Source organism: Maylandia zebra, linkage group LG16 (genome assembly GCF_041146795.1).
Source record: "Maylandia zebra isolate NMK-2024a linkage group LG16, Mzebra_GT3a, whole genome shotgun sequence".
NCBI classification, from domain to species: Eukaryota; Metazoa; Chordata; class Actinopteri; order Cichliformes; family Cichlidae; genus Maylandia; species Maylandia zebra.
Window position 1 is genome coordinate 1650001 of NC_135182.1, and position 59497 is coordinate 1709497.

The 59497-nt window shown below is 45.1% G+C and overlaps 1 protein-coding gene across 1 annotated transcript; it reads left to right on the plus strand.

Moving 5' to 3' along the window:
* Nucleotides 1-20994: 20994 nt before the first annotated feature.
* LOC101463617 (aryl hydrocarbon receptor) lies at nucleotides 20995-58939 on the plus strand. The gene is made up of 11 exons (XM_004571564.5): nucleotides 20995-21483; nucleotides 35900-36090; nucleotides 45547-45647; nucleotides 47300-47389; nucleotides 49252-49363; nucleotides 50375-50502; nucleotides 50581-50783; nucleotides 50947-51056; nucleotides 53418-53559; nucleotides 53670-55377; nucleotides 57024-58939. Exons 1-11 carry the CDS (start codon nucleotides 21425-21427, stop codon nucleotides 57093-57095), a joined length of 2916 nt encoding a protein of 971 aa, XP_004571621.1. The 5' UTR covers nucleotides 20995-21424; the 3' UTR covers nucleotides 57096-58939.
* The last annotated feature ends 558 nt before the right edge of the window (nucleotides 58940-59497 follow it).

Consider the following 59497-nt stretch of genomic DNA (forward strand, 5'->3'; position numbering starts at 1 on the left):
AACCCATCAGCCCACTGGGCCCAGTATGCCAGATTGCCAGTCCAGTCCTGCCATGAACTTGTGTTTTTATTTTCTGAAATTAGCAATAAAGCAGTGTGCTCAGTTTGAGGAGTGCAGATTGTTGTGATTTAAGGATTATAATTCACAGGGACGGAGTAGTCAAGACCAGCATTTTGATTTCCCACAAAATGTCTTGGAAAGGTTCCAGGACTGAAGCTCAGGGCTGCTGGTAGCAGGAGGTACAGCAGCTCATCTACTAACTGCAAGGTCGGTGCGTCTCTGGCTGCTCCCAGTCTGCATGTCAAATAACTCTGGGCAAAATACTGATTCCAAGTTGCTCTCTGATGCATCCATCGTGGTATGAATGTGTGTAAATGTTCAATAAAGATCACTGACTTAGAAAAAGCTTAGTGCAGAAGGTGCTGGAGGGATCGAGCTCTTTGGTCAGAGAAATGAAGCATGTTTGGAGGAGTACATGTATGAAGCATGGCAGTGGCAGCAGCATGCTCTGGGGCTGCTTTGCTGCCAGTGACACCTGTACATCAAAGTGTGTGGAATAATGAAGAGGACTACTTCCATATTCCTCAGCGTCACCTAGGATCAAAAGCTAGACACTTGGACACAATTAGATGTTCCAACAGGACAATGACACCAAACACATAACAAAATTAGCTTTGGACGTGTTAACCTGGCTGGAAACCAACCAGTACCAATTTCGTCAAGAAGAGCAGTCAAAGTAGATGTTAATGGTACCAAAAACATGTGAGTGAGGGACGTGCTAAGGAACATTTACTCACATGTGTTTGAGCCTCCACACTTTGACCCTGGTAGATTAGAGAGCACCTTATATAATAAATAATAAATATCATATATTATTATATAATAAATGCAACCTTTTATACCCAAAAGTTATTATCAGTATATGCTGTAATATCACCTCACCCTGAAAAACAAACAGTTCAGAGAAATTGAAAGTGACCACAACAAACGCCTGACGGTAGCTGTGCGGGCTGACAGGCGCTGTCACTGGGACAAATACGCTTGTTCTTGTTTATGTTTGACTGCGCTGAGCTGAGAGCTGGTTGTTTGCTGACATCAATGATTAGTGGACTCCATTTCTAAACGATTGTTAGCTATCACTGTTCACTGTGGATGCTCTGAGGAGAAGACAGACATCGAGGCGACTCACACAGGAACAAGCGTAAGATTCACATCCTTTGGGATTCTTCTGGAAAATCCCCTGTATCCTTCACAACCCCACTCCACAGGCAGCAAAGGGTTCATGCAAGGTCTCATTCTGTAAGGCATGCTTTAGTTTCTGCAGGGACTGATGATGGAAACATGCTGTGAGCCTTTTAAGAGAAGTAAAAGTGAGTGCTGGTTATTTCTTTAATAATACTGAAGAATGCTGTCATGACAACGGTTAGTAAACGGCTTTGTCTTCATCACTGAGATTAACCTGAGCTCGTCTTTGCGTCTGCTGCTGTTGGTTTCATGTGACAGGATTTAACTTCAGATCAGAAGTTTAGTCTCTGCATAAACCGAGTTCACTTAACTTGCTTTAATGCTTTTAGAGCAGGAGGTTAAAGAAAGTGATGACCGCTGGTGCTAAAATAGTTTATACTTCACTAACAGAACGTATGTTATTCTGCAGAATGATCCACTGCTGATTTAAATAAAAGCATTTTGTTTCCAAGGAGCCAGACTTTGACTCTTTTAAAGTGGTCCTGAGTGTTAGTTCCCCAGGATTTATGAGTTTATGTCTGGGGGTTGTCCTCCCACTAGGGTGACTGACCCACTACTGATCATGTGCCTCGTCACATAGAAAAGGCGTGATTCATTATCAGCAGAGGTTTTGGGTGAAACCATTGGGAGATCTTGCCTCACTTGATCATGTGACCGGCTGAGGTCACCTGATGCAAGATGTGAGGGGGGATTGAAGCGCCTGAGAAGAGATCTCCACACTGCAGACGCTCCCTCTTTCATCAGTATGGTTATAAGCTTTGTGCCATCTAAAAACAAATGTTAACCAAACGTTGGATCATTTATGATCATTCATTATTATCATCATCATCATCGTAATACATTAGTTATCCTAACCCCGCTCTACAATTGTACTATCCTTCATCCTCTTCCACTCATCTAATGATACTTTTACCCACCAGCATAAAGCACACTGAAGTACTACATACATTCTAACAGTGCCTGGTGTTTCTTTTGGGGGTTTTCTTTCAGTTAAACAAATTATAGATGAGCTCAAAATGCAAAAGTCCCCATACTGCCACTTCAGTGTGACGGGCTGCAGCGCTGCTACCAATGTCCAAAGTGGACAAGTGCAGGAAATAAATGTCAGGTCGAAACTGTTGTTGTTTTTTGGTGCTTTACAAATAAAATTGAATTGCATTGCAAAGCTGAGGTGATTATCCTGCTTTAATCATGCTGCTGTGCAAAATACATGGAGTCATTATCAGCAATGCTGTGATCAGCAGCCTTAGTAAATATTAATGCCTCAAATGATTTCTCTCAGAGGATGCAGGCTGTGCAGAGTACTGCACATATCAGTTTTTAAACAATTCATTGGGAAAACTCAAACTGCTTTGTGACACGGATGCTTGAAACATGAGCGCTCAAAGCTGAAAATAGAAAAAGAGCCTGTAAGTACAAAGATTAAACATATTTGGACCTAATGGTTTGCTAAGCGTCATTGTTTGTTTTCACTTTGTTGTTGTTTTTATTTGTTTTTTAGTGTTTTATTGATTAAGTGCTTTATAAACTCAATAACATATAGTCTGTTTACAGACTTATTTATTTCAACATGGGGTTTTGATCAGCTGACGAGTCCCTCTTCCTCCTCACTGCTATGACCTGACGCAGGATAGAAGAGAGCAGCTGTTCCCTACTGTTTACCTCTCTTTCCTTAAGCTGTCTTTCTTGCCATTGGGATTAGCAAATCCAATCAATCCATATTGTTCTCGACAGTCTAACACCAACACTGAGCTGTAGTGGGCACCTTTTTGTCTGTCTTTGCACTGAAGTCTCTGTGAGTACTTCTGTCGGGACATCTCTGGCTGCCTCACTCGTTCTGTTTACAGGACCGACTGCAGGCGTGCTGTGACTCCATGTTTGCACCTGACACTGTCTGGCTGTCCTATGTCCTAAAAGATATGCAGCAGGTACTGAAACTGCTCACCTGAGTAAACAGTTTCAGTACCTGCTCAATATCTTCTTACCTGAAAGCCCAATCGAACAGTCTCTTTAGTCAGGGCAAATTCACTCATCTTTATGAGAGTCATCTGTCCACCGGCAGATTGTTTAATCGCTCCTCCACGTGTTTGATCTTCTTATGCCTGATCTCCAGGATTTGATTACAACAGTCCATCAGGAGGTGTGGTCTGTAGTCTGCTAGATTAATATGCACACTTCTGCTGAAATTATGTTGCAGGGGTGGTGGTGTGGTGTCAGTTTGCTCAGTGGAGGCAGTCTGTGGGGTTCACCTGCTTCAGCTGTTGTTGGTCTTTCAGCCCCCACAGAGGACAGCGAAATTATAACATACTTGAAGTTCAACTAAGTGTTAAGAACAGTGAGGAGGGTCCACTGCAGCCCCTGTACGTATTTTTCACAGGTCACAGTTTTTCCTAATTCAGTTACAAGAAAGCTTCCTAAGAGAGTTTGGGCTGAAGGGTGGAGGGTGGGCGTAGCAAACACCTGCTGTATAGGCTGTTTTTGTCTCTGTTTTCATGTGTGGTTGCACATGTTTCAATAAATCACATTACTGACTGCTTTCCAAAGTTTAATAATGACGCTGTAAAATATGTTTTTAAGATAAGAAAAGATGAACCTTTATTCCATAAATGATGCATGTGCTCATCTGTGCAGCTTAAGAAAAAACAAGCGTTCTAGCTCAGATTATTAGCGACCTTAGGCTAACCTCAGGTGGGACAACTATATATACTATAGGCACACAGATACTGCAGCATAGTACATCTCCTGAAAATTCTTTTTATGATGCTGCAGTGTCCTGACGGGAAATGGGGATTTCTACCAGCTGCCTTAAATAACCTGGAGTTCATTGTAACAGCTCTGTGGTTGAGGATATAATAGAGTTAGTCAGTCACATCTCACTGTGAAAAATTCCCTCCTGTCTTCACACGCAATTCTTCCCTTTCCAAAGGGCAGCAGTCCTGCTTCTTGTCAAGCCTCTGCCTGTTTGAAAAGCCCTGCAGTGCACTGTTGTCCAACAGGCATCTGATGCAGTTTTCTTTCAAACACGCAGCAAAAAACGAATCTTTCTGTGGTATGTAGCAGCCTCACAAACTAACAGCACAGCATCACAACAACCCAAGAGCTGCAGTACAGGAGGTTCCACATTTACCTCGGTTCCTTCACAAACTGACAGATAACTAATAACAGAGATGCTGCTCCTCCCACGTGATCGTCTTTACATCCGTGTCATATAAAACCTACAGAGGTTCTGTTGCTCGCACACAAAGACCTTACTGACCAAGTTTAATGTCAGGGCCCACCCTTCTGTGCAGCGGAGTACTTCAGGCCAGGCAGCGCAGCGTGCCAGAGAGCGTCTCCTTGCACTGAGCTGTGTTTAAATGCATTCTTGTGCTCAGTGGAGAGGAGGGTATAAGCACTCAGTGCAGCCCTGTCATCAGTTATTCTTCATGTATTGGGAGAGTCAAACCTGTCTCATCTGTTCAGACTGTTGCAGCGTCACCTGCTGTATAACAGCCTTTAAATGCTCCTGTTATTATCTATAGGAACAGGCCTGGGGAGTAACAAAGCACAAATACTTCATTACTGCACTTAAGCACAATTTTAAGGTGTCTGTACTGTACACAGTGTTGGTCAAGTTACTTGAAAAAAGGTAATCAGTAACTAATTACTGATTACTTCCCCAAATAAGTAATCCCGTTAGTTTACATATTACTAATTTTCAAAAGTAATTGATTACTTAGTTACTTAGTTACTTTTTAAAAACACGATTTACAACCTGAAGAGGTGATAAAGCGATAGATCTTTCAGCCCAATTCTACTTTTTCTGCATAATCCATCATACAAAATGTAATCAAATGGAAAAGTCTTTTTTTTAAACTTGTTTTATCAGTTTTAATCTTTTAACTTTATGCATCAAGCAAAAATGTAATTATATGCAACATTCTCTGACTTGAATAAATTAGTTTAACATTTAAACCTATTTTCTGCACATTCCAGCTCATAAAATAAAATATTTTTTGTGTTTACACTCAGTCTTTCAAATAGATGCAAGTAAAAAAGTGTAAAGTGAGCTTGTTAGTCCCCATAGGGAAATAGTTCCTCTGCATTTAACCCATTCACCCAGTGAAGCAGTGGGCAGCCACCAGTGCAGCGCCCGGGGAGCAGTGTGTAGGGACGGTACCTTGCTCAGGGGTACCTCAGGGTAGCCGTTCAGTGGAGTCGAACCCCCGACCTTCCGATCATGGGGCCACCACTCTACCTACTGAGCTATCCCTGCCCCCTGCCACACAGCAGAAAATAAATAAAGTCAAAGACTCAGCGGTCCTGTTGCTCTATTTTCACCTGTAAAGCAGGAGTGGGGTAGGCGGAGGTTTACCCTGGTGCAGGTGTGCCGCGGTCAGTGGAAGAATCCGCGAGTTTCTCTGTGAGTTTCCCATTACGTCGTAGCTACTCGGTGCTTGTTGGAAGTTTAGGGGTTTTTTCTGTAAAAAGAAGTTTTCTTCCCACGCACAGCGGACACTAATGTTTTTGTCACTTTTTATGGAATCAAACTCAAAGTAAGGTCAGTACTTCCACGCTTTAAACGCTGCACGCTCATACTCTCTCTGCACTCGATATATGATCCATTGTTGATCTGCACACAGCTGTTGTCATGAACGGCGCACTCGCTTACGTCACTGTCGTGAGACATTCTCGCAAAAAATCACGGTTTTAGTAACGCAGTAACGCAGCGTTCCTACGGGAACGTAACGGTAATCTAATTACCGTTTTTGCAATGGTAATCCCTTACTTTACTCGTTACTTGACAAAAGTAATCAGATTACAGTAACGCGTTACTGCCCATCTCTGACTGTACATGAGTATTTTCTCTGACTACTTTACTTTAACAAATAGCTGTACTTTGACTTTACGTTTAACACATTAGAGGGGCGTTATTGTTTCATCACTGCAGGCCTTTGAACATCAAATTGATTTGAGCCTGAACAGAAACACATGAAAGGCAGACATGTTTGTGTATTAAACACCAGGAGAGACACAAAAAGATATGAAAGAGGCAAAACTGTGTGCCTGCCAGGGTTCGAGTCTGACGGTGCTTTTTTCAGTTTGTTGTTTTTGCCCAACACTGGAACGACTGCAGGGGTCCACACGTTTCAGTTGCGGTATTTCAGCATCATGCTAGCCCCACTGAAGACCAGTGATGGGAATAACGGCGTTACAAACAACGCACCAGTTACTGTGAGTTGTGAGCCATTACTCCACCTGCTGAATCCACCTTAACCTCGTCCCTTCTCATTTTCCTGTTAGAGGCAAAGCCATTGTCTACAATGTAGCTCGTGTTTTTTCCTCCTTAAAGGGAAAGACCATCTCTGAGTCGAGGAGGGGGCCTAAGGGTGCATCTGTCACCATCTTACAGTGCTGTGATTGCAGCCATTCCCCAACACTCTGTGAATGGGACTCATGACCATTGATCAGTGGTCAAGACAATTTGCATATTACTGATCAAGGAAGTGATGTCTCAGCCCATTGTTCCTTCAGTGGGCTGGTTTCAGTCATTATGCAAATCTAAGGTTTTCTAAGGTTGAAACCTGCAGTCAGCTGAGACTGAAGACGTCACCTGATGATGACGAAACGTTTCTCCCTCTGAAAACATCCAGATGAACAGAATCAACCTTTTGGGGACTCCTTAAAGGAAAATTAAAATTTAGACTGAAATTGTTTTTATTTCCATCTTCTAACATTTTGTTATTATTACATTAATAAAGCACAAGGTTTAGTTAGCTTTGCAAAAAGATAGCTGGCAGAAGCGTCCTCCAAAGAGCTACTCTTTACTTTTTTACTTTCAGTACATTTAAGAATCTGTACTTTTCACTTGTACTTGAGTAAAGAAAGAAAGTTGAATCTGTACTTTTACTTGAGTATTTTTTACTAGTATCTAGTACTTCTACTTCAGTAGTTTCTGTAGTTTGGCCACCTCTGTGTAAAAAAAGTTTGAATTACTACATTTTGAAAAAATACCTAACAAAAGTGAATATATTCAGTATTGTTAGTTATTTTTCAAACTGTAGTAATATGATACTATGATATACTATTATACTATAAACTATAATACTTGGCATTATTTAAATTTAAATAATGCCAAGTATCATAGTAAATGTAGTGGTAATGTAGTGTAAGTGGTTTTAATGGAGTTATTTTGGTGGCAAAGCAGCAGCTTATTAAAGACCTGTGGATTCACCACAGCCTCCCAGCACTACCAGCACTGCATCACCTGCTTTGAAAGCAGCATAAAGAGCTGCAGTGACAGAAGCCTCAGAAGCCTGTCGCTGCTGCATGCTGTGCTGCTGCCAGTGTCTGCATTTCACTCCAACGTTTGCAGCGATGCATTGTCACCGGCTCGGTTTGATGGATGTAGGTAGCTAATCACAATCAAGCTCATGTTCATTTACAGCTGAATTCATTTCTGTTTCAAAAATCATGCCAATCAAATAGAGCTGGGCGATATATCGAGTTTTTAAAACATATCGATATATTTTTATACGAGATATAAGATGTGACAATATCCTTTATATCGATATAGTCTATGTTACGTTATAATTATAGTTGTGGAGCCGCAAGTTTGCCTCTCTTTCGTCCACTTTTGTCTCTACGCAACGTTACTCCGCCTCGCCTTCACTGAAGACAACTCCCCCTCCTACCCCATCGCTTCACGTGCAGGCAGCGACAAGACGGACACGGCAAATCTCCGTTAACGAGTTACTGCGCATCGCCCCATGCGTGGGGCTGGACGGCGTCAACGTGCTAACGAGCTAAACATGCTAACGAGCTAACAGCGCTAACCCTAAAATCCTTTCATTCTCTCAAAAGTTGATAGCGCGCCTTATGTATGAATTCTGGTTGTGCTTGATGGCCGCGAACCGATTTTATGTGGTACACGGCGCTCAGCAATCTGTCACAAATGTTTGAGTACGACTTTGGTAAGCTACGGAGCTGCACCGCTTGATAGATTGTCGGCGCATTACGGCTACCGAAGAGCTGAAACAAACGGACATTTCAGCGAACAACAGCTCAGCTTCTCACCTGAGGAAACATGTGGCAGTCACTTGGCTCTAAATATCTCTTTGCTGTGGTAGGTGGACGTCAGTCTTACGTTACAGCAGCTGTGTCCCTGATCCAACGCATGAATCAAGTGGCTGAAGCACCACCTCAGCATGCAGTCAAGTTCCTGATCATTTTATCCAGGTGTGCAAGTTTAAAGGTTTCAGGACAGCGGCCCTCGAGGACTGGAGCCTGACTTCTCTGGGTTGTAGAATCACAGTCTCAGGCCTTGTTCACATTTACATGTATATTTCTGCTGCGTTTGCAACTTTATTATAAGAAAAGGTTTTTGTTTTCTTTTTTTACCTGAGTATGTGGGGATTGTTAGAAAAAAATATCCCTTTCTCTGCTGGAGACTACATCAGCAGGGGCAGCTACCAGAGGGGAAACCGGGGGCCTCCCCCTCCCAAAATACTAGTCCCTAAAATACTTGTAAAAACGAATTACTTCTTTGTTGAAAAGCCTCTTATAGACCTTGTTTTCTTAGAATATGATACAATAACTCGTTTTAAAGTGTTTTTTGTGGATGTTTTGTTGACTCCATTTACACACAGGGGATTTTCACATACTTTACTGTGCAGCTATGTGCCACCCTGCTTAGACCTCTTGTGCCTCCTTTGCCACCCCATGAAAATTATCCAGAGCCGCCACTGTTCATCAGTAATTAAGCTGTTTTAATATCTTTTCATCATCTTTGTCCTGACTCCTTCTTCAGTAAACTTTATAACTAAGAGGAAAGGCTAAACGCTGTCAGAGAAACTTCCAGTTACATCTTTTAAAAGACTCTTTTAGCTAGCGCTGCTTAGCTTTGTATATATTCATCTTTTTAATCTTGATTTTGAAATCACCACAAACTTCTTCAGCCACAAGCGGAACAAGACCAACGCTGGGCCAAACACTTCCGCAATACTCTGAACCAACCCGAGCCACTCCGCCTGTTCGAGGCCGAAGACCTGGCACCTTCCATGGACCTCCTTCCTGTCGATATCAGACAAATCAGTGCCGCCAAAGTCAAGACAGCGATCCAACTCCTCAAGCGTGGAAAGGCTGCAGGCCTGGATTAAATCCTCCCCGAAAGGCTGAAGCATGGCGGACCCCAGTTGGAAGCCGCCCTTACAAGACTCCTAAACGCCTGCTGGTCAACATCACATGTACCTACATAGGACAATAAAGTTACCAATAACCAATAACCTGATGATTGGACAAAAGGCGTCATCATCAAACTTCCAAAGAAAGGTGATTTGGGTGACTGTAACAACTGGCGAGACATCACATTGCTGTCGGTACCCGGGAAAGTGTTTTGCCTCGTTCTTTTGTATTGGTTACGACGTGCAGTGGATGAACGATTGCGAGAAGAGCAGGCTGGCTTTCAGAGTGGCCGGTCATGCGTTGAGCAAATTTTCACCCTCCACATGATCATTGAACAAACATTGGAATATCGAAGAAAGATTTCTATTAATTTCACTGACTTCGAGAAGGCCTCTGACAGCGTCCACCGGCCGACTCTATTCAATTCAATTCAATTCATCCATCCATCCATTCGCTTCCGCTTGTCCTTTTCAGGGTCGCGGGGGGCGCTGGAGCCTATCCCAGCTGTCATAGGGCGAGAGGCGGGGTACACCCTGGACAGGTCGCCAGTCTGTCGCAGGGCTAACACACAGGGACAGACAACCATTCACACCTAGTGGCAATTTGGATTATCCAACTAACCTATCCCCACAAGCTGCATGTCTTTGGACGGTGGGAGGAAGCCGGAGTACCCGGAGAGAACCCACGCAAACACAGGGAGAACATGCAAACTCCACACAGAAAGACCCCGGCCTGATGGTGGAATTGAACTCAGGACCTTCTTGCTGTGCAGCAACAGTGCTAACCACCGTGCCAACATGCTGCCTGGATTCAGGGTCACCTGGTCCAGCCCTAACTATATGCTTTAGCAAAAAGGAAAGTTTTAAGCCTAATCTTGAAAGTAGAGATAGTGTCTGTCTCCTGAATCCAAACTGGAAGCTGGTTCCACAGAAGAGGGGCCTGAAAACTGAAGGCTCTGCCTCCCATTCTACTTTTAAATACTCTAGGAACAACAAGTAGGCCTGCAGAGCGAGAGCGAAGTGCTCTAATAGGGTGATATGGTACTACAAGGTCATTAAGATAAGATGGGGCCTGATTATTTAAGACCTTGTATGTGAGGAGCAGGATTTTGAATTCAATTCTGGATTTAACAGGAAGCCAATGAAGGGAAGCCAAAACAGGAGAAAAAAGCTATGGGCTGTCCTACGCCACTATGGAGTCCCTCAGCAGTATATAGATGCCTTTCGTGGTCTCTACCCCAACTCCTGTTGCTGCGTCCGGATGGATGACGGCTGCACAGATTTCTTCAAGATCAGTACTGGCGTCCGACAAGGATGCGTGCTATCCCCTTTTCTCTTCCTGTCGGTAATTGACTTCATCATGCGACGATCAGTTGACCAAGCTGGCATAGGTGTCCCCTGGCACAAAGCACGTAATCTCACTGACTTGGACTCGACTCGGACTAAACTCAGGAAGACCTCCAAAAGTTGACCACGGCCCTGCAGAGGGAGGCGACGAAAGTCGGATTAAGAATCAGCGCCGAGAAGACCAAGTTGGCTATGCATGTGCCCGCGTTCCAGTCATGAGCAACCAACAACGTGCTGAAGAGGTGGAGAATTTCACATATCTTGGCAGCATCATCTCAATTGACGGGATCTCTGACTGAGATGTCGACGTCAGAGTAGGGAAGGCGGTCGGTGTCCTGCGACGTCTCCAACCTATTTGGAACTCAACCTCCCTGAATCAAAGGAGCTTGCAAAGAAAAGCGTCTGGACTTCTTTAAGTTGCTTGAAGACGTTTCACCTCTCATCCGAGAAGCTTCTTCAGTTCTAAGGTCAAATGGTGGAGAGTCCCAGATATAAACCTAGTGGGAGTGACCCCCCACAGAGGGACAAAAGGACCCCCTGATGATCCTCTAATCGCCTGAGCCAAGGTGGGAAACTGGGCGTGGGTCCCAATCAGCCAGAGTTTCGGGTGTGTTCATTGTGAAACCTGGCCCCACCTTATCATGCGAATTCCTGAGGTCAGATGGCCCAGGATGTGAGTGGGCGTTAAGGCGTCTGGGAAGGGATCTCAAAACTGGATTATAGATGGCAGAGAGTTGGTGTCGTAAGCCCCGCCTCTGTTCAAAGATGGTCGCTCACAGTGGACATAGATGCTTCTTTCACTCCTCTTTCAAACCATCTGTCCTCTCTGTCCAAAATGTGAACATTGGCATCCTCAAAGAGTGTCCTTTATCCTTAAGATGCAGATGGACTGCTGAGTCTTGTCCTGTGGAGGTGGCTCTTCTGTGTTGTGCCATGCGCTTGTGAAGTGGCTGTTTGGTCTCTCCAATGTAGAGGTCTGGGCATTCCTCGCTGCACTGTACAGCAAACACCACATTGTTAAGTTTGTGTTTTGGCGTTTTGTCTTTCAGGTGAACCAGTTTGTGTCTGAGCGTGTTGCTGGGTCTGAAATGCACCGGGATGTCATGCTTGGAGAAAACTCTCCTGAGTTTCTCTGATACACCGGCTACATAGGGGATGACAATGTTGTTGCGTCTGTCCTTCTTATCCTCCCTCGCTGGTGTCTGGTCTTCTTTTCTGTGCCTCTTTGCTGACTTTAAGAACGCCCATTTAGGATAGCCGCACGTTATGAGTGCTTCCTTTACATGTGTGTGTTCCTTCTTTTTCCCTTCAGGCTTAGAGTCTGAAGGAAAAACTCAGCCACTTATAACATTGCTAAACACCTTGCTACCATCCTTGCTCCTCTCTGATTGGGACCCACACCCAGTTTCACACCTTGGCTCAGGCGATTAGAGGATCATCAGGGGGTCCTTTTGTCCCTCTGTGGGGGGAAACTCCCACTAGGTTTATATCTGGGACTCTCCACCATTTGACCTTAGAACTGAAGAAGCTTCTCGGATGAGAGGTGAAACGTCTTCAAGTAACTTAAAGAAGTCCAGACGCTTTTCTTTGCAAGCTCCTTTGACTACGATGACCTGGATGACTGAGAACCTTCACAGACAAACCTCCCTGAATGTTAGGGTCAAGATCAGACTATTGAACTCCATTGTCTTTCCTATACGCTAGTGAAACCTGGCGCTCAACAAATGCAATTACTCGACACATGAAAGTGCTTCAACAACGTGGCCTGCGGTGAATCCTGAGAATTTCCTACCGAGACCGAACAACGAATGAAGAGGTCTTACAAAGAGCAGGCACCCGCCCTTTAGCCAATGTTGTTGCAGAAAGGCGCTTCCGCTTTGCGGGCCATATTTTACGTCTACCCCCTTATCGCCCGGCCAAGATTGCCATTACATGGCTCCCACGCACTGGCAAGCGAAACCAAGCTCAACCAAAGATCACATGGCGTCGAACATTTATTGATGATCTGAGAACCGTTGACATTGCCTGGGACGAAGCTTAAGCAGTCGCCACTGACTGACATCGATGCCCGATGCACCTCCTGGCGTAGGAGGAACTAAGTAAGTCACCACAAACTGTTTGTGCGGGATATGAATGGCACAATTTTTGTTTTTTAGTGGAAACACACAGACGGTATGACCTTTTTTTTTCTTTCAAAAAGGGGGGAAAATATATTTTTTAAAGTGTATACAAACTGCTTAGTCACATGTAGTTTCATAGTCTGATTTCTTTTTTCTGCCAACAGAGGGCCCAACCCCACAAAATTAAGATCTATACAGAACAAATAGACTAGGAAGACAAAAGTCTTCCTCTTCTACTGAGCCACCTGTGAAGAACTCATTGGCTCTACGCAGGTGAAACTTCTGCTCCTCCTACAACCACCTACGTTGGTGAGGCCAACCAACCATTTCCTATAGCTGAGATAGCCTCCTAAAGAATATCACGGAAACCTAGCAACCTCAGTGTAATGCCAAGGAAAACTTTGTGGTCAAAAATACAAGAAGCTGCCAAGAACAAGAAGAACATAACCATCAAAAAACTGAGCACTGTCAACTATGTTGCTACCACACAGACTGCTGGTCAGCCAGAAAACAGCACCTACAAGTCACTTGTCCCTGGATGACATCTCTTTTTTGCACTGACTTGTAGACCTCTTAAAAGTTTGACTTTCTTACCGCAGCATTAGAAGAAATCCATTCAAGGGACCAGGACATCAGATAGTGGTTCAAACTTCTTGACGGCCTTTGGATTATATATATATAAGCCACCAATGGACAGGAGGGTGGAGGGTTCTTGATGATGCAGTTAGAGGTGGAGTATCAAGATGTGTGTGCGTGTCATCTGCTCAACCTTATATCATCAGCCACTGCTGCAGAAGCTGCTAATGATACATACAAGAGGTTGTCTCAGTTAAGAGTCTGCAAAATGTCATGCTCTGTGAAATGAAACCAGCAGGTCAATCATCGCTAACGACAAAGTGGAACATGAGTAAGCAAGTTTCAGTTTTTCTGACCCCGTCAGTCTCGTTGTAGCTCCGTGGTCCTTGATGTGCAAAGAGTTGTGCGCATTCATAGAGAGAAAGCAATCTGCAATGTTTGCATGCCGTTAACGATCAAGAACTTGTTGACAGAACTTGTACTGTTTGTAAATATTAATGTGTGACTAATGGGTGAATCCACACTTCTTTAGTAACTCTGTGTCACACAGACAATGCACAGTAATCATATTGTTGTGAGAATGGCTATGGTTTATCTTTTTAAACCTTTTTAGGTTAAATGCTGCTGAAATGGGATTTTTGGCTGAGTACACTGCTGTGATGAAGCCTGTTGCCATGGCCCGTTACATCCTCCAAGGGAAATCATCTGTGCACATGCTGTCAACACTTTACCAGCTGCTGGAGAAGCTGAGGAGGCTGAGTCATCTTGCAAAATGTGTAGAAGTGTGTTGATACCCTGCAGGACGGGATCCAGAAACGTTTCGGGGAAGTGATGAAAAACCCTGATTGCAGCTGCAGTACTTCAAGATTCAGGACATCCTGGACCACAGAGGAGAGCATCTTAAAAGCTGGGAAATATGCTTGTTATGCATTAAATTGTGAGCCACTGGACACTGACTTATATTGACTTTAATGGTTACTGTGATTTAGGATTATAGTGTTAGTTAGAAAAAAACATCAGTGTTATAAAGTTGTCATGGCAAACATGAGACGCTTGGAAGTCTGTACAGCACAAGAATCACGCACAGACAGAAACCTCTCGACTTCTTCAGACATCACCCTGACAGAGATGAAACCAGCACAGAGTAATATTATATGAGCAATATTAATTTAAAGTAATGCTACTCGAGTACAATTTCTGGCTCCTCAACCCACCTGTGGTCCCAGATCATATTGTTACTTCATACTGTGCCAAGACAAAACTGTAAAAAATTATTTACATTTCAATCCTTGCACAATCCTGAACTTTTATTGTACTAAAATGTTTAATATTGTTTTTCTTCCAGTCTGTGTTTGTAGTTTCAACAAAATTAATGGAATTTTTAAAGCCACAACACAAAGATGTGTTTAGACCATAGTGCTTCTAGCGTTGCAGCGATTTTCCTGCTGTAACATCACAATAGCCCAGTCCACAGAATGAAGTCATTAAAGCAACACGTTTGGGTTGTCAGGGACTGCTGGAAACATCCACTTTTTTATCATTTAATTCCAAAAAATAAACTATTTTGTATTCATTTCACATAAAGTCAAATGATTCAAGCTTCTTTTTGTAATCATTGTGATTATTATGGCTCATAGTTCATTCAGAAATCCAGTAGAGAGGCAAAGAATCCAAAGTGTTTTAAGTTCAGTGTGAAGCTTCCAGTCTGTGATGATTTAGGTGCCGTGTCATGCTGGTGTTGGTGGTGGTTCGTCCACTGTGTTTTATCAAGTCCAAAGTCAACACAGCTGTCGACCACATTTTAGAGCACTTCATGTTTCAGTCATCGAGCCTGACAGAGATGTTCATTTATTTTTCCAACAGGACTCGGCACCCCCCAAATGGTCTGCTGACCATGTTAACAACTGCTCATCTGACCTGAACCCAATCCAGAATTTGTGGGATATTGTCAAGAGGAAGATAAGAAACCCAAAAATACAGATGGGCTGAAGGCTACTTTCAAGGAACCTGGACTTCAGTAACAGCTCAGCAGTCCCACAAGCTAACTGCTACATGCCGCATGACTTTGATAGAGTAATTTGTCATGAAGGAGCCCCAACAAAAAAACTTTCAGAAGCTGGACGTTTCTTCCAAATCCTTTTTTGATTGGTCTTAGAAATATGTTCTAATAACATGCTGGATTTCACGTAATCATGGGATATATAATAATAACAATGACAACAAAAGTTCCAATCCTCTAAGTTGCCTCTAACAGCTTGAGTGTTGATTTCTGTGCCAAAGACTCAATTTTCTGTGAAAACCCAAAGGTCCTGACATTGATGCTCCCTCCTGTGTGCCATGCCTCACTCCCCTCTTCTACTTTCTCACAACTGTGTAAGTAAAAGACACACTAGAACAGGGATGGGGAACTCCAGGCTTCAAGGGTCAGTGTCCTGCAGGTTTTGGATGTGTCCTTCATCCAACACAGCTGGTTTAAATGACCTGAAGTTCTCCAGAGGTCTGGTGATGAACTAATCATTTGATTCAGGTGTGTTGACCCAGGGTGAGATCTGTCCCTCAAGGACACCTTCCCTCGAGGCCTGGAGTTCCACACCCCTGCCAAGAAGATTACAAATGAAGTCCACTACATCAACAATCGATCAGCTCACAGCACAGTCAATCAACACAAACACCAAACAAACAGAAAAGAAAACAGGTCTGTCTTCAGATAGTAGCTATGGTGAAGGGCTCACTGCCAACTTGAAGAAGTGTGTAGATGGACAGCGTTAGGTACCTGGATTGCCACTTGCACAGAGAGGTCTATATTTTCTTACAGGACAAAAATTTACCCTAATCCAGTCTCTAAGAGATGATGTGATGAATCCTGCTTCCGGGTCCAGACTACTCAGCGTTTAATAAGGCTCTTGTGTTTTTAACATGTTTTAATGCTCTGTATCTTGTTCTATTTAATCTGAACAAGCCCCTAAAGCAGTCAGTGATCACTGTCGGCCTCTCTCGGTTTTTATTAACCCTGTTCATTTTAAAGCTCAGTTTTTAAACCCTTCCGATGTAACTGCAGCCCAGCCCATGCAGCAGTATGTTATGACTAACCTCGTGTTGTGGATGGATTAGGATGACCATGTTTTGATTTCCAAAAACGAGGACACTTAGCTCAGTCATGAAGAAACATATTTAACATATTTAAACCATGCCTTCTCTGTGAGGTTAATGAATTGTGAAATAAAATATGTCATATTGTGGCGGACCACCAGGTGTCTTCACTCACACCCAAGTTGAAGGGAAGTGCTGGGGTGGAGATTTTGGCGCTTACTGTATGTGAAGTTCTACAGAGTCAGTTAATAAAGCTGGAATGAGACACTGAGACCTCTCCTGTCGTTATTACATACCTCCACAATATAGGCTTTTACAAGTCAACAAGTGCAAAAAAAACCCCAAACTTAAAAATCTCTGGAATTAAATAATGGTACAGAAATAATGCCTCATCTGCATAAGAAAAGAGGGCTGGACTGGAACAAAAATCGGCCCGGGCATTTTGACTAGAGACCGGCCCACCAGGTATTACAGGAAAAGCGATAAAGCCTTTGAATGAAACGCTGTTGTGACAGTGATGTACAGTCTTTTTGGTATATGTATGATTTCTATACATTTTACGTCAGATAAAACTTTGGTCGTAAGATTCAGATAATTATTTATTAAAAGCATTTTAAATGAGAATAAGAAAGAAAAGTATTTCTTTGTGCCCCCCTCTCCCTGTTAATGCCCTACCTGGCCCCCTGGCAACACTTTGCTAGACCCGCCCCTGCACAGTTACCAGCTGTCAGCTACTTAGAAAAGGATCCTGGTGTTATTTGTCTCACAGAAACAGTTCATAACTTCCCTTCATTCCTGTCACCTAAAAGGTAAACCTGTTTCTCCATCACCTGCTCAGCTCTGATGATTCAGTAAGGACATCTCCTGGTTTCATCTTCATGTTTCCCTCTCACCACATATCTGTATAGAAGCTGTATAGAAACTCCTTCATGCTAGCTAGTACACAGTACGAGTTATTGTAACTGACTGTAAAAAGTCAGCACAACAAAAATAAACTCCACCTAAACTTGGTTTATATCTGACCCAGATAGACTGCAGGTCATAACTTCTTACCTGAAGTTCAGTTCACCTGACACTCGCCTCGGGTCTCTGCTCCTCCTGCCTCCCTTTTCCCTCATCAACCTGCTGGCCTCTGAGGAAGCTCCACCATAGCCACCACCAAACAACTGAGTTATTTTTACACATCGGCCATCGGGAAATTTCTTTTGCAGTTCAAAAAGATGTACATCTGAAAAGATGCACTTGCGCTTTGGGATCTTTTAAACATCATTAGGCGCATTGCTGCGCGCTGTCAGTCCCGTCTGTGAGCACAGAACAAGCGCTCACAAAGCAGCAGTTTGGGGATGACGTCACATACATGGGTCCTCTGTCGGAATATAGGAAAACCCGGACATTTTTATCAATCTCGAAAATCCCGGAACGTGAAAAGTGGACATGTCCAGGGAAAAGAGGACAGTTGGTCACCCTAGGATGGATTATCTCAGTTGTTCTCCTGACTGAAGTTTGGTCCGTTTACAGCATCCTGCCATGCGATTGCATTTGTCTCTAACCATCAGGAACCCTCACGTTAACTTTTATCGAGGGGAGGAAGTTAGCGTTCATCCTCCAGCTTCACTGTGTTTATGTTATGCTAACAGCATAACATAAACTGTGTAGCTATCCACCACGTAGCACATCATTATATACCAGCTAGCCCAACTTCAGTAACCCTACAAACGTCACTGCTGTTTAATTTCCTGTTTTCATTTATGTTGGAAGTGACAGCAGAGCTGTACGTTTGAATTTGTTTCAGAAATCTCTCAGTAAGAACATGGCATATCATGTTTAGGTGGAAACTGGTGAGCTAACTTCCTGCTAACTGCTAACTCTGTTAAATTTAATAAATCCTGTTTTCATGGATGCCTGGATGTTAAACTTAGTAGTTACACCTGGTAAAGCAGCAACACTGATCATTTTATTAAAGATGAAAGAATTTAGACATTTTGTAACTCTCAGTGATGCTGCAGTGTTCGTTTGGGACCTTTGGGACCTGAAGTGGACGGAGTTTAGGACCCAGGCATGGCTAATGACATCAGACTTAAAGACCAGATTAGATGTTTTTGCAGACACTGTGTGGCACAGTCATCTCACATTTAACTTCAATATTTAATATGATATAATATGATGGTATAATTTCAATAGTACAGAATTCCAATGAAGTTGGGACGTTGTGTTAAACTAAATAAAAACAGAATACAATGGTTTGCAAATCCTTGTTAACCTATATTCAATTGAACACACCACAAAGACAAGATATGGAAATATGTCAAATGTCAAGATATGTCAAGATATGTCAAACTGATAAACTTTATTGTTGTTCTGCAAATCTTCACTCATTTTGAATTGAATGCCTGCAACACGTTCCAAAAAAGCTGGGACCGGGGCCTGCTGACCACTGTGTTTTATCACCTTTCCTGTTAACAACACTCAGTAAGTGTTTGGAAACTGAGGACACTACAATTGTGAAGCATCAAATTTTCCCATTCTTGCTTGATGTACAACTTCAGTTGCTCAACAGTCCTGGGTCTCCTTTGCCATATTTTGCACTTGATATTGTGCCACACATATTCAGTGGGAGACGAGTCTGAACTGCAGGCAGGCCACTCTTTTACTTCGAAGCCACGCTGTTGTAACACATGCAGACTGTGGCTTTGCATTGTCCTGCTGAAATAAGCAGGGACACCCCTGAAAAAGTTGTTGCTTGGATGGCAGCATATGTTGCTCCAACACCTGTATGTGCCTTTCAGCATTAATGGTGCCTTCACAGATGTGCAAGTTACCCACGCCTCTATTGTCATTTTAGCTGCAGTCATGTTAGTTTTTTGGAGCCAGAAGTGACCATATTTGGACGAGAGACTGGATGCTACCACATAACAGCCAGCATAGAAGAAATATGCTCTCTCTTTCTAGTCCTCGTCAGTACGCTTTCTGCCATGTTTTCGATAAATTGGAGTTTTCCTGATAATAACATATAGTCCAGCCTAGAAGTAATAAATGCATGAACTGGTTTTTCAGTGTCTCTCTGACACAGGATATTTCTAACTTGAGAGATATTGTGCAAATGAAAGAAAGCAATCCTACATAATTGTTCAATATCTGAAATTAACATGAACAAACTAATAAAATACTAGACTTCGACTCAACTAAACAGATGCACAAACATCTTGAATGGTACCTAGAAAACCATACATCTGGAAAGTATGGACAGAACTTCACTTGTTCCACATTTGCACAGTTCAGTAATGTTCAGATGTACAGAGACACCCTTGATAATAACCTGCTCCAGAGCACTTTGTACCTCAGACTGAAGCAAAGGTTCTTCCAACAGGACAATGACCCTAAGCACACAGCTAAGATAACAAAGGACAGCTTCAGGGCCGCTCTGTGAATCAGCCGAACACCTCTTGAGATGCGTAAAAAAAAGTCTGTGTGCTGACCAGATGAGAAGTTGTGCAAAAAAAACACAATGGGACAAACTGCCTACAACAGGTGTGAAAAGCTTTTAGCATCACACTGAAAGAAGGTGAGGCTATAATTGCTGGCAAAGATACTCAAACAAAATATGCAAATGCTGTGAATACTTAAGTTCAGGTTATATTTTTAGAATAAATATGCAAGGATTTCAAGCACATTTTTAACTTTGTCATTATAGTGTATTGTGTGTAGAATGTGTAGAATTTTGAGGTGAAAAATGAATTGAATCCCCTTCGGAATAAGACTGTAACTTTAAAAACTGTAATTTAAACAATCGTAGTTTATCTGGACTGTCTCACTTCTGCAGCAAGCCTCATGTTGTGCCTAGAGGAAGTGCAGCTGTTGTTGCGTCATTTTTCAGGCCCTATGGTTGGATTTGAACTGTGCATAAAAAACTCTGTGATAACCTGGAACAAACAGAAATTTGCATTTGAAAAATGACACTGACAGAAGGTCCATTCACCGGTTGCAGTCACAGAAATAATGTAAAAGTAATTAAATAGACAATGTTTTCTCATGAACATAGGTAGAAAGTTCAATTTTAATAAAATCAAAGTGATATGTGCTGCCCGAGTTCTTAGAGTGAAAACCAGGAATGGTTACTCAGACTTGCACAATACAAAGAATCAAGGTCCAAACAGGCTGGCTCACATGAAATATACACACCTCTGTGTTCACAGAATAAAACGTCGGACAGTGTGTGTGTGTGTGTGTGTGTGTGTGTGTGTGTGTGTGTGTGTGTGTGAATGAGTGAGGGAGGGAGGGAGCGATAGGGGGACACAGTCCCCAGGACAGATTGCTGCCACCATGGCCATGACGTCACGACCTGCTTTGGTCAGACACCTCAAATAAATAACTTTTTTTTCAACTCAAAAGACGCAAATATGGTGGATGTTACAAAAGCAAACGTTCTCGACATCCACAATGAGTCCATTCCACCTTAAAAAGCTGTCTCGACAGACTGTACACACGTTTCCTGAAAACGCCCCGTGTAAGGGCGAGAACGAAAACTCGAGTGACTCTGAATAATAATAATAATGATAAGGCGGCGTTGTTTATCCAAAGGAGAGGGGTTGGACATCGGCACAAGACTTCTGTGCCAAACATTTTTCCATTTGCTCCCCTCTCAGTAAACCTACCAGCACTACCCAGCGTACCCTCACTGCGCTGCCGACCAAGGTCAGCAACAGTGACCGCCAACGGGAGCTGTCAAGGCGGCAGCAGCCCTCCGAGGACCCCGGCAGGTCTATAACCTGGGATTAGGATCAACAGGCTAAATAAAGGACTGTCGGATGGATGAAAGCCCCGGAGTGGAGGAGTGAACGAGCTGAAGTTATTCTAACGTAAAGGCTGTGAGAACTAGGTGACACCATGCTGAGAAACCCGGGGACCTATGCGAACAAGAAAAGGAAGAAGCCCGCCCTCAAACAGTAAGACTTTTTACTGTTTTACTGTTTACCTTATAATAATAGCAGTTACCGCTGTTGATAACAACATTATGAGCACACGTGTTAGGGTGACGGTAGGCTTCACTTTGGGCAAAAAGCCGTAAGCAGGAACTAACTTGTAGTTCACTTTAAATCTCTGTGCAGTATAGAAAGGTGACTGAAGTTCAACACTGCTTTGCTTTTATCAGTGCGACACTCTCGGTTACTTCGCTGTCAAGTTATGAAATTAACCTGTGGTGGAAATGACAGATTAAACCAGTTAAGGTGGACTGTGTTCTCCCGTTATCGCCAAGTCAGCTGTGTGTAATTATAAAGCCGTATACTTGTAAGGTTTGCTGAAATGTGGTGCTGTGTTTCTGAGACGGCGTGTGAGGGTTCCTCCTTTAGGACCACCTTAAGAATGCGCCTCCATGCTGGATCTGGCGTGGATATCTTGCCCTCGCGCATTAATCACAATCAAGTTTGAGAGTCGGCTGCTGCTCTCACGCGATGCTCCGGGGAGGGCGGGGTGGAGGAAGGGGAGCGCGAGCCTCTGATGTTATTGTAATGTGATACGGCCTCGCGCCGTGTGCGTCTTTCTCGCTCTTTTCCACACTATTGTTTGGCGTTTCTAGCTTTTAATGCTCAGTTACACGAACACGCGGGTACTTAAATTACTTTGACATACTTCTGTTTTTGTTAACCAGATGTATGAAAAGTAGGCCACCGCCTCTGATCATTTCATTGCGAGTTTTCTTACTTTCAGTTACTTTTGTTTATTGTGACTTTCTGTGCGTTACAAATTACATACGCGAGAGAGTCTTTTAGTGTAAGCTTTTGATGGTTTAGCACTGATGAAAATCTGCGTCTGTGTATTAAAGTTTCTGCCTGCAGGTTATTGTGCTGTGATAGGCCCTGTGTGTGTGTGTTCCTGTCTATCTTTGTGAGCACCGAAATCTGCATTCTACTATACTTGAGAACCAACAGTCACTTGTGAGGACACACCCACGGTCCTCACAAGTTTGAAGCATTTTTGAGGCTCAAAATGTGGTTTTAGTGTCAGGGTTACAGTTAGGTTATGGTCAGGGGAAGGGGCTAGATAAAGCATTGTGTCAATGAAGGTCCTGACTAAGATAGCTGAACGGGCTTCTGTGTGTGTGTCTGTGTGTGTGTAGGGGGGGTTAACTCTGGGTACTATGGCCTTTTCTGTTTAGTTTTTTTCTTGTGAACCTTATTATACAGCAGATTGTTACACTAGCGTGACCTATATAGTCAAATTTCCTAAATACCAACTTCCAAGACTTCCATGCAAATTCAAAACGTGCACAATAGCAGCTGGCTGTGGACCCATCGATACATTAACCACCGACATGTTTTCAGACATTGGCCAACTCAGGTTTAGTCTAATAATGAGGTGGTAATACTAGAGTCATCAACTAGCCTTGTTTATGACTTTTACTCTAACTGTATTTGTGAGGGGACGTTGGTGACACTTATGCTTTTAGAGTTAGAATCCTGTTAATTTCACTGTAACACGGTTGGGCTGAATTATCTTAATACATCAGAAGGATAAATATGTTGGAATACACAAACAGTAAAACTGGATTTATTTCTTCTTACATTGTATTTGGTCACTAACAAAAGCCGGTTACTTAAATAGTGATAAGTGTGTTGCTCTAAGTTACAGTAATAAAGATGCATGAAACATCATTTTACATAAATAGCAGACATTTGTAGAAAAAGACATTGAATTGAACAAATGCTACTGAAAGTGACATTTTTATGTGTTTGTATGTAACCTCCCCTACCTCCTGGTTATAACTGTGTTTTGGGAGTGTGCCCGTAACCAAGAGGAAAATTAGAGGGCTGCACAAATATTCATAGAACTGCAGTTATGTTCAGCAGCTGTAGTTGTATTCAAATAAGATGCTTTTCAAAAAACTGCAATGCTAACCCTTCCTAATGTAGGGAAAGTGTTTCAGCTCTGCTTTAAGTATTCAGACTATAGTAAAATCTTCTGTCTGCAGCTCTGGGACTCCTGTGCAAACGGAGTCAGCTCCATAAACTGTTAAACACAGATGCTGAGAGTGAACACTGTGGGTTTGATGTGTCTGATTATACCGATCTGGTTTATTGCGTATGGGCTGTTCCCGGTGTAAATCCCAAACTAAAGAGTCGGCCTGTGTGTAGACGTCTGTGTTTCTGAAAGTGTGGGCTGTGCAGTGAGGACTGAGGTTTCCTGGACGGCCAGCTGTGCTCAGCTGCACAAAGGACCCATTGAGCCTGACTGTAAAAAGCTGTGGTCAGTGCACAGGGACATTCCACGGCAGATCTGTCCATCCACAATCTGTTTTATCATCCATATTCTTACCATGTATGTTGCCAGTCTCCTTTGCCATTGTCTATTATGTTAAATATTCTGCATTTTCCAAGTTTATTCTGTGTGAAAGCAACATTGTTCACACGCTTCCTGATTTCTTTTGTTTTGTTTGTCACACTTAGATGTCATTTCATCTAATAAATATTAATATTATACATTTATTATAGAAAAAAAGGAATCATAACCTACCTGGCCACATGTGAAAGTAGTTGCTCCCTAAACCTGACACCTGGTTGTGTGAACTGTAGTCAGGCTTTAATGATAACTGCCAACGAGCCTTTCACAGCGGTGTGGAAGAGGAAGCCACACGGAGGATTTCCAAGCATGGATGGTCATGTTTGAGCATCTCAGTCAGAGTTGGGTCCAGACTTTGATTGGCCACTTTAAAACCTCCAAGCACATTTTTCTGTGCATTCTATCAAACACATTCACACACCAACAGATGCATCACAGAGAAACTTGGGATTCAACATCTTGGCCAAGGATACGTTGGCATGCAGACTGGAGTAGCCAGGGACTGAGCCAGTAACCTTCCAGTTAGCAGATGACCTGCTCTACCTGTGGAGCTTCTTTTTGGTGTGTTTTAGGGCTGGGCGATATATCGAGTTTTTTAAAAATATCGATATATTTTCATACGAGATATAAGATGTGACAATATCGTTTATATCGATATAGTCTATGTTACGTTATAATTATACTTGTGGAGCCGCAGGTTTGCCTCTCTTTCGTCCACTTTTGTCTCTACGCAACGTTACTCGGCCTCGCCTCTCCTTCACTGAACACAACTCCGCCTCCCCCATAACTTCACCTGCAGGCAATAACAAGATGAAAGTGGAAAATCTCCATTAGCGAGTTACCGTGCGTGGGGCTGGACGGCGTCAACGTGTTAGCGAGCTAACCACGCTAACGACATGCAGCCCGGAGGAGCTGCACGGCCTAAAATCCTTTCATTTTCTCAAAAAGCGACAGTGCGCCTTATGTATGAATTCTGGTTGTGCTTGATGGCCGCGAACCGATTTTATGTGGGACACAGCGCTCAGCAATCTGTCAAAAAATGTTTTAATATGACTTTGCTAAGCTACGGAGCTGCACCGCTTGATGGATTGTCGGAGGATTACGGCTGAGCCTCGCGGAGTGATACGTACTGTGTGTGTATAAGGAGCACAAACGGCACCTGTTCAGAGACGTGGTGCAGCTGTGAAATCTGTCTGTCTTTGTTATTGTGCTCAGTGTCGTATTATTCAATTATACGCGGGTCCACTGTACGATTCATAACCACACTTTATTTTCTTGTTCTTGCTCTGCCCCACATAACATAACATTCTATACAGAAACACACCGGTCTCGCCCTCTAGCTGCCATCAGCCTAACTACACTGACCGGCTGCATTAACATCTACTGTACAATGCAATTACACCACATCTCCCCTTTCTAGAATCAATGGGTAGACTACCATTGACTCACCAGACCTTAGAGGGTTATTCTGCCTCTGTGGCTGGAAGGTCTGGTCCTGCGCTTACCTGTAAGGAATACTATATAATGAAAATCTTAACTCTAATTAACCCGTTAAGTAACACAAATTCTTACATGCTAACTTGTCACACCCCCTGCATTTCCCAACTTCTGAACATGCATATTTGAAAATGACAACCTTTTAGCTTTTACACTTTTACCCATATTGTGCAAACAATACTACGAAAGAGGGGTATTCTTGTGTAAAACTGTCCTTTCCATCTTATCCGTCACAAGTCCAATCTGGTTGGTCTCACAACCACTCTTCCGGATCTGGTTCTGGGTGTAGATGGAAGCTCTGGAGAAACTGTCTCTGGCATGTCCGTGGAGCACTGCTCCCCGGCTTCTGCAGATTCTGGCTCCCCATTATTGCTCTGTTTGGTCTGGAGAGTGTTTCATGGGAACAAGATGCCGACGATTCCGCCTAATTGTCCCACGAGGTCCCTCCACGAGATATGATCGTGGTGTGGAGTGGCTGCCAATAACTGTGCCGCTGGCTCTCTGGTCTGTTATCCACACTTCTTGGCCTGGAGTGAGCCTGTTGAGGCTGCGTGCGCGATGACGAAGGTTATATGACTGTGCCTCTTTAGTCCTCCTCTCCTTTTCCCTCCGGGTGACAGCCACACTATCAGGAAGTGCGGGGTCTAGCAGAGATGGCAGTATTGGCACTGTGGTGCGAAGCCGTCTCCCCATCAAGAGTTGGGCTGGACTATGGCCATTCTGCAGTGGGGTGGCACTGTAAGCGAGCAGAGCCAAGTGTGGATCAGCAGCTTTCCGCAATAGATTCTTGACAGTCTTAACTGCTCGTTCGGCTTCGCCATTGCTTTGGGGATATTTCGGGCTGCTTGTAATGTGACAGAAGCCATACACTTTTGCAAATGTCTCAAAAGCTGCCCCTGAAAACTGTGGCCCATTATCTGTTACCAGCTGCTCGGGGATCCCATGTCGTGCAAAAATCCCTTTGAGATGATGGATCGCGTCCTCTGACCTTGAAGGTGTGAGAGGGGCAATCTCAACAAATCTTGAGGCATAATCCACGACAAGAAGGTAGGTTTTCCCTCTCAGCATAAACAGATCGGCTCCTAGCTTTTGCCACGGCCGCCCCGGATACTGTGATGGCATCAGCGGTTCTGTGTGGTTTTCTCTCACTTGGCAACATGTCCGACAGTTAAGGACAAGCTCATTTATCTGCTGGCTTAGCCCTGGCCACCAAACCGACTGTCGTGCTCGCTGTCTGCACTTAACCACTCCCTGGTGACCTTCGTGTAGTCTGGTGAGCACATCAATTCTCATAGTTGCAGGTATAACCAACCTGTCCCCTTTGATTAGCAGACCATCATGTACGGTGAGGAACACCCGTTCTGCCCAGTACAGTCTTAGCGCTGGTTCGCTGTTGAAATGTGTGGGCCATCCTTCCTCACACAGCTGCATCACGCGACGCTGTCCCTCTTCAGCTCTTCTCTCAGCTGCTCCAAGAAATTGTTGCTAGCTGGCAGATTGTCCATCAACATGTCCACGTAAATATTTGTGCTCTCCAACAACTCCTTGTCTTGAAGTGTTTCTTTTGCTTTCACTGGAGATCGTGAGAGCGTGTCAGCTGTCCACAGGTGTTTGCCTGGTACATGCGAAATCGAGTAGGAATATCGCATGAGGCGCATCCTAAAGCGTTGAATTCTGGGAGGGAGCGCATCCAGAGTTTGTGCCCCCAGCAGACTTAGCAGCGGCTTATGGTCTGTCTCCATTTGAAAGTGTTTGCCAATAAGAAAGTTGCGGAACCGCTCACAAGCCCAGGTCAGACCTAAAGCCTCCTTTTCAACCTGAGCGTATCTCTGTTCTGTTGCAGTGAGGGAGCGTGACGCGTAGGCAACGGGTCTCCACTCCTCGTCCCATCTTTGAAGCAGCACACCCCCTAAGCCATAGGATGATGCGTCTGCTGACACCTTGCAGTCACGGCTTGGGTCATACATGGCCAACACTGGCGGTGATGTGAGCGCATCCTTCAGGTTCTGAAATGCTCTAGCCTGGTCAATGTCCCATCTCCAGCAGTTTTTCTTAGACAGTAAGTCTCTCAGAGGTTTGTCCTTCTCTGCGAGCTGTGGGATAAACTTTCCAAGCTGGTTAACCATTCCCAGAAAGCTCCTTAACTCACTCACACTTTGTGGCTCCTTCATCTCCCTCACAGCCTGGGTCTTGCTTGGGTCAGGGCTGATACCGCTGGCTGAGAGAACATGCCCTAAAAACGTCACCTGCTGTTTCGCGATGTCGCACTTGTTAATGTTCAGGGTGATGCCAGCTTTTTGGATCCTGCCCAGCACAGCGTGTAGGCGAGAGTCATGCTCTTCCTGCGTTCTGCCCCAGACCAGCACGTCGTCCATGTGGCAAACCACCCCTTCCATACCATCTGTGACCTCTGTGACCATCCTGTTCTGGAAATACTCCGGTGCTGAAGCAATCCCAAAGGGCAGTCTCTTGAAGTAATAACGCCCAAACGGTGTGATGAAAGTGGTGTATTTGGCTGAGTTTTCCGTCAGAGGTATCTGCCAAAACCCCATGTTAGCGTCCAGCTTGCTGAATATGCTGGCACCAGCCAATCTGCCCAATGTTTCCTCCACCGATGGCAGTATGTACTTCTCTCGACACACAGACTCATTGAGGTGTGTAAGGTCGACACATATGCGTACATCTTCTGTCTTCTTCGGTACCACCACCATGCCTGAGCACCAATCAGTTGGCTCCTCAATCCTGCTGATCACCCCTAGTTCTTCCATACGGGCCAGCTCCTGCTTAACTTTGTCCATCAGAGGCAACGGGATTCTCCGTGGCGTCTTCAAGGAAAAAGGTTGAGCTCCAGGTTTCAGTTTGATGTCGTACGGCTGACGTACTTCACCGAGACCACTGCACAGCTTTGGGTAGCACTTTTTAAGCGTCTCTATAGTTATGCTCTCCAGACGAGCCACAAGCTCCAGCTTGCTAATAGCAGGTCTCCCCAGCAAAGCAGTGTGCAGGTGTCTGATGACAAAGACATCCTCAAATATTTCTTTGTCTCCCTTCCTCAGTGCAAGCTCACTGACACCAACGACATCCAAACGACTCCTCCCGGGACCCAGCAGAGCCTTGGTTGATTTGTGGAGACTGGGGGGGTGGTTGTGTCTGTAGAGCTCCTTAAACACCTTAAGGGGTAGGACTGTCACATCGGCTCCTGTATCAATTTTAAATGACACGTTTTTGTTGTTTATGCTTAAGTCGACAGTCCACGGCTCACCCTCACACTTAACACTGCCCAGGAACAAACCGTGTTCATCCTCTTCAACCTCATGCACTGTTTTTGGTGCCCTGCATACACGCCTGTAATGTCCTTTCTTTCCACATGCATGGCATTTCACTTCATTCGCTGGACAATCCTGCTTTGAATGGGATGGAGCGCCACCACATTTCTGACAGGTTGGCCCTTTTCTGCCATCTTCTCGGAATCCACGTGTTTTAGCTTGACGACTATCAGTCTGGAGCATTTTGATCTAACAGGCTTACGACTGATTTTATGCACTCTATCTACTGACTTAGCATCGCTAGCCTCACCTCTAGAGTCACCTCGCAAGGAGGATTGTTGTCACTTTACCTCTTCACTTTGCCTCGCCATGTTGATAGCCCTCTGCAAAGTCAAATCTGGGTCAAGCTGCATGCGTTCTGACAGCCGTTTGTCCGTGAGACCGACAACGAGCCTATCCCGTATCAGCTCATCATGTAGCACTCCATAGTTGCAATGTTCTGCTAGCGCATACAGTGCTGTCACAAAAGCATCCACTGTCTCATTGTCTCCCTGTCGGCGCATATTGAATTTGGCGCGCTCATAGATCACATTTTTCTTCACAATGAAAAAAGCCTGGAAACCATCACGTACCCCCTCGTATGTTGTCCTTTGCTCCGCTGTTAAACTCAGACCGCGAAGCACATCGTCCGCCTCATCTCCCATGCAGTAAATCAACGTGTTGACTTGGTTTTCCTCCGAGCTGACGTTCAAATTACTGGCGAGACGGAATCTCTCGAACCTCCGTATCCATTTGGACCACTCCTGCGGTTTTGAAAAGTCGAAGGATTCCGGTGGCTGGATGCTGAATGTCGCGCTCGGCCCCGCCGGTGCTCTCTGTGCAGTCTCATCCGCCATATTCTCCCCTCGTTATCCCGCGAGCTCCGCCAGACACAGGTTCGTTCAGTCGAGGTTATATGGATCAGTACAGGACTTCTGGCACCATGTCGTATTATTCAATTATACGCGGGTCCACTGTACGATTCATAACCACACTTTATTTTCTTGTTCTTGCTCTGCCCCACATAACATAACATTCTATACAGAAACACACCGGTCTCGCCCTCTAGCTGCCATCAGCCTAACTACACTGACCGGCTGCATTAACATCTACTGTACAATGCAATTACACCACACTCAGCGTCTATTAGTTTACATTTTGACTGCACAATTGCGAGCTTTTTGTTATGCACAAAAACAACATTGTTTTCTTTTATTTATGGACCATGATTATTTAATAAATGCTGATAATTTATTTTTGAGTAATGTTTTCATGTACATCTATGCTGTATGTAAATAAAAGTGCCCGTGTGACATCTGGGACACAGTGTGACTAAGAACTCTCTTTTTGTTCTTAACTTATAGCTTAAAAAAAAAAATCGAGATATATATCTTATATCGCCATCCAGCTAAAAAATATCAAGATATGAATTTTGGGTCATATCGCCCAGCCCTAGTGTGTTTCATTGTCCTGCTGCATAAACTGAACGCACTTGAGGTTCAGGACACAAACTGATGATTGGACATTCTTCTGTGTGTGTGTGTGTGTGTGTGTCCTTTACTTTTTTCACCGCTGGTCATTTTTGTTAGTAAAGAAGTGAGGTGTGCTTGGGGAGGGCAGAGTGGTACGGAGATACATGAGGCTGGCTCATGCTGTAAAGTGGCTCAGGGCGCTCAGGGTAATCAAAACCTGTAAAACGTCTGAAAACAGAACTGAATTCATTGTTTATCACATCTATCAAACACAAAATGAGCCTTTACAGACTAAGAATATTAACACGAAGAAATGTACATTTATATCCACAGCTCCATCCTGGACTATCTTACAGGTGTCCCTTATCAGATTGGTCCAAAAAGGTGGAGCTCTTGACTAGATTACAAGTGCTGCTAGTACCAATCAAAGTTGAGCCATATTAGGCAAAGCTCTGTGATTGGCTCTGTGTGTTTGAACAGGAGACGGGCCAGAGGCATCCTGACAGAGCAGGTGAAACACGAGCACTGAGATGAGTCTGGTTCCATGGTAGTGTGTAGGGCTCCTTACCTGCTGCTCTCTCTGTGTGTGAATGTGTACTCAACACAGACTAAGTGGATTAAAGGTTCAGTGTGGTGGTTCCAGTGAGTGACGATGGATTAAAGGTGTGCGCTTTATAGCATCAGCATGCGTTCGCTGCAGTGAGCAGTTGTGTCCTTATTAATGGGGATAATATACTTGCAGTGCAAACATTTCTTTTGACTTGTAATCTAAAGGGATTGTGAAAAACACAGAGACATGCTGATAAGAGGTGTGGCAGGACGTTACCCTTTGTTCTGTGGCCTTTGTTTCGATTTTCACTTGTACACAAACAGTGCACGCTTTTAACCTTTTTTTATTATTTTCCCCGAAAGGAAAGGATGTAGCCACCAAACACACACAGAGAAGTGTTCCCTAATGACTCACGTCTGTTTCATGTTGAGGTGTCACAAGATAAAGTGCAAATAATATGTATGCTGTCAACACTACCATTCAGCAGAAATACCAATGTGTGTACAGAAAATATGCACAATAAATGTGGAGTGCATCAAATATAACCAGCAGGGTGCAGGTCAGAGAGCTGCAGAGTCATTTCTGCGTCCCGTGTGCCTTCAGAGCAGCTGCCTGCCTCCGTGCTTTACTCCCAGAGTGAAAGACGAGGGCTCAAAGTGGGAAAGCAGTCCCACCCTGGAGCCTTTTAAAGCTCCTGCACAGGTCTGGCCTGAGGAAACTTTTCATCCAAATCCCTACCAACATTCAGTGCGTTAATGTCACATTTCTATAAAAAGCTTTTAAAATGTTCTCCTAAAACTTTGCAATCAGGGAGCAAAACTATTTGAACTGACACATAATTAATCTTCAAAAACTCCTCCTGTTCCTTCCACCACCAAAAACACAGTGTTCCCACTGATTATGACTTAAACACAGGATTAATGCTGAAGATGAAATTATTACTGAAGAGGTTTCCTCTGATTCTATCGTTTCTCTTTATAGCGATGTCGGGCATAGTACTAGTTCATTCAGGCTACTTTAGCTCACACAGTCCTCAGATCTCAGCTGATGCCCTCCAACGTACCTAAATGGTTATTTCATGCAGGCCATGCTACTCAAGCTGTTTCTGTGCATCTGCAAGCCATTTTGCAACCCACCTCTACCACAGCTCATCCTTTCATGCTGTTTCTGACTTAATGTTACATCTTGTTGTCACTAATGTTTGAGCTTTTCTGTGCTGGGGATCTCCTCGTGTGATTCAGTGGATACAGACAGGTCACAACGCACAGCCGCAGATGGGAATAACCATGTTCTTTCAGCTCTCGTGGTCCTGACTCCAGTATTGTCACTGTCACTCATTTGTCATGTCTCTGTCTTTTTTCACATGTATGTAGAACACGTGGGATTTAGTGTAAGTATTCTTTTTCCTCTGTCGAGGACACTCTTCTGCTTCCAGTTTTGCCACCTGTGTTTGTCAGCATGTGTTTCATACTTTTGCACCACCGAGTCATCCTTCTGCATCTGGCAGACGCGCTGCCTGTTCAGAGCAGACAAATGAGCATCAGCGCTGCCTTACAGCTGAGACGGAGGACTCTGGGTTCATATCCCTGCTTTGCCCTGTTGAGATGAGGAATCCTAACAGATATGCTAAAACATCTTCCTTTTATACAGCGAGTCCCCAGATGTCTTCAACCCTGTGATCCATGGCAAAGCAAAGTGGAAAAAATGCTTCTGAACGCTGCCTTTTGTGTGTGCTAGCATTTCTTGAGAGTGAAGTCAGGCTTGCACCATTTGTGGGAAGGTACAGCTCGGGTAAGTCGAGTTAGTGCTGCAGGAGGAAATTTAATAACCTGCCATTAACCAGAGTTTTGGTAAAGAGAGAAAGACAGCCACAAACTCTAAATATGCTACAGTAGTAGTTGAAGGGGATGTTACTGGTAAACCAAGTGGTTTAATGTGATTAGACTAACACAGTTTACTGATCGGTTCCACTTCATAAGAAAAGATTTGAAGAAAAGCCTCCGGCTGTAGAGACACAGCTGTTCCCTGACGAGTCTGTTCATATGAATTGAACTCTTTCATGTTGAGGTGTCACAGTATCCGGTCGTTAAGTGATGACGTGACGAATCCTGCTTCCGGGCCTAAAGTAGTTTAATATGGCTTTTGTGTTGTGTTGTATGCATTTTCTTCTATTTGATCTCAAAAAGCTCCTAAAACAGTCAGTGATCACTGTTGACCTCCCTCGGCTTTTATTACCACTAATCATTTATTTAAGCTCAGTTTTTAAAACCTTAGGATGTAACTACAGCCCAGCCCATGCAGCAGTATATGAATGACTAACCTCGTATTGTAGATGGATTATCTCAGTTGTTCTCCTGGCTGAAGTTTGGTCCTTTTACAGCATCCTGCCATGCGATTACATTTGTTCCTGACCACCGAGAACACTCACATTAACTTTTATCGAGTGGAAAAAAAGTTAGCTTGTTTATATTATGCTAACATAGCTGTGTCGCTAGCGGTCACGTAGCACATCATTATATACCAGCTAGCCCAACTTCAGTAACCCTACAAACGTCACTGCTGTTTAGTTTTCTGTCTTCATTTATGCTGGAAGTGATAACAGAGCTGTACGTTTGAATTTGTTTCCAAAACCCCGCAGTCAGGACATGCTATATTGTATTTAGATAGAAGCTAGCGAGCTAACTCCCTGCTAACTTCTAACTCCGTTAAATGTCATAAATTCCGTTTTCATGGATGCCTGGATGTTAAACTCAATTGTTACACCTGGTAGAGCAGAACGCTGATCATTTTATTAAAGATGAAAGACTTTAGACAGTTTTTCAACTCTCAGTAATGCCATAGTGATCGTTTGATATATGGACCTGCAGCGGAGTTTAGACCCAGACACGGCTAGTGACGTCAGACTTAACAACCGGATAATGACCGTAACTGCAAAATTAATTACAAATAATATGTCGATAATATACATATTATAAAAATGTAAAGCAACAGTAATTATCTGGTTGGCGCTCCATCCTGGTCCTTTTTGGTGGCGCCATCCACCATAAAGCACAGAAAAGAATAAGAAAAGGAGGACGCATGACTACCACAGTGCAAAGATACACTGGGAGAGCTGCTAGAGCAGGTCATCTGCTAATCGGAAGGTTGATGGTTAAATCCCTGGCTAATCCAGTCAAATATCCTTGGGTCAGATACTAACCCCAAGCTGCTCTCCAATGCCGAGTGTGACTGTTAGATAGAAATGGTGCTTGTATGAATGTATAAAGTGCTTTGAATGCTCCGGGAGGGTAGAAAGAATCAACACATTTACCATTTCCTGTAGGAGATGTAGAAACTGTTGAATCAGCAGAAGAGATAACCTCGGTTGGTAGACAGCACAACTCCAAGTGAATAACTGCCGGCATCAGGAAGTGGACGGGAAGCTGAAAAAAGTGACGAGTAATGAGAGTAATGAATACCACTGATTGAGACATGACCTGGTAGCAAACCGGGCAACCAGAGCCTGAAATGTGACTCGCCATGAGTCTGTTGCCATGAGTGTGGATGCAGCTTAAGGCAAACCCTAGTTTAACCTGTCGTAATATTATTGTGGAAGTTTTGTAAAATGGTAAATGGCCTGCATTTGTGTAGCACTTTACACTACATTCAGTCATCCACACAATCACACACATGATTTTTTTACTCATTAATAATGAATCCTGCTCAGTTTAAGGTTTTCAGACAGACTCACATCAAGTCATGGTTCATGGCTAGAGTTGCTGGGGGTCAGTTGACACTACGCTGGTGTCAGTTATAAGAATTAATCCATGTCTGAAATATGTGATTTATCACAAGAAAGACCGTTTAGAACAATCTCTAAAATACATTGGTTAGTTAAATCCCAGGTTATTGTTCAGCACAGAAGTAGGAGGGAGAACATGGAAGAAGTCATCCTGATCATTTGTTTCCATATCAGTCAGTGTGTGCTTCAATGGTCACAACATAAATCAAGTGATTGTTTCTGTCAAGCTGACAGTTTCTGTTTTATTACTGGATATTCAGCTGTCATTTATTTTCTGACATAAACATGTATGTAGAGATTATACAGCTGTTTTTAAATAGTGAACATATATAACGATCTAAAATCTTAATTCTGGATGTTACAAGTTTAAAGTGTTGTAGAAGAAGACAAAATATAAGAGTAGGGTCTTTGATCATTTCCACATAAATAAAGCAAAAGCTTTGTAGCATTCATGACTGACTATAACTCGTAGTTTCGTGACGTAGGCCATGTTGGGCTTACGCTGCTGGAACCTGAAACAGCATCTGTCACAAATTTGGTTTCATGTTTACTGTCTGAACTGCAGGATTGTCATTCCTGAGACTTCTCACGCTTTTGCTCCATCTGGTGATCCTGGCACGAGTGAGCTGCCGTGTAGACTTAAGCAGGTGGTTGTTTTCTGAACATTTGGCGGTATTTCTCCTCGTGCGGTGAGTTTGCAGGTGTTCACTGAAGGAATGATAACAGTGCTGATTGCTCACTTTCACTGACACTTGGTCTTCCTCCCAGTTCAGCATGTGTTTGTGATTTGTGAGTAATGACATGTATCTCCAGTGAGCCTCATGAGTTCCCCCTTTGCATTTGAGCATGGGTGGTCAAACAGATGTCCGCGGGTGTCGTGGTTAAAAACTGGTCTTCCTCCTGATCGAATGACTTGTGGAAACGTGTGTTGTGTAATCAGAATCAGAATACTTTATTGATCCCTGGGGGAAATTATTTTTTGTTACAGTGCTCCATTTTAAACCAACATTAAGACAAGACAGACAATACGCTAACTAAGAATAGTACAATATATACATATATATACATACATACATACATAAGTCACTTATAAATAAATAGTTGGAAAAGAAACATGTGTAGCTGGTAAACTGCTGTCTGTACTATTTATCCTGAGCTGAAGATTGTTTCCTTGGGAAAAAACAGCCAGTCTGCTTTGTTCTGGTGTTTAGAACAATAGATATGTTCCTCTGGTGTCATGTTAGCATCAGAGTTGGATTTCTCGCTCTGAGTTTGTCTCGTCACGGTTTAGTAACACATGCAGCTCTGATGCACGGCTGACTCAGTGCATCCATGTGCCGTGCTGCACCCCGGTTAGCCAGGCTCATTCATATTTTGCCATGAAATCACTAACCAGATTTTTTTCTTGTAATTCCTCAGAAAGAATGTCAGTGAGGGCAATGCAGTGGTTAAATCCAACCCGTCAAAGCGCCACCGGGATCGGCTGAACGGGGAGCTTGACAGGCTGATGGACCTGCTGCCGTTTCCTGAGGAGGTGCGCTCTCGCCTGGACAAGCTGTCAGTCCTCCGTCTCAGCGTGGGATATCTGAGGGTTAAGAGCTTCTTCAAAGGTAAAGACCAGCCACAAGTGCATATCCAAAGATTTGTTGAAATGTCAGTGCTGTGTGGTGAAATGAAATGATGATAAGCCCACTCTGACCTCCACATTCGCTGCCACAAACACATGACAGCCTGCTCTTTGTACCACAGAGTAAACGATAATATGTCTGGTCTTACCGACTCTTGTGTTGAGTAATACTGTGGTTGAGAAATGTGTTTAACCACACAAAGCCAACAGCGCATACCTCGACCTTGCACTGAGCAGACGCTGGCTGGTTGACAAGCCGACCTGAACAGAGAAGAAGCTTAGCATCAGGAGAAATGCAAGAGGCATCAAAGATAAAGAGTGCAGTATGAAATGCAGCTGCAGTGGCTGCAGTGCACACTTTACATTGTCTTTAACACTCAGTTTCCCTTCTGTTCTTTGCATGATATGATTTAGTTGTTCTCTGCGGCTCTCAGAGACCAACAACAGCACGAGGAAGAGCAGCCCACAGACCGGTTCGACCACATACTTTGGACACTGCCTCCGTTTGCCAGCAGATGCTCTCTGCAGATAGGCTGTCTGCAGCTCCCTGCAGATGTAGGTGCACTGTGTCACTAGAACCCTGTCAGTCCAACAGGGGGACGTGTAGGACTCAGTAGGCATGAAACAGTGGACGCAGTGAAAGGTATATATGAGAGATAAATCAGTATAGAGGCTAGAGTTTTTAATTCAACCGTAATAATGACACAAAAGTCCAAAATACTGATAATGAATACAAGCAAACACTTGTATGAATGAGGTAATGTAGACTAAGGTGGGAGTGAAGGTAGACAAAGCTTGATAACTGGGCGCAGTGAAGCCAGCACTGGAAGTGACTGAACTACATCTGACAGCTGAGGCAGGAATGAGAAGCACGCAGGAATCCAGTTTTAGGAAACGGCACATCCTCACTGCCGCTAACCTGACCCCACCTTGCCTCCGAGCAACACCCACAACAGCCTCAAATATTTCTCAAATGCTTTTTAAGAGTTGCTGCACCTTAATTAAACGTGCAGGCTTTGAAAAGCTGATGAGTCAGAAGAAAGTCAATGACATGTGAGTCGTACACAGCTGCAGAGGATCCCTGTCTTTAAGTACGACAGACGTTTTAGCCGAGTTGTTTCCTGACAGACTGCTGAGTAAGTTGCTGTCTCTAACAATAGACATGAAGTGTCTTATCTCCAGGTGTCTGCGTCTCTTGGTTCAGGAGTCGTACAGAAGTAGAGGTAAAAATGCACAAAGTGAATTCCAAAGACGGATTTTATCAGTAACAGACATCTTTGAAACCAAGTGAAATTATGAATGCTGTGCAACTTTAAACAGACAGTGTGTGAAAAGTGTGCGTGCTTGTTGTCAGCCCAGCTGTTTGCAGTGTGAATGGATATTACATGTTATCACATGAGCGCTGGCATTCCTCTTCCACCTTTCTGTCTGTACAGGTGAGACAGGCTCCCGTGTCTGTAGGAGACTTTCCCAGTGCATTCACAGTTAGCTAAGCACTAAGACGATCAAGAGTTTGAGGACTTCAGATTTTACCGTACAACTTTCTTCTTCTTCTCTAAAACTAACATTGAAATAGATCAGTCTGAATCGAAGCCTCCTGTTGATGTTTGTTTAGGACCAGCACACTGGCTCGACCCTCTGAGGGTGGGCTTGTGTTTCGTTCCGGTCTCAGATCTTTTTCATGTAAGGCAAAATGCTTAAGTACTACAGCATGAGGTCACTGCTCCATGCTGCTGCTTTAAAATGCTGCTGTTCACATTGTAGCCAAAAAAGATGTTTGTCGGGGAAACATCAGATTAGACCGTCAGGCGCCGCAGCATTTATTCAAGTCAACAGTTATATCTCCAAACAAGGCGTTGAATCCACGGACTTTAATGTGTTTCAGCCACAAACACAGAATATCCTGCTTTTGCTGCAGCTACTCCTGTAATAGAAAAGTCCATATGAAGCTTACATTGAACTATTTTATTATCATGAGGCCAAAAGCACGGATTGCTGTGTTGTATGGTTTATTATTCAATCATTGAGCGGTAAATCTGAGTCGTTCTGAAAAGCATCCATTTGAGCAGCTAATGCGGTTCTTGCATGGTGCAGCTGGAAGTGACTGTGGCATGTTTATACTGAGACTACAAACAGTGCATTCACTGCATGTTCTAAGAGTGTTTGTGCGTTTCTTTATATTGCTGTGGCAAAATGCATTGAGGTGTCTGCAGACAGCCCTGATCACGTGAAGGAGCTTTGATGTTTGTGTGGCGGAGGCGTGTGTGCGCTGGTGCGCGTCCTGCCCGGACTGCCAACTTGTTAATCAACCGGCCATACCGAGAGCGCCTCTGCGCCCTCTCCCCCTCATTGAGGTCCCATTTGAGCGCATCGGCATGGACCTCATCGGGCCGTTTCACCGGAGTGCACGCGGTTACCGCTTTGTGTTAGTCCTGGTGGATTACGCGGTACCCGGAAGCAGTTCCGCTGCGCACCATCTCGGCTAAGAGTGTGGCGCAGGCACTGTTTCAGGTCATCTCCCGAGTCGGAATCCCGAAAGAGATACTGACTGACCAGGGCACGTCGTTCATGTCTCGCACACTGCAGGAACTGTACGAATTACTGGGCATTAAATCTATTCGGACCAGCGTCTACCACCCTCAGACTGACGGGCTGGTGGAGCGGCTGAATAAGACTTTAAAGTCCATGATTCGTAAGTTCATTAATGAGGATGAACGCAATTGGGATCACTGGCTAGACCCTCTGTTATTTGCAGTGCAGGAGGTGCCCCAGGCCTCCACGGGATTTTCTCCCTTTGAACTACTGTTCGGCAGGAAGCCGCGTGGGGTGCTCGACCTGATTAAAGAAAGCTGGGAGGAAGGTCCGAGCCCCGCCAAAAATGAGATACAGTACGTGTTGGACCTGAGAGCAAAACTCCACACTTTGGGGAGGTTGTCACGGGAGAATTTGCTCCAGGCTCAGCAGCGTCAGCAACGCCTGTATAACAGAGGGGCTAGACTCAGGCAATTTTCACCGGGAGATAAAGTGCTTGTGTTACTCCCTTCTTCCAGCTCGAAGTTGCTTGCCAAGTGGCAAGGTCCCTTTGTGGTCACACGGCGTGTCGGGGACGTGGACTATGAGGTCACTCGGTCGGACAGCGGAGGAGCCGCGCAGATTTATCACCTCAATCTCCTTAAAGCGTGGAGAGAGGTTGAAACCGCTTCTCTGGTAAGCCTGGTTAAGGAGAGAGATGAGTTGGGGCCGGAGGTGCCAAATTCTATCATTCCCGCCTCCCTCCCTTGTGATGACCATCTCACACAGGCCCAGAGAGCGGACGTTGTCGCGTTGCAACAGCGCTTTGCAGATGTGTTCCCCCCCCTGCCCGGCCGGACGTCCCTCATCGAGCACCATTTCGTGACGCAGCCCGGCGTGATGGTGCGTTCACGGCCCTACAGGCTCCCGGAGCATAAGCGAAAAATCGTGCAGAGGGAATTGGCTGAAATGCTGAGGATGGGAGTGATAGAAGAGTCGCACAGCGCCTGGTGTAGCCCCATCGTTCTGGTGGCGAAGAAGGATGGGTCTATACGGTTCTGTGTCGACTATCGCAGGGTGAACGAAGTGTCACGCTTTGATGCCTACTCCATGCCTCGGGTCGACGAGCTCCTGGATCGGCTGGGCACGGCCCGCTTTTTCACGATGCTGGACTTAACCAAGGGCTATTGGCAGATTCCCTTGTCTGCCGAGGCCAGGGAGAAAACGGCCTTCTCCACTCCGTACGGTTTGTACCAGTTCGTGACACTTCCGTTCGGCCTGTTCGGGGCCCCGGCCACTTTCCAGCGTCTCATGGACCGGGTACTGCGTCCGCACGCGGCGTATGCTGCCGCCTACCTGGATGACGTGATCATCCACAGCGGCACCTGGGCGGAGCATGTGCCGCTGTGGCCGCGGTCCTGGAGTCCCTGAGGGGGGCGGGGCTCACGGCCAATCCGAAGAAGTGCGCGGTTGGACGGAGGGAGGTGCAGTATCTGGGGTACCACCTGGGGGGCGGGCAGGTGCGTCCACAAGTGGAGAAGACGGCGGCTATTGCATCCTGCCCGCGCCCCAGGACGAAAAAGGAGGTGAGACGGTTCTTGGGGTTGGCGGGTTACTATCGTCGCTTCGTGCCGGGGTTTGCGCAGCTAACCAGCCCCCTGACCGATCTCACTCGAAAGGGTGCCCCGGAGCTGGTCCAGTGGACGGGGCCGTGCCAGGCGGCGTTTGTGCGAGTGAAAAACGCTCTCTGTGGGGAGCCGCTGCTTCACACTCCTAACTTTTCCCTCCCGTTTGTTCTGCAGACTGACGCCTCGGACAGAGGGCTGGGAGCCGTTTTGTCTCAGCAGGTGAGGGGAGCTGACCGCCCTGTCCTGTACATCAGCCGGAAGCTAGCGGAGCGCGAGCGCCGGTACAGCACCGTGGAGAAGGAGTGCCTGGCCATCCGGTGGGCGGTCGGCTCCCTGCGCTATTACCTCCTGGGATGCTCATTCACCCTCTGTTCGGACCACGCCCCGCTGCAGTGGCTCCACCGCATGAAAGATGCCAACGCCCGGATCACCCGGTGGTATCTGGCGTTGCAGCCCTTTAAGTTCAAGGTGATCCATAGGCCGGGGGCACAGATGGCGGTGGCCGATTTCCTCTCTCGCTCGCGAGGGGGGGAGTTGGCTCGGCCGGACGGCTCCCCGGCCTCGAACGGGCGGTGGGGGTGTGTGGCGGAGGCGTGGCCCCGGGCGCAGCTGCCGGGGAGGAGTGGAGCAGAAGGCTCAACAGGGCGGCGCTGCGAGGCCGGTAAGAACAGCTGATGGTGTTTATGTACTAATGATGGTCTCCCTCCGCTGTGTTTATAGTGAGACGGGGAGGAGCGGCGAGAGATCAGCTGGGCTCGTGAGCTGTCAGGCTGTGCGACTGAGTCAGCTGTGTAAACAAACAAGTAAATGTGGAATTTGGCAGTACATACCTGCGTGTGCGTGTGTTTGTGCCTGGTGTATTCCACAGTTTGATTTCAGTTTGATGCAGATGTTGAATTCAGAGTTAAGGTCTGTGTGAAGAAGTGTTGGGTTGCATCATGAAAGAAAACTCAAACGTGTTACTCTTTGAAACCAAGACTCCTGCATGAGTTTTGACCTTAGAGATTTTTCAGTCAGCAGCAGTTTTTTCTGGTCATCAAGGGGGACTGTCCTGGTCAAAATATGAGCGCGGAGCCCGAGCGTTCAAGTGGTGACATGCCGAGGATTTAAGATACGGATCCTGTAAAACCAAAGTAAAACACTGGCTCAAAGAAAAGGGCCTAGAGGAAAAAGAAACAGGCAGTTTTAGGGGCCGTTTCCATGACATGATCATGAAACATTATCAGGCTGCCTGGTGATTGCAGATCTCCCTGAACAAGCTGGGCCCCTGGCCTCATAGCGTGACTTCGTGAAGCAGGGCTCGATGTTTTGGAAGGCTTGTGGCTCGCTGCTGCTGACAAATATGCAGCAGCAGCGAGCAGCACAAATATGCAGCGAGCATATTTGTGCTGCTCGCTGCATATTTGTGCTGGTAGAAAACCGAGAAAAATGCAGTTTCCAAGTTGATTGAAAACATCCAGGCCTGTTAGCAATCGTAGTTGAGGTGGTGCACTTTAATGTGATGTCATCTGGTATTTGTGATGTCTTAACCATGTAAACACACACCTGTACACGTGACTGCAACAGCAGGAACGACGTGGGAAGACGAGAGAATCAGTTTTGAGGAGACCGGTCTGGTCTCAGTCCTGGTGGGCTCATTAGGAGGAAGTCTGTGGCCGTGCTTCGTTCAGCTCTGGCAGAGCAGTTTCCATCTTTTCCATTCTCTGAAGGTTTGTCCTCTTCTTCAGAGCGCAGCGCTACATCTCTCTTCATACCCACAAGAGTCTCTGCTGGTCAGCCTGAGCTCACCAAGGCTTTCTGTGAGGACATTTGCTTATTTATGTCCTCCCCCAGCATCGGCTGTTGTCCCACTCAGAGTTTGGATGGACACCAGAAACATAGAACATGTGTTATTACATTTATTTAAGCACTGTGATTCAAATCTGCCAAGAATGTAAACGTCAGTTAGCTTTCAGAGGTCATAATGATCATAACATGTGTCCATACTTGAAGCATTTATCTTCTAGCAGCATCCAACTGCTTCAATCTGATTTGCTGTTGCTGTGTTGCCTCAAACTGTTGATTCATTGCACTTAATGAGGTGGAAACACCTGGCACAGTCAACATAATGTCCTGTTGTGTTATGTTTTCTGAACTCTGGAGACAGTTTCTCCCACGAGTGGACGTCCTAGCAAAGTTACCCCAAGAAAGTGAACCCTTCTGCTCTTAAAACCCGTGCAAAGTGGCAGAAGGAGCGTCCAGACTGCAGCTGTGGGACCTTGTGATGGTGGTGAACCCTGTTTTGAGCGCTGTGGCCAAAGTGCATCGTGGAGCTGACGAACACCTCAGCACAGCTGAGGCCCCAGATTCTTACACCGGCTATCCTGAGCTGTTGTTGTTTCACTATATCGCTCTTGTTAAGTCTGGTGTTGGGTTTGATTTCATTTGTGTCATTTGAGTGTGGAGTACCTCGTTTATAGATGTTCAGGGTTGTTTTCTCTCTGTGTGGTTTGAGGTATTAAAGAAAGCGTTACGCACCCGTCAGCACAAACACCTGGCTGGGGTGAAGCATTTTTAATAAACCCAAACAGCTGATTGAAGATTCAAAGCTCTCCACTTCTTACATTTTTACTGTTTGTACTTTATCAGGTCTGAAAATGGTGACATTTGCATAACTTCATGGCGGCGTGATGGTATTTAGCACATCCCACAATTTACTCTAAACTGTGAGTGCGCTCAGCAAACCTGTTTCCACCCAAAGCTTCATTTTTGGGATCACACTGAAGTCTGATACTGAGCGATAGAGGCCAGGTGTTCCCCCTAAAATCAGGGAGGTAAATGGGTGCACTGATCGAAGGCGTGATGGGAGGATGAACCTTTGGACCAAGTGATCCAGCTAATTGGCTTCCTCGCAGCGAGCTCTGCCCTTTCCTGCACATCTGCGTGAGAACAGAGATCTCTGTACAGGATCTACTGGAACTAAATGTTTTCAAATCTAGATAATATTCCCATATGCATTGCTGGCATGCTTTATACTACTACTCTGAGTTTGGCAGACCTCCAACTGTGACTGCATTTCCCTTTTCTCCCCTTAGCCTCACTGTGCCTCCACTTCATGCTGTTACTCTCAAGTACACGTTACATGCTCAACAATCCAATTCAGTTGTTTATTTAGTCTTATTGGCTTATTTTAGTGCCTTTTCTTTGCTGTTCTTTCCAGAGCTGTCACTGTTCACTGATGTAGGTGTTCTGTGTCCTGAATATTCAGACTTCATAGTTATTTAATTACCACACGGAGCAAAGGCATGAAAGGCTAGCACATCCCTGAACGGCAGACATGGATCTTCCATCAGAGGTACAGTGGACCTTAGCCAGTCTGTTTAGTTAAACAGGAAGCTGCAGTTTGATGTTGAAACAGCCGCTGTCATGGTGTCACGTTACACTGTAGCCTGCGAAAACAAGAAGAGCCATAAAATGGTTTATCATTCGCTCTGTCTTGGTGCTGTCTTGGTTTTCGCAGTAAGGCGGAGTCACGGACAAAACAGTCAGTGTTATTTGGGAAGCTGCAGGACGGATCCTTCTGGTTCGCTCGGGCCAGTTGCTGGTTTGTTGTTTCTAACTGGAGCTGACGCCACAGAGAGCACTCGTTTCATTTGGTTTTACAGCTCAGAATGCAAAGCTATACTGTGATCATTCAGCTTAGTACATTTCAAACGTGCACTCGCGTCACAGGTCACAGGGTTCAGTCTAAGCAAAAGCCCGATGGCCCAGGGCCAGTGCTAAAGTATAATGAGCAAGCTGAGGTTACCTGTCCAAAGAGCTCTCAGGGTTTCAGTGGAAGCACCGGCAGCGTGAAAGAACTCCTGTCACTGCCCTGCAGCTGCCTTTGTGCCTGGGCTCAGAGGAAGGCTGAGAAACCGTAGACTGCTCACGACTGCAGGGCACCTCTGACTGTTAGATATCTGCACAGTCTCAAGGTGGCTGTACACGTGCAGACTGTACATGCATGTTAATGTTAATCTGTGTTTCTCTTCTTTCACTGCCCCCTCAGAAGTGTTTCCTAAGACGTGGTCAAGCATCTATAGACATGCTTGTTGCACAACCTCACAGGGCTGTCAGGACGCTCCACAGTGCCATGAGCTGTTGAGCTGTTAGCGATGGAAACACGAGAACCCAACGCAGAGTTCACACAGCTCGAATGAAAACAAACAGACGCCACAAAGAGGCCTACTTACTCACGCAAACACTGAATTAGGAGGAAAAAAGTGTTGGAGGAATGTGGTGGCTGGTCCACATTTGGACAACAGTGTGCTGTTTGTGTATATGTTTGGCTGAAGAAGCACAAATGAATTATGTCTGTTTATTTCTAATACAGTTAGCATGATTGTCTGTCTGATAGCTTCTACAGCCACACGTGAGACTCACATTTTCTGCTAGCAGCGGTTGTGTGTGTGGCTTTCATTACATGTCAGGTCTTGAGCTTTGTGTAAAAGTCAGGCTGTGCAGGTCAGAGTGTTTGTGTATGTGCTACGTGAGTCCACGTGAGGCGACGGGGTGGCGCTCAAGGGCCGCTTCTCTCATCAAAAGATCTGTGCAGCAGGACTGGACGACCAGAGTGAGAGAGGCCGTATCCTGCAGTGGCTGTCCAGATAAAGGGAAGCATTAGTGTAGCTGTTGCCTGCTAAAAGTCCCCCAGGCAGATGCATAAATGTGTCTGTGTGTGTGGATATGCAGCCTGCCAGATCAGCTTTCCAGTGATGGGAAAACCGATTTTCTGGCAGAGAAACCAGCAACTGGACCTCTGCTAAAGCCAAAAATGTGGCTTTGCCTTTTCTGCTGCAAAAGCATGATGTGACACCCAGGACAGGCTCCACAGGTCACCATTAGCCTGTTAATGTAGTATAAGAGTCTAGTTTCATGATGCAGAGTGGAACCAACTTGAACTTTTAATTGCATACGTTATTAGCATGATATAGCTTAAAGCTTGCATCACAATCAGCTATTGGAAGCTTAGCTGCACATGTTTAAATTTCATTGAACAATAAGAGAACTTCTCTGAATCTGAACATGATACGACATGTTCAGATTCACTTTGGTTTATCTGTTTGCAATGCATGCGCCTCGCACACACTCCTAATGTCACAAAAACACAACGGACACATTGCCAAGTTTCTCTACCTGGAAATGGTCGTCCGAACTAGCTCTGCTGCTGCCGTGGTTTTTACAGCAGCTCAAATGAATGCATTAAGTCACTGGTCGTGCTGTTGATGGTCAGCTGATTCCTGTTTCCCTCGGTTCTTTGCCAATGTTTTGTGATGCAGCCACCATGAAGAACAGCAAAAGCAGCGTGATGTTTCCTGGGCTGAACGGGCACAACAACATGGACGCTACAGCCCTCTCTGAGGGCGACCTGCTGCTCCAGGTAAGACTCAGGAGCTTTCATTATGAACGTCCCTCTGCATGCCAGTTTTACTACGTAATGCCAACTTTAAACCTTGAGCAGTTTTTTGTTTTTTCATTTAATTTTGAAGCTAGAATCATTTTCATTTCAGTGCACACGTAGAATCAACAAAACTGCTTTGATAACTTTATCACAAATGAAGGTGAATTTTTTTTAGACGACCCCGTGTGGTGTTACAGAGCAGCATGTGAGTCTGGTTCAGATAAACAGCTCTGTAGCCAGAGTCATGACGCTGACAGACGAGCACAGTAACAGTGTTGGTCCTGAGTGATTGGTGAGCCGCTGGCAGGTGCACAAACACACTCAGCCTCTGTTTGTTTGTGTCATAGTTGTGTTTTGTGTGGAGCTAATCCACGTCTGTCCAGTCATGAGGACGTTATGACAGGTGAACGTGCCAAAACGTGTTACGCTTTGTGCTTCCTGATAGAAACCAGTGTTTATTAGCACTTTGTCTTTTACAGAAGACGTGGATAGAGATTTTCTCCAAAAGCATCCAGATGTTAGAGTATGATCCACAAGCATAAACTCCTGTGAACTTCTGAGAACTCACAAACGTAGACTTCAGTCCACACACAAACACAAATCAGTGTGCCAAAGAATATGTGTGAAACTCTGCACTCAAGTTTCAAGTTACAACTACGAATTTTGACCCTATTTTTCTTCCTTTCATCTGATTGGCCAATGTCATGTCAATCACACATGCATCACTGTGATGCTGCTAATCTTTGTATAGTGTGAATATTGATATAATCCAGGTAATGTGGAATAACAGCAGGCTAACATTCATGTCAGCTTATTGAAAAGGCCCAAACACGACTTCAGCAGATCTGGTAGAGCAAACTGTAGCGGTTGAAACGACACAACGTTGTGCTCTGTGATGCATTCAAAACAAAACCCACAACATGAGACTCTCCCAGTATGGGCTCAAATTGTACTTGTAAATCAGTTTTGTGTGTGTAAAAAGAATTTGTGTGTGGAGCCAAAGAATATGTGTGAAACTCTGCACTCAAGTTTCAAGTTACAATTACGAATTTTGACCCTATTTTTCTTCCTTTCATCTGATTGGCCAATGTCATGTCAATCACAAATGTAACTATCCAATCAGAGAACAGATGTATGGGCTCAAAATGTGGTCATAAATATTTTGTACTTGTAAATCGGTTTTGTACTTGTAAAAAAGATTTGTATGTGGACTTGTAACTTGTAACCCTGCAAGTTACAAGTTACAAGTACGAATTTTGACCCTATTTTTCAGTTCAAAAAAAGCGCCCCTCCGACAGCCAAACCCATCTGTTCTCTGATTGGATAGTTACATTTGTGATTGACATGACATTGGCCAATCAGATGAAAGGAAGAAAAATAGGGTCAAAATTCGTACTTGTAACTTGTAACTTGCAGGGTTACAAGTTACAAGTCCACACACAAATCTTTTTTACAAGTACAAAATATTTATGACCACATTGTGAGCCCATATTCCAGCCTCACACAAAGATACTGCTGCACAGCGTGACAGTGTGTGTACGATGTGCTGAGAGATTTAGCTGAAGAACACAGTGAATGTTCTGAACTTGTGCAGGATGTTTGTGTCATCAGCGACTGTGTTGTCTGTACAGGCTCTGAACGGGTTCGTCATGGTGGTCACGTCAGCTGGGTTAGTGTTCTACGCCTCCCCCACAATCAAGGACTACCTGGGCTTCCACCAGGTGAGTCACTGCACACACACACACACACACACACACACAGTGCCATTAAAAAGTAGTTGTTTCACATCATCAAACACATTTGAATATTAAATAACCCGTAAATACAAAATACTGTTTTCAAAGATGATTTCATTCATGAAGAGATTAAAAGTTCTCAGGAAGGAGGTAAATGGATTTTGTATATTTGCAGGAAAGCTTCTTTACAAATTTCTTTGTGATGTTAAAAATAAAACCGTTTGACTGAGTGGTTTGAGAACAGACCGCTGTCAGTGTGTAGCTGTTGTAATCAGCAGGAGAGCACACACCAAAGCACAGACAGAGGCTAATGCTGGGCAGACACTGTACGACTTTTTCAGTCGCGCGATTCAGCTCCTGCTCAAACTGCACGATTGACTCGCAGGGGTTAGAAGTTCATAGGTCACGATGCAGGTCTCACACTATACGGCCCGATGCTCTGATGCGACCTGAGTGCTCACACTGTGCCTCCATAACATGAAGGTTATAACAGAAATTCTGTCGCTCGCTCTCTCTCTGTCTTTCACTCACACAGACACACCACCACCATCAACTTTGCTAAATTGCTAATGAAAAACATGATCAGGCAGCTGTGATTGAGCAGCGATGTAGATCCAACTATTTTCACGGTTGTTGTGGTCGTGATAATTTTGTGAGGCCACATCGAAAAGGCTCGGATGGTTCTACAGGTTGTGCCTCCATCGCTTGTGTCCAGATCACACGCTGCGCTGCCGTGCTACGCCGTCTTTTTCGCTGACATTTGTGTTTGCGCGTGCGCAGTGTGACAAACTGCGGTGACACCCTCACGACCAAGCGATTGATGATCGGGAGCTGGTCGTGAGGGGTTAATCGCGTCTCGTTACCCCACGTATACTACACGATGCACGACGCACGATGAAGGCCAAAATCGGGCCAATCACCAAAACGGTCGCACGACTCAAAAATCGGCTCAAAATGGGCCAAAAATCGCACAGTGTGAGCCCAGCATTAAGCCACACACTGCCATGGATAACTGAGACAAATCAGTATGTGGAGGCTGTGTTCATGTGCTGCTGCTGACGGCGTGTGGAGACAAAGGAGAACACAGACTGAGGGGTTTGGATTATTTTATTTTATGACTTTGGTGTTTGGATAAGTTGGTCTGAGTGTGAACTTGCACTTTAAAATGCAGAAGTCACACAAACACCTCCTACTTTAAATGTTGTGTTTGATTAAAGATGCGAGGAGCAGTGGTAGTAACGTTGGATGAGTCTAGTTATCGAGGGTCCACCACCCAAAACAACAGAAGAGATTACAGGCACACTGAAGGATAGCAGCAACAGTTGATGATTTACAAGGTTTACAGGGAGCGGGATGGACAGCATCCTGGACAGCAGGCAAGTCCAGGTCAAGGCTGAGATGGTTCAGGTGTGCAGGGCAGGAATAGTGACTGCACCAAGCAGGGAATGCTGAATATTGAGGACAGGGAGGCAGACGAGGCTGTGGCGACCCCTAAAGGAAGCAGCCAGAAGTTTCAGACGTCAGTGGATGAAGTTAGTATCCACCTCCATCCTGTGAGGTTTCACTGTTGGAGCAGTGCTGAAGGAGGCCGAGCCAAGAGAACAGCACATCGAGTTCAAAGAAATGCTTCATTCAATATTAGAGTTCATCAGTATACAATAAAATAATCATGTGAAAATAATATTTTTGAATCTCTTTGGAACATTTATAAATCCAAGCATGTGAATTACAGTCCTACTCTGTACAGATGGTGACATCCATTGTGTTTATGCCTTGTTCACATGTTTTATAAGCCAAATTTAAACTGTGCAGCTTGACTGACCGACGCTGTGCTCCTCTGCCAACAGTCAGACGTGGTGCATCAGAGTGTGTTTGATCTCATCCACACTGATGATCGCAGCACGTTCAGAGAGCAGCTGCACTTTGCTCTGAACCCACCCGCTGCAGCCGACAAGGATGGTGAGTGCTTTTCAAGCAAACGTGTACATGCATCAACATCTTTGCTCCAAACATCCTATCAGATAACCTTTTTACCTCTCCGTCGTAAAAGGCCAATCAGGTATCACTGCTGTCGTCTCCCACGGGTGGTGTGGATGGTGTGGAACCCAAGTTAGTGATGCAATAACTCAGGAACGAGGCAGCGTGCAAGTTTCAAACAGATACCACAGGTGTAGCTGCTAAACATCTGGGACGAGTTTGAATTCCTGTGACCTCAAGGTCAGAGGTCAAGATTTCTGAAAATCTTGTGAATGTGATAACTTCAGAATAAAGCGGTGTAGCATTTTCAAACAGATAATCAGAAACATCCAAGCTAATTCATGCATTTATTACTTCTTCTATTGTAATTCATTATTATCAGGAAGTAAAAACTCACTGAAAAGCCTTCAGCTGATCCAAAATGCTGCAGCAGGAGTCCTGACAGAAAGAGAGCAGGTTTCTCCTGTACTGGCTTCCTGTTAAATCCAAACATGTGTGTGTGTGTATTTAGTGTTATATTCACTAAGTATGTTGTGCCTTGACAGATGTGCATGTTACACATGTGCACTGAGGCCGTATACCATTACAGATACACTTCAGTAGTGTTGATTCTGATTGGAAGGAATCGTCTCACAGTGTGACCCAGTATTATTTTTGTTTGGCTTTATACAACATTTGAGTGCCTGAAGTACAAATTATGGCCAATGACACACGTATGACCACGTGGCCTCCAGCCGTCCCTGTCATTGATCCATCCATGCTGAAGTGGGGCTGGAGCTCGTCCCAGCTGTTATAGGACAGGCGGCAGGATGTACCCTGTCTATCACAAGGTTCCACAAGTACAATTTCAATGCATGCAACAATTCTGCACAAACCCTGATGCGCTGCCTGACCTGGCTCCTGTTTACAGAGTCACTCTGCTGTTATGGCGTAGATCAGAGCTTCACATCAGACTCTTCTGTCGTGCAGTAACAGCTTCACCTGCCTTCTCAGTCTTGCAGAGTTGTGGTAATACAGTCATGCACAATCCGGAGCACCTCCCGCCGGAGAACTCTTCCTTCCTGGAGCGCAGCTTCGTGTGTCGCTTCCGCTGCCTGCTGGACAATTCCTCGGGCTTTCTGGTTAGTTTAAAGGTTGAAGGTTAAAGGTCAGCTCAGAAAAAAAAGAAAAAATACATCTCATTTCCTTGTGTTAACCAGGCTCTCAAGTTCCAGGGGCGACTGAAGTACCTCCACGGCCAGAGTCTGCTGAGGGACAACGGGGCATGTCACAGACCTCAGCTGGCCCTGTTCGCCATCGCCATGCCCGTGCAGCCTCCGTCCATCGTGGAGATCAGAGCTAAAATGCTCCTGTTTCAAACCAAGCACAAGCTGGACTTCACCCCCACAGGGATCGATAGCAGGTACAGCAAATTATCTGGGCTGGTGTGTTTTTTATATTCTTCATATATTTGCTCTTAAAGTACTTAAAGTCTCAGAACACCATCCTCAGTCACGGTGGAGTCAGCTTTACCGCTAACTGAATTTTATTCCTCTGGCCATAACTCCACCATTTGTTGTTTCCAGGGGGAAGATCGTGCTGGGCTATTCCGAGATTGAGCTGTGCATGAAAGGCTCCGGATACCAGTTTATCCACGCAGCTGACATGATGCACTGTGCCGACAAACACATCCGCAGTATGTTAGCAATTCAAAGTCAGCCTTCAAATGACATGCTGCAACGCAGCTACTGCAGACTGAGATCGTGCATTAGACCGTGAAGCTGCTCGTGACTCGTCTTAGTCTGAAACTGTCTTTGACGTGTGTCTGACGTTGTTGGGCGTAAATATTTAGTGAATGAACTCTCATTTGCAAGAATATAGTCAAACTTTGTATCAGAGGGAAAGTGTGATTGTGACTTGAGCCGAACACAAACTTTATAACCTGGTGTGGTCGTTTAGTTGGAGCATCGTCAGCTGTGCTGGGACGGGAGATTACAACAAAGTGATTGTGACATCTGGAATAAATGCGGATGTTTATACGCGTTTGGGTGACAGAGCTCGGACTTCAGTTCAGAGGATGAGAGGAGGGAGGAGAGAGCAGTGGCGGGAGGACGAAAGACGATTAAAAATGACATCTACACATGTTAAACAGTTACATAGGTTAGGTTTGATTGTGGGATTCTCTAGGCACGGACATAAGACATCTACACACATGAATCAATGTTTATGAGTACAAAAACCTAAAAAAGACTCATTTTTAAATGTTACAGTGTTTTAAAAACATATTTACAGTGGGGCAAAAAAGTATTTAGTCAGCCACCGATTGTGCAAGTTCCCCCACTTAAAATGATGACAGAGGTCAGTAATTTGCACCAGAGGTACACTTCAACTGTGAGAGACAGAATGTGAAAAAAAAATCCATGAATCCACATGGTAGGATTTGTAAAGAATTTATTGGTAAATCAGGGTGGAAAATAAGTATTTGGTCAATAACAAAAATACAACTCAATACTTTGTAACATAACCTTTGTTGGCAATAACAGAGGTCAAACGTTTACTATAGGTCTTTACCAGGTTTGCACACACAGTAGCTGGTATTTTGGCCCATTCCTCCATGCAGATCTTCTCGAGAGCAGTGATGTTTTGGGGCTGTCGCCGAGCAACACGGACTTTCAACTCCCGCCACAGATTTTCTATGGGGTTGAGGTCTGGAGACTGGCTAGGCCACTCCAGGACTTTCAAATGCTTCTTACGGAGCCACTCCTTTGTTGCCCGGGCGGTGTGTTTTGGATCCTTGTCATGTTGGAAGACCCAGCCTCGTTTCATCTTCAAAGTTCTCACTGATGGAAGGAGGTTTTGGCTCAAAATCTCACGATACATGGCCCCATTCATTCTGTCCTTAACACGGATCAGTCGTCCTGTCCCCTTGGCAGAAAAACAGCCCCATAGCATGATGTTTCCACCCCCATGCTTCACAGTAGGTATGGTGTTCTTGGGATGCAACTCAGTATTCTTCTTCCTCCAAACACGACGAGTTGAGTTTATACCAAAAAGTTCTACTTTGGTTTCATCTGACCACATGACATTCTCCCAATCCTCTGCTGTATCATCCATGTGCTCTCTGGCAAACTTCAGACGGGCCTGGACATGCACTGGCTTCAGCAGCGGAACACGTCTGGCACTGCGGGATTTGATTCCCTGCCGTTGTAGTGTGTTACTGATGGTGACCTTTGTTACTTTGGTCCCAGCTCTCTGCAGGTCATTCACCAGGTCCCCCCGTGTGGTTCTGGGATCTTTGCTCACCGTTCTCATGATCATTTTGACCCCACGGGATGAGATCTTGCGTGGAGCCCCAGATCGAGGGAGATTATCAGTGGTCTTGTATGTCTTCCATTTTCTGATGATTGCTCCCACAGTTGATTTTTTCACACCAAGCTGCTTGCCTATTGTAGATTCACTCTTCCCAGTCTGGTGCAGGTCTACAATACTTTTCCTGGTGTCCTTCGAAAGCTCTTTGGTCTTGGCCATGGCGGAGTTTGGAGTCTGACTGTTTGAGGCTGTGGACAGGTGTCTTTTATACAGATGATGAGTTCAAACAGGTGCCATTCATACAGGTAACGAGTGGGGGACAGAAAAGCTTCTTACAGAAGACGTTACAGGTCTGTGAGAGCCAGAGATTTTCCTTGTTTGAGGTGACCAAATACTTATTTTCCACCCTGATTTACCAATAAATTCTTTACAAATCCTACCATGTGGATTCATGGATTTTTTTTTCACATTCTGTCTCTCACAGTTGAAGTGTACCTCTGGTGCAAATTACTGACCTCTGTCATCATTTTAAGTGGGGGAACTTGCACAATCGGTGGCTGACTAAATACTTTTTTGCCCCACTGTATATGAACTTTATATTTTTGTGACAGGACAACATTCTTTTAACATGAACGCAGGAGACCAGCTGCTGTTGTTTGGTTTCCCATTCTTGCCTAATATAGGATTTCATATAGCATGAATACGAGCACACCTCCTCTCTCACTGTGAACCCTCTCCTGTGTGTCAGTGCTTAAAACAGGAGAGTCTGGGCTGACTGTGTTCAGGCTCCTCAGCAAACCGGGCAGCTGGGTGTGGGTGAAGTCCAATGCCAAGATCATCTACAAAGGAGGGAGACCTGAATTTATCATTGCATATCAGAAAGCTATAAGGTGAGTGTCCCCTCGACTGGTTGTTTAAAGGATGAAATCAGAGAGTCACGTGACACTGTAAGAATAAGAGGTTGTCTGGTGATGGACTGTGTTGTGTCTGGTTGTTCCAGTAACGCTGAGGGTGAGGAGTATCTGCGCCAAAGGAGCCTGCAGCTTCCCTTCAGCTTCACCAAAGGAGAGGCCACCCTCTATAACACCGGCCCCACCATGGACATCCTGCAACATCAGTCCAATAAAGTGTTCAGCAACAATGACATGAAGAAGGACGTGGTGCCTGGCTCTTTGCTGGACTGCTTCTTGAGTCAGGATGAAAGTCTTTACACCCAGACTGTGGAGACCCCACTGCCTGTGGATCAAGTGTTCATGGACAGCAGGGCCCTGGTCAGCGTTGTCAGTGATGCGTGGCAGGGGAGCGAGGCAACGGTCACAACAAGTGAGCCTGTTGTGGTGAAAGAGGAGGCCAAGCAGTCCGTCATGGCCGTGATCGGCAGCTTTGAAAAAATGGTGCAGAGTGGGGATTTTTATTCAGCTTTGCAAACACTGGAGGTGGATAACGCCGAGCTCTCAGAGTGGGAAAATGCTCTGAAGAGATTAGGACAGGAGGGTTCGCAGAGTAAGGTCAGTTCTGATCTGGACAGCATCGTCGCCAGCGATGTATTTGACTACATCGACAGCATTTTGTTTAAGGAGAAAGCCGAGGATTGTCTGGACACCGTCCCTCCCAGCTGCCTCACCGCCATCAGCAACCATCAGCAGGAGCTCTTCACTCAGGCTGCCCTCGTCTCAGCCTCTGATCTCTGCGAGCCACAGTTATTACAGGCACCCAGCCCCGACTGCACTTACTCTCCGGTGAAAGGCCCCTACGTTCACCAACAGGATGTGGTCAGTGTACCAGTGGCATCAGGGCAAAGCGCCCAGATGCTGTCTCACTGGGGTCCCCGGCCTGACCCCAGCCTGCCTTCTCTTCAGCAGCTCCAGCTCCATGACATCTTCAGCCCATCTATTGAGCTGCCTGATCTCACTGTCCCTGACATCTCAGCTGGTAATTCTTTAGCTCCTTTTCAGTCCCATGACCAAGCGTCTGTCGCACATATGGGCTTCCGTCAGGACAGTTCTGGTCAAGTCCAGCAGTCCAACCATCTTCTGCCACACCAAAGCAGTTTGCAGGCACCTGTAATGGCAGGAAGTTGTCACATACAGAGCTCTGTTCCCCAACCAAACAGTTCACCACCCACTGTTATGGACAGTGTGCCACCACTGATTCCTTGCCAAGACTTTACTTCCTCCAATGCACCTAATATTCCCTTTCAGTTTTCCTCACCTCGCCTGCAGGAAAGTCTTCCATTTGACAAGCACAACCTTCCTCTTCAGCAGTGGCCACAGAGCCAGCAGCAAAAGCTGCTTCATGCTAGCATGATGCAAAATGGACACAAGACCATGCCAGCACTGCAGAGCCAAAATTCACAAAACCAAACCCGTGCTACTTTTTTCCCGAGGAATGGCACCAGACTGAATGGCACACAGCAGGGAGGGCTGGCAGGTTACCAGGCAGCTGCACCCAGCAGCTGCATGTTTTCTTCCAACCCAGACATCCTGTCCATCTCTGAGCCTTCAAGCCTCAAGGTGCCTGGCACATCTTTGGATCAGAGTCCTCCTCAAGGTTCCTGCTACTCCCAGTGGAACCACAGTGAGCCTGCGGTGGACGCATCAGCCATCAACCTGCAGAACCTCAGGGCTCTAATTGTTCCCCCCAATGTGCCTTCCTCAGAGCACTCACACAGCATTCAGCACTACCTAGAAAGCAACAAGCACATACAGGTAAGCACTCAGAACTGAACAGTCACCCCCAGCTTGTACTACAGCATTAGCAGGTGGCCCTGAGTCCCGTCATCGAAATGTCAAATGTATGAATGTAGGAGGCTTTTTTGGAGGAACTGCATAATTGGCAGTGAGAGGTTTGTGTTACCAACGGTAACTGTGGTCCCAACTGCCTTCACATAACATTTTAACAAGTGTGGATTAATGCTGATCCACCACGGTTTCCATGATCATCCTCATCCCATGACTTTGCTCAATGCAAGTCATTGCACAGGAAATGACTTTGCATTGAGCTCCAGACGGAGGGGACCTGATTTAGTAATCACAGTAACAGCTGTCACCTTCTCACCAAGCGTTTCGCTGATGGTCTTGTAGCCCAGTCCGGATGGTCTGTCATGCCCATGGTAGTGGAGAGGTTGGGATGGAAGAAGCTGATTCTGTGGACAGGTGTCTATGCACATAACAAGTTAAGATTGGGAGTATCTGTAGGGTAAGATTGGTTGACTGATTGATTGTAGTCTGCGAGCCACTTGGGCACACAACCAGTGTGTGGGTGCCAAAGACTTATTTCAGTCAGTGACATGCAAATCAATGCAATCAATCAGTGTTTCTGGATTGTTGGTTTATATTTTGTCTCGCTCCAGTAAAATGAACTACATTCGGCCTTACTTCTGTCCTCTCTTCCCTCACTCGTGAACCCAGAGATACTTAAACTCCTCGCTCCAGGACCTGACCCCTCTCATCGAGGGCAACCCCAGACTGGAGTCCAGCCCCTTTTCAGGAGGCTGATTTCAGAGTGAAACCATGCGTTGAGGTAAACCCTGCTGTAACTAGCTAGGACCTCTCAAACTCACACACCAGCTCAGGCTCCTTCACCACCAAACTGGTTCCAAGTCCCAGTCGCCAGTCTCGATAGTGGGGATTGGTCACCTAGGGCTTCTGCCGCTGGCTGTCGCCCGACACACACTGTGCCTCCTGCAGGCTGTGGGTCTACAGGTGGGCATGTATCCTCTTCAGGCCGAGTCACATAGGCTAAAGACACTCACCTCATCCTCACCATTTTGCCTTGGGAGACCCTCCCAGGGGGAAAAGCAACCCGACAACATAAGGCCTGGGACACACAAACCCCACGTAAACATGCTGAGGTGGCGATCTGAGCCCTCTGATACTCCTGATTTTAAAATCCAGCTGCAAACCTTTCCTATAATTAAATTGTGAGCAGATGATCCGTCTGCATCTCCCTCGATGCGCTCGCTCTGAGAGGAGAAGAGTCATTGTTGGGACGTGACTCTTGTTGTGTTCTTACTTCCTGTTTTTAACTGGACCGACTTCCTGTTCATAATGTCAGACAGAAACAATATGTTTCGTCATTTTAATGATTCTATGTTCTGCATCTGAAGAAATTATCACCTGTATCTGTTTCCTAAGTGAGGCCTTGGGTATCTGCTCTATTTGCAATCTTTATATTTTTATTTTATCCAAAAAGTTTGTGTTTTTCTGCTAATATGTGCAGCGATAAAGAAATATAACAAGAGAATGTAGTTTTTGGTGTTAAAGGTCAGAGAGTCCCACCCAAAACGACCTGACTGACTCTGCTGTGAGTGTCTTTGTCGGTGTAATGGTTGAGCATCCTGTTGTCTGTCCAGCAGAACGACTCGAGCCCCGCTGAGCACAACAGAGCTTCCTTCACACTTTCTCTGATGCAGCCACACACCTGATGGGATGGAGACACGCCTCCGTGCCGCTGCTGCTGGTGCTACAGTTGCTGGAGAAGGACAAACCCCAGCATATCTTTGCCTGTATCAGTGCTTATCCACACATCCACACACGTACACTTGTTACTGTGTTTTATATCCCTCTGTATCAGATACGCTTTGTCCGGCCTCTGTCGTCTTTAAAAGCTGTTGCTTTAGTGAAGATACACTATGATAATAATGAAGTATGAAGCCACAAGTGCATTTACTATGGTGGAGCTCGGACCAGGTAGGACACAAACAGCCAAAGATGTTATTTAGAGCCATGATGTTTAAGTATGTTCATTCTGATAAAGTTGGGATGAATTTCAAATTTATTATACAACAGCATAAACGTCAGCGAGCAGTACCTTCCAATATGTAATCTGGATACTTTAGATAAAACCCTTAAAGGGCTTGAGTGCATAAACGTGATACTAGTTGTGTTTGTTTAACAAACGGTCTGCACATGTTATTATGTCATACATGTGTGTTGCTGTGTGCAGCGTAAATGATGGAGAGTTTGTTCCAGGACGCAGAGCTTTGTGAGTTTGGAGGCTGCTGCAGAAATTCAAACATTACTTCATGAAGTCATCGCCAAAACGTAAAAAACAAGCATTGCTGGACCAGAGTCGATGTGGGTGTGGTTGTATGGGAAATGACTAGGGGAACCGGGGGACATTAGAGTCGCTGTAACTGTACGGACGTTCAAGTCGAAGCATGTATCACTGCAAAGTGTTACAAACCTGTGGGAGCTGCACACCTGGACAACAGGTAGCGAACAACTTAAGTTTTAGAGACAGTTTTAGGTATTTCTTAGACTCACAGCTCATTAATAGAATGGACTTCTGACCTGGTTCAAAGGACGTGCTACCTGCAGTTCATTCATACATGCTTTATGAGACGCGTCCAGCTGGATATGCAGCAGCTTTGCTCCCCTTTCCATTATTGTGATGTAGCATGGACAATAAACACATTAAAACTGAGCCATATCCAGTATAACCCTTTAGATTCTCTGTGCCTTCTCACTGAACAGGCAGCTGAAATCATCTCTTATCTATTTTTAGCCTTGTTGTAGAACGCAGATCAAATCAAATAAATCTTCCTGGTTGTTGTCCAAGTTCCTCGGTGGTAGGGAAGCCGTGCCTACAGGAGATACCGTATCGAACACGGTTGATCTTTAAGTGCATCCAACGTTCATTCAATGTAAACCAGGGAAACTAAAATGAAAATGTGCCAGTGTTTTCAGTGAAACGTGGAGATGTTTACTGTTTCGTCCACTTTGTTCCTTCTTTGATTTGATTGTGTTCCTCTGATGCATCTGTAATATATTCACACTACATGAAACATCATCTCCAGTCACCTGAGCAGCAACAGCATGAACAAGGCAGCTTCTTATTCCTGCTGCACAGCGGGAATCTGTCATGTTTATATTTGGAAGTGAGTTTTGTTGCAGTGTTTAAATATGAAAAGCATACAATGTTAATTGAAAGCGCACTAAAAGTCTGTAGTTTCTCTTTCCTGCGTCCTGTGTTGTGTCGAATGAGCCGTGATGAAAACATTCACTCCCAGCGTGAAGCACTGACTGTGGAGACCGAGGCCCTCGAGCCCACGAGAGGCCTGTGATGCTGGACTTTGATGCGGACTGAAGCCACTATGAAAAACCCGGAGCCACATGTTTGGCTCAGTCGTGCTGCAGTTTTGACCTTTTCTGCTCGTGCCTTCTTTGTAAAAACAATCAATGTAATCTACTTTCATTTTGTCATACTATATGCAAGTTTAACAAATAATTACCTTTTGTCTAATGTCCATAAATATGTGTGCAAGTACGAACATTGTGTTCAGCTTATTTACAACTGTTTGATCTCATTGGCCTTTAAGCCACGTGCCAGAGGTTGGAGGCTTGAACAGCAAGTGGGTTGAGTTTTTGTGTTTTCACACCCACAGCTGTGTGCCTGGGATCAGCTAGTTAGCATATTGGGGTTCTGTGCAACCACATAGTCGTCTTAAGCCTGACGTCTTGGCTCATGGACAAATTTTGGCCACGTTTAATGTAACACTATATGTAAAATAAACGAAGACGAAACTGGTTAGTTAATTGGGTGTTGAAGCACCAGTGTCTACCAGATACATTTGTTTCCAACCCATAAAATGATACTTAGTAGTAAAATGTTTACTGCTGTTATTTTCTTGCTTATTTAATTAATCGGAATAGAGTTTGAGACCACAGGCCCTGAGAGAGACGGGAAAGGAGAGCAGACTTTCTTTCTGTCCTCGAGCGTGTGGCCCAGAAATCAGGAGAGGAAACTGCATGAAAACAAAGCCAACATTTAAACTTGCAGATAAACGCCACAGGGAAAATCTTTTAATCATTTATTAAACAAACT

Coding starts and splice junctions, on each gene's coding strand:
- LOC101463617 (XM_004571564.5), top strand. CDS start 21,425: ATGCTGAGAAACCCGGGGACCTATGCGAACAAGAAAAGGAAGAAGCCC. Junction 47,390..49,251: donor ACTACCTGGGCTTCCACCAG/GTGAGTCACTGC, acceptor CTCTGCCAACAG/TCAGACGTGGTGCATCAGAG. Junction 50,503..50,580: donor ACAATTCCTCGGGCTTTCTG/GTTAGTTTAAAG, acceptor TGTGTTAACCAG/GCTCTCAAGTTCCAGGGGCG.